Source organism: Loxodonta africana, chromosome 7 (genome assembly GCF_030014295.1).
Source record: "Loxodonta africana isolate mLoxAfr1 chromosome 7, mLoxAfr1.hap2, whole genome shotgun sequence".
NCBI classification, from domain to species: Eukaryota; Metazoa; Chordata; class Mammalia; order Proboscidea; family Elephantidae; genus Loxodonta; species Loxodonta africana.
In genome coordinates, this window is record NC_087348.1 from 32902871 (window position 1) to 32974959 (window position 72089).

The 72089-nt window shown below is 37.0% G+C and overlaps 4 protein-coding genes and 2 pseudogenes across 4 annotated transcripts; 3 read left to right on the forward strand and 3 right to left on the reverse strand.

Moving 5' to 3' along the window:
* Positions 1 to 10228: 10228 nt before the first annotated feature.
* Positions 10229 to 11973, forward strand: LOC135231681 (olfactory receptor 5W2-like; annotated as a pseudogene).
* Positions 11974 to 21506: 9533 nt separating this feature from the next.
* LOC100659510 (olfactory receptor 5W2-like) lies at positions 21507 to 23043 on the forward strand (annotated as a pseudogene).
* Positions 23044 to 35935: 12892 nt separating this feature from the next.
* LOC100676851 (olfactory receptor 5AR1-like) lies at positions 35936 to 37303 on the forward strand. The gene has a single exon (XM_003422646.3). The coding sequence runs from the start codon at positions 36286 to 36288 to the stop codon at positions 37222 to 37224; it is 939 nt and encodes a 312-aa protein (XP_003422694.2). The 5' UTR covers positions 35936 to 36285; the 3' UTR covers positions 37225 to 37303.
* A 5938-nt stretch (positions 37304 to 43241) lies between these two features.
* LOC100659973 (olfactory receptor 5I1-like) lies at positions 43242 to 44734 on the reverse strand. Its single transcript, XM_023542456.2, has one exon. It carries the CDS (start codon positions 44172 to 44174, stop codon positions 43242 to 43244), a length of 933 nt encoding a protein of 310 aa, XP_023398224.2. The 5' UTR covers positions 44175 to 44734.
* Positions 44735 to 50442: 5708 nt separating this feature from the next.
* LOC100659688 (olfactory receptor 5L1-like) lies at positions 50443 to 52072 on the reverse strand. The gene has a single exon (XM_023542457.2). The coding sequence runs from the start codon at positions 52070 to 52072 to the stop codon at positions 51122 to 51124; it is 951 nt and encodes a 316-aa protein (XP_023398225.2). The 3' UTR covers positions 50443 to 51121.
* Positions 52073 to 68664: 16592 nt separating this feature from the next.
* On the reverse strand, positions 68665 to 69918 carry LOC100659117 (olfactory receptor 5L1-like). The gene has a single exon (XM_003422648.3). It carries the CDS (start codon positions 69801 to 69803, stop codon positions 68874 to 68876), a length of 930 nt encoding a protein of 309 aa, XP_003422696.2. The 5' UTR covers positions 69804 to 69918; the 3' UTR covers positions 68665 to 68873.
* Positions 69919 to 72089: the final 2171 nt, after the last annotated feature.

The window sequence follows — 72089 nt, forward strand, 5'->3', positions numbered from 1 at the left end:
CATGTGGTTCTTGTCTTTGGTTTTATTTATATGATGGATTACATTGTTTGTTTTTCTAATGTTGAACCATCCCTGCATCTAACTTTGTTGATATGTTGTTGAATTCTATTAATTAAAATTTTGTTGAGGATTTTTGCATCTAAGTTCATGAGGGATATTTAAAAAAAAAAAAAATGTAATTTTCTTTTTTTGTAGTTTTCTTACCTGGTTTTGATATCAGGGATATTTTGGCTTCATAAAATGAGTTTGGGAGTATTTCGTCCTTTTCTCTGCTCTGAAATACCTTTAGTAGTGGCGGTGTTAACTCTTCACTGAAACTTTGGCAGAACTCTTCAATGAAGCCATCAGGGTCAGGGCTTTGTTGTTGTTGTTGGGAGTTTTTTTAATTTCCTTTTCAATCTCTTGTTATAGGTTTCCTTAGCTGTTCTACCTCTGTTAGTGTTAGTTTAGTTACGTTGTTTCGGTAAGAAATTCATCTATTTCTTCTAGGTTTTCAAATTTATTAAAGTACAGTTTTTCACAGTAATCTGATATGATTCTTTCAGTTTCAGTTGGGTCTGTTGTGATATCCCTCATCTCATTTCTTATTCGGGTTCTTTTCTTCCTCTTCTGTTTTATCAGTTTGGCCAATGGTTTATCAATTTTGTTAACTTTTTCAGAGAACTACCTTTTGGTCTTGTTAACTCTTTCAATTGTTTTCCTGTTTTCTGTTCCATTTAGTTCTGCTCTAATTTTTATTATTTGCTTTCCTCTGGTGCCTAAGGTTTTCTTTTGTTTCTTTCTATTTTTTCAAGTTGTAGGGGATAATTCTCTGATTTTAGCTCTTTCTTCTTTTTGAATGTGTGCATTTATCGCTATAAATTAACTTCTGAGCACTGTTTTAGCTGTGTCCCAAAGGTTCTGATTGGAAGTGTTTTCATTCTCATTGAATTCTACGAATTTCTTTATTCCATCTTTAATTTTTTCTTTAACACAGTCATTGAGCAGGGTGTTGTTCAGTTTCCAAGTGTTTGATTTCTTTTCCCTGCTTTTTCTGTTATTGACTTCTAGCTTTATAGCTTTATGGTCAGAGAAGATGCTTTGTAATATTTTGATGTTTTGGAGTCTGTTAAGGCTTGCTTCATGACCTGATATGTGGTCTATTCCAGAGAATGTTCCATGTGTGTTGGAAAAGAAAGTATACTTGGCTGCTGTTGGGTGGAGTGTTCTGTATACGTTTATGGGGTCAAGTTGGTTAATTGTGGCATTTAAATCTTCCATGTCTTTATTGAACTTCTTGTTCTGTCTTTCAGTGGTGTGTTGAAGTCTTCTATTATAATCATGGATCTGTATCTCACTTTTCAGTGATACTAGAGTTTCTTTTATGTATTTTGGAGCCATGTCTTTGGGGGTATCAATATTTAATATGGTTATATCCTTTTGGTATATTGTCCCTTTAATTATTATGTAGTGTCCTTCCTTATCCTTTGTGGTAGATTTAAATTTAAAGTATTTTGTCAGAAATTAGTGTTGCAACTCCTGCTCTTTTTTGATAGTTGTTTGCTTGTTATATATACATTTTTCCATTCTTTGAATTTTATGCCTTTAAGCCTAAGGTGTGTCTCTTGTAGCAGCATATATAAGGATTGTGTTCTTTTTTTTTTAATCCATTCTGCCACTCTCTGTCTCTTTATTGGTGTGTTTAGTCCATTTACATTTAGTGTAATTATGGAAAGATATGAGTTTAATGCTGTCATTTTGATGTCTTTTTTTGTGTGTTGTTGACAGTTTCTTTTTTCCACTAAATTTTTTGTGCTGAGTAGTTTATATTGTCTTTTCCTCCTTTTTATTGTTGTTGATTTTGTTTTTGCTGAGTCTTTATATATTTTATTTTATTTTGATGTGTAGCATTGTTAGTATCTTTTGTGGTTACCTTAATATTGACTCTATTTTTCTGAGTTTAAACCTAACTTTTATTTCTTTATATTGCCTGGACTTCCTCACCATATGAAAGATCTATGACTACATTTTTTAGTCCCTCTTTATTGTTTTAATGTTGTCATCTTTTACATAATGACATCGCTGTTTCCCCATTTTGAGCACTTTTTTAATCTTGACTTAGTTTTGTGATTTCTCTATCTGGGTTGATATCTGGTTGCTCTTTCCTGTGTTCTAGTCTCGCATTGATAGCTGATATTATTGATTTTCTACCAGAGATTTCCCTTTAGTATTTCTTGTAGTTTTGTTTTGGTTTTCACAAATTCCTTAAACTTCCTTTTATCTGGAAGTGTCTTAATTACATCTTCATATTTCAGAGACAGTTTTGCTGGATGTATGATTCCTGGCTGGTGTTTTTTTCCTTCAATGCTTTATATAAGTCATTCCATTGCCTTCTTGCCTGCATGGTTTCTGCCAAGTAGTCTGAGATTATTTCTATTGACTCACCTTCGTAGGTGCCTTTTTGCTTCTCCGTAGCTGCTCTTAAAATTCTGTCTTTATCTTTGGTTTTGGCAATTTTGATTATAATGTGTCTTGGTGATTTTCCTGTGAGATCTACCTTCTGTGGGGTTCAATGAGCATCTTGGATAGATATCTTCTCATCTTCATGATATCAGGGAAGTTTTCTGCCAACCAATCTCCAACAATTCTCTCTGTATTTTTTGTTATTCTTCCCTGTTCTGGTACTCCAATCACTCGTAGGTTATTTCTCTTGATATAGTCCCACACAATTCTTAGGCTTTCTTCATTTATTTTTAATATCTTTTATCTGATTTTTCTTTGAATATATAGGTGCCAAGTTTTTATCTTCAGTCTCGCTATTGTGTATTCCATTTTCCTCAATCTGCTCCTCTGATTTTTATAATTTTAATTCTAATTCTATAAATTTACTGTTAATTTTCTGAATTTCAGATTGCTGTCTCTCTGTGGATTCTTGCAACCTATTAAATTTTTCATCATGTTCTTGAATAACCTTTTTAATTTCTTCAGCTGGTTTATGTGTGTGTTCCTTGGCTTGTATTGTGTTTTGCCTGATCTCCTTCCTGATCTCTTGAAGAGTTCTATATATTAATCTTTTGTATTCTACACCTGGTATTTCCAGGAAGGTATCTTCATCCAGAAGATTCCTTGATTCTTTGTTTCAAGAGCTTGTTGAAGCAATCATGGTCTGCTTCTTTATGAAATTTGATATTGACTGTTATCGCCTAGCCATCTATAAGTTATTGTATTAATTTATTTTATGTTTGCTTACCGTACCCTAGCTTCTTGCTTTGTTTTGTTTTGATATGCCCAAATAGGCTGCTCGAGTGAACTAGCTTGATTATTTTCCCCCTTTGAAGCTCTAACATCTCATCACCAGATTGCTAGAGCTGTTACCAGGTATATGAGCCTAGAAGTCCATTCACTTTTCTTGTATGGATTCAGCTCAGGTGTTCAGGTAGTTGGTCATCATATGTGTGGTACAGGCTCTGTCCTACAGTATTAGAGGGGCAGGAGTGATTGTTGTAGCTACAAGTATGTGGTTGCAGCAGGGGATCATGCTCTGAACAAGGCAGGAGGATGGCTACTGTGCCCTGAGTGTCCATGAGGAAAGCATGTCCCTTCTCCCTAGAAAGCATATTTGGGAGGGTTCTGCAACTGGACCATGGATATCCAAAGCTTTTGGTAATAAGGCCTGGGAGGCACTACTTATCCTCAGACCCCTGTTGTGGGTGGCGAGGTGAAAAGAGTGGAGCCACCAGTCTTCAGACCCCTGATACAGGTAGGTGAGGACCCTGTTTAAGAGGCAAAGTAATGTCAAACATCAAAAACCCTCCTTTCCACCACACAGATGAAACAATTGAAGTCAGATCTCAAGCACATACACCATTGCAGTCTGCCAACAAGGGCCTAATCTCCTTAAACGGACCCACACAGGGCCATGCAGGGGTGAAAGTTATTCAGTGTCCGTGGACCATTTATGCCTGGGCAGGAGCTGCTTCTGTCCTGAGATCCCCAGCTTAGTGGAGCTGGCAGGTTAACTTTTTGCCCAATTATTAATTTATTCCTTCTCCAAGACTGGGATAACAGCTCAGGGCATACAGCAGGACCTATCCCAGGCCCAGGGAAATTGACAGGCACAGAAGCCAGCTTGGAGGCTGGGGGCACAGTAAAATAAACACAAGCACTCAGCTTTTGCTGAGAGTGCCGCTCTTCACTGGTTCTGGAGGTGTGAGTAGATTGTGCAGCTCACTGTCTCTCTCGAGGAAACGAATTCCCAAATGCTAAAACCTGCCCAGCCACGGTTGCTCCAGGAGATAGTGCCTGAAGGGCTCCAGGAGATAGTGCCTGAAGGGCGCCAGTTCCTGCTGAGTCATGTCTGGCAATTCCTTCCCACTTCTGAATCATCTCTCCTTCCCCCGCCACTCAGTCAGATTTCCTAACTTTTCCTTTGATGTTCAAGGCTCCTGGTTTATTATATATATAATTATTTCACCTGTTTTTTCAGGTCTTTGTTGTAAGAGGTATCACCAGAAGCATCTGACTACTCTGCCATCTTGGCCCCGCATCCAAGAATGTTATTCTTTAAAGAGAAATTTGTTTTATTACACCGTCATTAGTGTACAGTAATGTAATGTGTCATTATTACACATTACATTAGTCAGGTATCAGCTGTGAACAAATGCTTTGGAGTAAAATAAGCCTAACGTACTTGATTCTCCAGACGTCTATTTACTACCTCTGGATCTCACTTTCCACATTTATATAATGAAGTTGTTAGAGGCACTTTAGAAAGCACAAGCTAATGCAAGAAATAAATAATGTATTGTGATAAGTTAATATATGAAGAATACCTATCATTAGTAAGAATGCTACAATGGACTATATTTAAAATCATATATGTGCCACTGAAAGTCCAATGGTGAATGAAAAGGTACTTGAAACAAACATTCATAGAAGGAAGAAAGGATAGATATTTTTATGATTTAGAATAAGATGAAGATATGATTTAGCTCTGTGCTCTGATGAGGAAGTCCTCTCAAGGTGGCAAATGTGACCAAGATGGTAGACTAACATTCAGGGAGTTTGGTGTAGTACATTGATAACCATGGATGTAGGGGGAAGACTGAGAGATAACAAAATCATGTTTTTAGTACCTCCAAATTTTCAATGTGCTATCATGAATAATAATGCACAAAATTATTTTTATGGGTGATTCAAAAAATTTAATTTTGGTATGTATGTATATAATGTATATAAACACATGCCAATGAATCATGTTTTCATGTACAATTCAATGATACCAATTGCACTAAATATGTTATACAACCATCACCACTATGAATTGCCAAAAGGTAATTTTTAAAAATATACAGCACTCCCCTTGCCATGTTCATTACAGCACTTTTTATAATAATCGAAAGGGGGAAACAAATGAAATGTTCATCAACAAATTAATGGGTAAACAAAATGTGGTATATACATCCAATAGAAGACTATTCATCTATAAAGAGAAATGAAATTCTGAATTATGCTATGCATGCCACAACACAAATGAACCTTGAAAGCGTCATGTTGAGCAAAATAAGTCAATCTCAAATGAACAAATATTGTATGATCTCATTTGTATGACAAAACCAAACATACAGAAAAAAGATTATTAGTGGTTATTAGAGGTGAGAGGGAAGGAGGAAGAAGGAATTTTTGCTAAGGAGACATTGAGTTTAATCTTAGTTTTGATGGAATCATTTGAAAAAGGATAGTGAGAATGGTTACAAAACCTGAAGAATGTAATTAATTTCACTGAACTGTACATGTAGAAATTGTTGACTTTGTACATTTTTTCTTATGTATAATTTCATTATTACAAATATATATATATATATACATATGCCTCACATGCAAGTTCAAATGTTCGTATGCATGTCCAAGTTGAAACTGAAGAAAATTAGATCAAGTCCACAAGATCTAAAGAGTGACCTTGAGTATATCCTACCTGAATGTAGAGAGCATCTGAAGAATAGATTTGGTATGTTGAACACTAATGATCAAACCAGACCAGTTGTGGGATGACTTCAAAGACATCGTACATGAAAGAAGCAAGAGGTCATTAAAAAGACAGGAAAGAAAGAAAAGATAAAAATGGAGGCTAAAAAATACTCTGAAACTTGCTCTTGTACATCAAGTAGCTAAAGCAAAAGGAATAAATAAGGAAGTAAGAGAGTGAACAGAAGATTTCCAACGGTGGCTTGAGAAGAAAAAGTAATGTAGTATACTGACGTGCAAAAACCTGGAGATAGAAAACCAAAAGTGAAGAGCATGTTCGGCATTTCTGAAACTGAAAGATCTGAAGAAAAAATTCAAGCCTTAAGTTGCAATATTGAACAGTTCTATGGAGAAAATATTAAGTGACACAGCAAGCAACAAAAGAAGATGGAAGAATACACAGAGTCACTATACCAAAAATAATTGGTCGATGTCAACTATTTCAGGACGCAGCCTACGATCAGGAACTGATGGTACTGAAGGAAGAATTCCAAGCTACACTGAAGACATTGGCGAAAAACAAGGCTCCAGGAATTGACAAAATAACAATTGAGATGTTTCAGCAAATGGATGCTGCACCGGAAGTACTCACTCCTCTAAGCCAAGAAATTTGGAAGACAGCTACCTGGCTAAGCGACAGAAAGAGATTCATATTTATACCTATTCCAAAGAAAGGTGATCCATCCAAATACCAAAAATATCAAACATTATCATTACTATCACAGGCAAGTAAAATTTTGCTGAAGATGATGCAAAAGCAGTTGTAGCAGTACATTGACAGAGAACTGCCAGAAATTAAACGTGGATTCAGAAAAAGACATGGAATGAGGGATATCATAGATGATGCCAGATGTATCCTGGTTGAAAGCAGAGAATACCAGAAAGATGTTTACCTGTGTTTTATTGATTATACAAAGATATTTGACTGTGTGAATCATAACCAATTATGAATAACACTGGAAAGAATGGGAATTCCAGAAATAATTGTGCTTATGAGGAACCTGTACATAGATCAAAAAGCAGTCATTTGAATAAGATTAAAGTCAGGAAAGGTGAACATCAGGTTTGTGTCATTTCACCATGCTTACTCAAGCTTTGGAACCCTGGTGGTGCGTTGGTTAAGCCTTTGGTGCTAACCAAAACCCAGTAGTTTGAATCAACCACCTGCTGTTGGGAAACACTTTGGAGCAGCTGTACTCTGTCCTACAGGGTCTCTAGAAGTCAGAATTGACTTGACAGCAACACTTTTGGTTTTGGTTTATTCAATCCATATGTTGAGAAAACCAAGTGAGAAGATGGAGTATATGAAGAAGAATGGGGCAACAAGATTGGAGAAAGGCTCATTAATAGTCAGCATTATGCAGATGACACAACCTTGCTTGCAGAAGTGAAGAGGACTTGAAGCACTTACTGATGAGGATCAAAGACCACAACCTTCAATATGAATTACACTTCAATATGAAGAAAACAAACATCCTCACAACTGTACCAATAAGCAACATCATGATAAACAAAGAAAAGAATGAAGTTGTCAAGCATTTCCTTTATCTTGTATCCATAATCAGCACCCATGGAAGCAGCAGTCAAGAAATCAAAAGACATGTTACACTGGGCAAATCTGCTGAAAGGCTGTCTTTAAAGTGTTGAAAAAGGTCACCTTGAAGACTAAGCTGGGCCTGACCCAAGCCATGGTGTTTTCAATTGCCTCATATATATGCAAAAGTTGAATGATAAATAAGGAAGAATGAAGAAGAATTGAAGCCTTAGAATAATACCATTTGCAAAAAATGTTGCATATACCATGAACTGCCAAAAGAATGAACAAATGTGTCTTGGAAGAAGTACAACCAGAATGCTCCTTAGCAGCAAAGATGGCGTGACTAAGTCTCACATAATTTGGACATGCTGTCAGGAGTAACCAGTCTCTGGAGAAGGACACCATGCTTGGTAAAATACAGTGTCATCAAAAAAGGAGAAGACTGTCGAGGAGATGGATTGACGCAGTAGTCGCTGCAAGAATGGGCTCAAGCATAACAAGGATTGTGAGAATGGCTCAGGACCGGACAGTGTTTTTTTCTGTTGTACATAGGTTCACTGTGGACTGGAAGCCATTCAAGGGCACCTAACAAGAACAACAAGAACAACAACATAGATAGGTAGTTAGAGGGAGAGAGAGAGAGAGAAAGAACAAAGTTTATATTTTCTTGAAACCACCATCATAACACATATGTTTTCTTAAAAACTTTCATCCTTACACCTATCAACTATATGAGTAGAAAGAACTCTAAAGTCTGTTTATTTCTACTATTTGTTCTTTATCAACCAAACAACCAGAAAATATTTAAGAGCAAACATTTAATGACCCATTACTTTTGGAAATTCTTATTCCAGAGGCTGTGAGAATTTTCGGGGAAACAAACAGAAAAAAAAAAAAAAAAGAATAAATAATTCAAGACAGAGTAGGCTATGTGTAATGAATGTTATACAATCACAAAATTGTTGAATTGGGAGTCTGGTGACATGTGGTTGTGGGGAGGGAATCAGACAGTGATTAATGAAAATAAAGGCTAACCATTATAGGAATGTCATATATCTAAATGGAGCAATCAAGAAGTTTATTTCAGAAATGGAGACAAACAGGATGAACAATGGAAAAGATACGAAAATCATTTAGTAGAGAGAATCTGAGCTTCATTAGATGTGTGATTTGACTGCAGGATGGTGTAGATTCAACGTTGCCATAAAGCATAGCATTAAACTCAATTGTTGTAACTGGACATTGATCACTTTGTATGGAAGCTTTGGTCTTTGCTAAGGTTTTTGTAGAATTCACAGAGGAAAAATACAGAAGAAGATATCTAATTAGTCCCATGTTTAGACAACACAGAAAAATGAGGAGAGAGGCTTTAGAGATTTAAGTCCCAAATGTCACTAAGTAAAAATAAAATGTCACCTCCCTAGTGCTCACCTTCCCAAAATCAGAAAAGAAAGACATGCTCATGTCAGGTAGGATTCTGAATTGACAAATTAAAAGACTGTAGGAAAAAAAAAATGGGGGGGGGAATAAGGAATCAAATATTGAGGAATTTGTAAATGAATCATTTTATACCTGCTTATTCACCTAAATAACTGCAATCTAACAGCCAAACCTTAATATCTTATGGTTGAAGCTGTGTGAATTTGACTGACCTTATTTGTATGAGTAAAGGAGATATTTTATTAATTTATATTGTAACTAAAATTCATAAGTAAAACATTAATTTTAATTACTATTAAATGATATCATTATATATGTGAATTTAAGATTTGTCCTAGTGCTATTCTAACCATAATTGAGGAATCACATTAAAAATACCAATATGTATATATTCTAGTTCATATGGACCACACAATATTATACCTATGTACAGAAAGAAAAATCAGACCACCATTCAATTTTTATATACCAACAGAGAGATTCACACACACACACACACTCACACAAGGAAATGAACTCTTAATATTTCTGGAACATTTATTATTCCTCTTCCTATTTCTATTGAAAATTCAATTTAAAAATCCAAAAAGAAGCAAATGTGTGTGTAAAATTCTGTATTTCCCATTTTTTTTCTCTTCTCTTTAGTTTGTCAATAAACATCCTTTGGGATCTGGTCAGTTGTATAACTGGACTATAAATGGTCGGCACAGAGGAGATGAAATGTAATAGACAAGTCAAATAAACGTGTTGTAGTCATGTTTCACTATTCAGAAAAATGTAAAGAAATCATACACCAAAACAGTAACATTGTAACTTGCCTTTATTAACTTGTATGCAGGACCATTCGCTGTTGCTGAATCTTTAAAATCAATTATGTTTCTAGACGAATACAAAAAAATGTGATCACTTTTTTGGTGCAACCAGGTATTTATTTTTACACGTCCGATGTTCAGGCCTGTATCTTCTGGCCTAGTCTTCGATTGTTTTGCTTTCAAATATCATTTTGAATCTGGAATGAGCTTTAGTTTTATTCAAACCTACTGCCTCAGATAAAATATAATTGTCATATATCAAGAGTGACATATGGATTTGGAATCAAAGTTTCTGAACTTTCTATTCAAGACATTTGGAATTTTTTCAATAACATAAAAATGCCTCTTTTTCAGTGACATTTATCTGAACTAGTTTCCTAGGATAAAGAAGACAATTTACAGAAAGAAAATGTTCTGCCTTACAGAGAATGTTTCGTGGATGTCTACCAGAGTTAAACCCTGATCATTGTCTTGATCGTTTTTATAACCATTTAGAATAAGAACAAAGAAGAATGGATGGAGAAAATTGCTCCTCCTTGACTGAATTCCACCTCGTGGGAATTACTAATAACCCTGAGATCAAAGTGACCATATTCACCTTGTTTCTGGTTGTTTATCTCATTATTCTTGTGGCAAATCTTGGAATGATCATTTTAATTAGAATGGACTCCCAGCTTCAAACACCAATGTACTTTTTCCTCAACCACCTCTCTTTCTGTGACTTCTGTTATTCCACAGCAGTTGGACCCAAGATGCTGGTGGACCTTTTAGCCAAAGACAAATCAATTTCCTTCTATGGCTGTGCTCTGCAGTTCTTCATCCTCTGTATCTTTACAGATTCTGAGTGTCTCCTGCTGGCAGTGATGGCCTTTGATAGGTACAAGGCCATTAGCAACCCCTTGCTCTATACAGTCGACATGTCCAGCAAGGTGTGCTCCGTGCTTGTGGTTGGGATTTACCTGGTGAGCGTGGTGGATGCTTCGATACATACCACATTAACTTTCCACTTATGTTTCTGTGGGTCAAATGAAATTAATCATTTCTTCTGTGACGTTCCTCCACTTCTGTTGCTATCTTGTTCAGATACGCAGGTCAATGAGTTAGTGATATTTTGGCTTCATTGAACTGAGTACCATTTCCTGGGTTCTCGTCTCTTACTGTTACATCATCCTCTCAGTCTTAAAGATCCGCTCTGCTGAGGGAAGGTTCTAAGCTTTCTCCACCTGCACCTCCCACTTTACTGCTGTTGCAATTTTCCAGGGAACTGTGCTCTTTACATATTTCCGACCAAGTTCTGCCTACTCTCTAGATCAAGACAAAATGATCTTGTTGTTTTACAACCTTGTCATCCCCATGTTAAACCTTCTGATTTATAGTCTACGGAACAAGGATGTGAAAGAGGCTCTGGAAAAACTGGAAAATAAAAAACTGTTTTAAATAGTTATACACACACATAAACAGTTTTCTTCAAATCATATGGTACAGGATAATGTGGTCTCAGAGTCTTAATACAGTGAGTATTTATACTAATTCTCTACTATACCAATTATTAGGTACTTTTTCGGAGTGGGTTCCTATATATGCTTTACTTTCTTATGTGTCTTCACTTTAAACACAGTACTAACTTTAGAAAATGTCCCAGTCTCCTTATTAGTGTATACAAATTTTATTTGTTCAATTATTTTTGTTTTTTATGCATTAACTGAATTATTCCAGGAGTATTGATAGCCTATTTAACATCTACTATACTTCTTGACATTTTGTATTTTATGATCAATCCAGTGGTTTCTATAGCAATGGATTCTATAATCCAGTGTAAATGGTGAACTTTAATTAGCTAATAACTCAAATTATTCATGAAAACTATAAAACATCATGAAATGAAAAAGCAAGGTGCTCTTAATCCAGTGTAAAATGTCTCATTCTACTGTGAAAAGAAGAAAAACTTCTTTGAAATGGGCACATGTAGTTTCTGATTTAAATAATGAAAGGAGCTGCAAAGTGGGGGAGAGGAACTTATTCTAGGCAGGAGGGTCAGCAATTAGTGGTCCTGAGGTGGATATGACTGTCTTTTTGGAGGAAATGAAGGCCTAAATTATTAGATATTGAAGATCAAAGAGAAGGACCTTGGTGAAGCCTATCCTGTGCTATATAATTCTTAACTCACCCCTACCTTTCTTTCATTACCCCTCTTCACCCCATCTCAGGCCTGGACAAATTCTCCTAGTCTTGGTTCATAAGCTACCCTCTCCTCAGGGCCTCATTTTATCTGTCACTTGGTTTGTTAAATCATTGCATATAAACTGAGATTAAGAGCATTCTGTGATCAGGACTGTTTCATCCCTGTTATAACAAGCACCTGCATTATGTCCATGACATAGAATGGGGAAACAGATACATGATAAAATCAACATATTCGATAACAGTTTTTGAGTTATGTTTACATGGCTGTCAAAACAAAATTAACTGAGAGAATAGTGTATTCCTTGAATATTCTTTTTACACCTTGTAATAAAGTTCATAATATGGTTGTGGTTATTAGAGGTAATGGATCTACAAAGATATGCATATTAATTACTTGAGAATTAAAGAACATGCATTTGGGTACTTTCTTGATGTGTGCCTACTTCATTGGGCTCTGTTCTAGTTTTTTGATAGCCAAGAACAAGCAAGAGGCTGGTTCAGAAACATGCTGTTTGTCTGATCTCTGGTTCTCGGGACTTGAGCTAGCAGCTTACCTGCGGTCTTGCCTGCCAATGTTGGGATTCATGGATCTTCACAATCTGTGAGCAAAAGCCCACTTCTCTAACCTGTTGATCTTGGGTTCACTAGCCCCTGTGGCTATGTGAACCAGGAGAAATTTCTATCCTGACCCAGGGACTTGGGACCTTCCAGCCTCTACAATCTTGTGAGCCATACCCTTGGTATAAATCTCTATATATACTTATATGTTTTACTAGTTTTGCTTCTCTAGAGAGCACAGCCTAAGACAATGGGTGATGCTTCTTTTGGACCTAAACACTTCTCAATTAATCCTTGCTCTCTTGGAAATGTTACCTATGGACTAGTTGCTGTCTTGAATAGCAGCATGCAGGCGTTCTTTCAAATCATATTAAATTCCAAGCAAAGAAGGGTCTAATGAGTTTCCTCTATATCAGAAGGTACAAAGCTACCATCTAGGTAGCACATAGCTCTTCCATATGATGATTGTAATGTGTTTAAAGTCAAATTTTACCTGCGTATTGACCCCTATAAACTCATAGAATTATGATGATGCATTCTAATTCTAAACAGGATACTTTAATTTCATTCAATAAAGCATTTTAAGCTCAATAAAAGAGTGCCTAAATGGAATAAGCTGATTTGTAAAATTTATAAGATCCCTGTGCCTAAATCTGTACAAGCAGAGGATGAATAATCCCTCATTAGACACATTGTTTGGGGAATTCATGATTCACCTAGGGGTTTGGGCAGATGACTTGTAAGACCTTTCTATCTCGGTCTTCTATAGGGAAAGCTAATATTCAAATATTTTAATCTATCCTACTCTAATTCAAACCTACCCTTTTCCTTCACTCTGTCTTTCCAACTCTTATGCTTCTCATCTTCCCACCATCTAAAATATTGTTATTTAATAATATTTCAGACATTAATAAGAAATAAGACATTAGCCATCCCTGTTTATAATGAATTAATACTTTTGGCTTTTTTTTTTTTTTAAATCTTAGCTGATTCCTTCTACACAGCACCGGTATACCTAAACACGAGCATAACACAGTCATCACAGATTAGAGTACGTTGTTGTTGTTGTTAGGTACCATTAAGTCGGTTCTGACTCATAGTGATATAGGTATGATAATACTAACCATTAGCTACATATTGGTGATAACCTAGCTAGAAAAATTTGATAAACTGAAAAGGTAATAATGTTTAATAATCCAGTGTGTTTTTCACTATTAAGTGCAGTAATTCTAAGGTAGTTTGATATCCACTCTAGAAACATACTATGAACTAGGAAAGTAATAAAGGGAAAAATAGGTCTGAGTCTCTGTCTAAATTTACAGTAAGTGTGACCTTTAACAAATCCTGTTTTCTTTGGACCTTAGTTCCTTCTCTGTGAAAAGAGAGGTGTTAACTAGATAATTTATTGTGCTTTCCAACTGGCATGTTCTGTATCTATATATACATTATGCTATTACTGCTTTAATTTATTTAGGAGAGATTAAATATGTAAATAAAACAGCTGGGTGGTACGATATTTATTCAAAGGACTGTGTTGCATCTCTAGGCCAGTTTTACCTGAAATGACAGTGACAATGATAACAGTAAAATAACATGTGATGCAGGATTCCCAGTACCACTAAGATAGACACATTTAACCTGTCTCTTACTCCACATTCTTATTTTAATGGGCACTTCATAAAAGTGGATCTCCAACCTTCTTAGTCATGAATAAAATAACATGTTCTACCTAATGGCTAAACTTAAAATAACAATCATATTAAGGATTGGTGATTGTGTGGACCAACCAGATATTTCATACATTGGTGAGGCATCTCCTATTTAGGAAAACAGTTTGGCAAAAATCTGAGTGTATGTATCATATTCCAATTCCTAGTTTACCACCAAAGAGAAATGTGTACATCTCCACCGAAAGACATGCATAAGAATGTTCACAGCGGTATTATTGCTAATAGGAAAAAGGAAAACAATTCAACTGCCTATCAACATTAAAAAAATTAGAACAGATAAATAAATGATGATATATTTATACAATGGAATATCCACCATACAAGAGTGAAAATGAATTTCCTACAACTGCATGCAACAACAAGGAAGGCTCTTACAAACACGATGTTGAAAACAGCACATACTCTAAGTATACACTCATGTATGAGTCAGAAAACAATCTATCATAATAAAAGTTAGGAAAGTAGTTAACCCTGCAGATAATGGGCTTATGACTTAAGAAGGAAGATGTAGAAAGACAATATTTTGTTTCTTGGTCTGTATGCAAGTTATGCAAGTTTAAAGGTATTTTTGTTTTGTAAAAATTCCTGTAACTGTGCATCTATTACTTGAGTATTTTTTATGTGTTTCTTACACACCAAAAGACTTTTCTAAACATAGCCTATTCACCATTTGATTGTAAGAAATTTCAAAATCTCTTAAGTATAAATTTTGATTTGTATCAATGCCTTGTGTACAATAAATTTTGACATATTTTTTGGAAAATTAAAGGTGAAATTTTCATCAGATATTTCAGTGAATAATTATTCTTTTTATAATTAAAACTTGTTGTCTTGCAATGAAAGTTAATGTACACTGATATCAGTATACACACTTAATTTATTTCAAAAAGCCCATGCCCTAGGGCAAGACAACTATTTTCTGAAGGAAGTGTGCTTATAAGTAAACGTTTGCATTGTGTTAGTGGCACCAGTGACATTAGGGGATTTGTTTAGGTACCGTTTTTATTTTTTTCCTAACTTGCTTCCTTCTGATGTCTTAAATTCTGCCTTAAATCATTTTTTCCCCATGATATAAGGAATCCATTTTCAATTAAATATAAATACTTTTGGGAGGTTAAATAGCTTATCCAATTTTTAATGAGAATATAGCCACCATGGTTCAGTTTTAATGGGAAGGGTGGAAAGGAAGTTAGACTAGATAGTCTGGAGGGACAGTCATGTTTTGGTAGGAAACGTATGGGTCTTGCCTAATTAGAGTGTAGCTAGAGTGAATTTGGCATCCCAGGAGACAGGAAAATGCTTGAGGGGAAAATTAGATTGGAAAGAAATTAGAAGAATAAGATCAAGAATGACTTCGCCTCTTCCAAATGTGCACCAGAAAAGTAGGTAATTGTAGCAAAGCTCTTGAGTAACATAAAGGCATCAACTTCATGAGATTACTTGGTGGACAATTACTAACAATTAGTGAGGTTGTTGGATCTTTGTCTCAATAATATCTAGTATAGGAGTACATTGGGTATTGTAGTATTGGAATCATAATGTAAAAAATTACAAAGAAATATGAAAAATCATTGAAATGTATCAACTAACAGCATTTTGCTCAATATCAGGAATACTTTATTTTAATGAGTGCAGCTTAAGGCATGATCATGCTTTATAAGAAAAATGAAAAAGGCTGTTTCTGTCTACTCCCAGTGAGGGTTCAAAACAAACAAGAAATTATCTGGAATGTTGAGTAGATTCACTGGCTTATGTCTATCACTTCTTTTTTTTTTTTTTCTGTATATGCAAATTTCACAATTATTTCTTATGTCGTAAAGAAATAAGTGAACTGCATTAAGATACAAGGTACCATGGTTGTATATAATTATTAAGAATTATCTAAGAATATCAATGGACAGTAGATGTTTAATAAACATAGAAATGTGAGCTTGTCAGTGTCCTGAAACAATTCACAATTATCAAATATTACTCAGAATGTGGCCAATACAGTCAACTTTCACAGGACTGCCATCTTGTACAACTTCAGGTGATACCATCTTTCTTATTATTTATGCCCTCCCTGGAATCGTGCAATACAGTACCCCATTTCACACCAGAGTTAATGTTGAAGTGTTCAGCTAAGATAAATAAAATAGATTATGTTTCAAATCTGGTGACACTTTCTATTTGCTATCCTCTAAACTTAATCGTTGTTAGAATCCTGATTTGGTGGGACTTTGGTGACTTTCATGTTCTCTTAGATCTCTGAAAATATTTGGATTGCTATTTTTGTGTATTTGCAACCTTGGTTTTAACATAAAAGCACTATAAAGCCCTAAGAGTGGCAAAGGAAGTTATTTTTAAAGAGCAATCTGTTTTATTACACCATAGTCAGGCATCAGTTGTGAGCAAATGCTTTAGAGTCAGATAAACTTAATGCCAGTGATCCTCCAGATGTTTATTTACTAGCTCTGGTTTCACTTTCCACATTTATATAATGAAATTGTTAGAGAAAACTTAGGATGCATAAGATAATACAAGAAATACATAATATATTGTGAAAAGGTAATATATGAAAACACCTGTCATTAGTAAGAACGCTACAATGGACTATATTTAAAATCATACTTGTGGCCCTGAAAGTTCATTGTTGAATGAAAAGGTACTTAAAGTACACATTTATAGAAGGAAGAGAGGACAGATATTTTTATGATTTAGAACAAAATAAAGACATGATTGAGCTCTGGGCCCTGATGAAGAAGTCCTGTCAAGGCCAAGGCAACCGAAATGGTGGACTAACATTCAGGGAGTGTGGCAAAATACATTGATTACTATGGAGATAGAGGGAAGAGTGAGTGGGTAGAAAATCATGTTTCTAGTACCTCCCAATTGTCCATATGCTTAATGAAGAATAATACCAAAAAGTTTTTTGTGGTTGATTTAAAAAAAAAAATTATTTTGGTATATATATACCTATCTATACACATATAGATATATCTGAAACCCTGGTGGCATAGTGGTTAGGTGCTACAGCTCCTAACAAAAAGGTCAGCAGTTCGAATCTGCCAGGAGCTCATTGCAAACTCTATGGGGCAGTTCTACTCTGTGCTTTATGGTTGCTATGAGTCAGAATGGACACTACACCAATGGATTTTTACATATGAAAACATATATATATATATACATACATACATAGCTCATATATAAGTTCAAATGCTAATATGTAAGCCTAAGTTGAAACTGACAAAAATTGAAACAAGTGCCTGAGAACTAAAGTACGACCTTGAGTATACCCTATCTGAATTTAGAGACCATCTAAAGAATAGATTTGACACATTGAACACAAATGATCGTAGACCAGATGAGTTGTGGGAGGACATCATACATGAAGAAAGCAAGAAATCATTGAAAAGACAGGAAAGAAAGAAAAGACCAGGATGGATGTCAGAAAATACTCTGAAACTTGCTCTTGAACATCAAATAGCTAAAGCAAAAGGAAGAAATGATGAAATAAAAGAACTGAAGAGAAGATTTCAAAGGGTGACTTGAGAAGACAAAGTAAAGTATTACAATGACATGTGCAGACGCCTGTTCTTCTCTGCTGAAAGGGAAGATCACTTTCAGCATTGCTCAAGCTGAAAGAACTGAAGAAAAAATTCAAGTCTTGAGTTGCAATATTGAAGGATTCTACAGAGAAAATATTAAATGACACAGCAAGCATCCAAAGAAGATGGAAGGAATACACAGAGTCATTACACCAATAAGAATTGGTCAGCATTTAACCATTTCAGGAGGTAGCATATGATCAGGAACCGATGATACTAAAGGAAGAAGTCCAAACTACACTGAAGACATTGGCAAAAAACAAGAGTCAGGGAATTGACGGAATACCAACTGAGATGTTTCAACAAAGAGATGCAGCGCTGGAAGTGGTCATTCCTTTAAGCCAAGAAATTTGGAAGACAGCCACCTGGCCAGCTAACTGGAAGAGATCCATATTTATGCCTATTCCAAAGAAAGGTGATCCATCCAACTGTGGAAATTATTGAACAATATCAATAATATCACAGACAAGGAAAGTTTTGCTTAATATCATTTAAAAGCAGTTGCAGCATTACATCAGCAGGGAACTGCCCGAAATTCAAAGTGGATTCAGAAGGGGATATGGAACTTGGGATACACGGGTAATGTCAGATGGATCCTGAATGAAAGCAGAGAATACCAGAAAGATGTTTACCTGTGTTTTATTAACTATGCAAAGGCATTCAACTGTGTGGATCATAACAAATTACGGATAACATAGGGAAGAATGTGAATTCCAGAACGCTTAATTGTGCTCATGAGGAACCTGAACATAGATCAAGAGCCAGTCATTAGAACAAGGGATACTGCATGGTTTAAAATCAGGAAAGCTGGGTGTCAGGGTTGTATCCTCTCAAAATACCTATTTAATCAGTAGAACCCTGTTGGTTCAGTGGTTAAGTATTTGGCTGCTAACCAAAAGGTCAGCAGTTTGAATCCATCCCCACTCCTTGGAAACCCTTTGGGTCAGTTCTACTCTGTCCTATGGGGTTGCTACGAGTCCAAATCAACTGAATGGCAATGGGTTTGAATTTGGTTTGTTCGATCCGTATGCTGTGCAAATAATCCGAGTAGATGGACTACATGAAGAAGAATGAGACAGCAGGATTGGAGAAAGACTCATTAACAACCTGCCTTATGGAAATGACAAAACCTTGATTGCTGAAAGTGAGGAGGACTTGAAACACTTACTTATGAAGATCAAAGGCCACAATATTCAGTATGGATTATACTTTAACATGAAGAAAACAAAATTCTCACAACTGGACCATAAAAAAACATTATGATAAATGGAGAAAACACTGAAGTTGTCAAGGATTTCATTTTTCTTGGATTCACAATCAACACCCACAGAAACAGTAGTCAAGAAGTCAAAAGACACATTTCATTGGGCAAATCTGCTACAAAAGACCTCTGTAAAGTGTTAAAGAGCAAAGATGTCATCTTGAAGACTCAGGTGTGCCTGACCCATGCCATGGTGTTTTCAATCACCTCATATGCATGCAAAAGCTAGACAATGAATAAGGAAGACCAAAGAACTGACACCTTTGAATTATGGTGTTGGTTAAAATATAGAATATTCCATGGACTGCCAGAAGAATGAACAAATCTGTCTTGGAAGAAGCACAAGCAGAATTCAATCCTTAGAAGCAAGGATGGCAGGAACTATGAGTCACATACTTTGGACATGTTATGTGGGAGGATCAGTCCCTGGAGGAAGACCTCAGGCTCAGTGAAGAACAGCATCAGCGAAAAGGAGAAAGACTCTCAACAAGATGTATTGACACAGTGGCTGCAGTAATGAACTCAAGCATAACACAGATTATGAGTATGGCACAGAACAGGGCAGTGTTTCATTCTGTTTTACATAGGGTCGCTATGAGTTGGACCTGACTGGAGGCACCTAACAACAACATAGATAGATAGAGAAAGAAAGAGAGACAAAAGAGAACTAAGTTTATGTTTTCTTGAAAGTATCATACTAACACATATGTTTCTTTAAAAAGATTCATCATTGCACCTATCAACTATAAGAGTAGAAAGAGCCCTTAAAGTCTGTTTATTTCTGCTCTCCGTTCTTTATCCACCAAAGAACCAGAAAATACTTAAGACCAAACATATAATGACCCGTTACTTTTGGAAATTCTTATTCTAGAGACTAAGAATTTTGAGAGAAATAAATATAAACAGAAAAAAAATTCAAGACAGATTGGATTATGTGTAATGGATGTTATACATTCATAAAATCATTGGATTGGGGGTGGGTGACATGTGGGTGGGGGAAGAGAATCAGACAGTGACTAATGAAATAAAAACCATTATAGGATTGTCATATCTAAATAAGGTAGTAAAGAAGTTTCTTCAGAAGTGGGAAAGAAAAAAAAAAAAAAAAGAACACAGGATGGACAATGGAAAAGATATGCAAATCACTTAGTAGAGGGGATTTCAGCTTCATTAGACGTGTGATGTGACTGAAGGATATTGTAGATTCAAGGTGGCCATAAAGCATAGCATTAAACTCAATTGTTACTGGACATTGATGAGTGTGTATAAAAACTTCAGTCTTTGCTAAAGTTGTTGCAACATTCACAGGGGAAAAATACAGAACAAGGAATCTAATTAATCCCATGTTTACACAACACAGAAAAATGAGGGCACAGGCTTTAGAGACCTAAGTCCCAAATGTCACTGAGTAAAAATAAAATGTGACCTGTCTAGTGTTCACCTACCCAAAATCAGAACAGAAGGACATGCTCATCTCAGGTAGGATTCTGAATTGACAAATTAAGAGACCGTAGAGGAAAAAAAAATTTTTTTTTTTGAAAAGCAGGGAGTCAAATATTGAGGACCTTGTAAATTAATCATTTTGTACCTACTTATGCTGGGTATGTGCCTAATTAAACTCTGCAATCTAACAGCCAAACCATATCTTGTTAAAGCTGTGTGAATTTGACTGACCTCATTTGTATGAGTAAATATGTTATTAATTTATATTTTAACTAAAATTCATAAGGAAATCATTACTTTTTATTACTGTTTAAGTGATTTCACTACATATGTGAATTTAAGATTTGTCCTACTGCTATTCCAATCATAGCTGAGGTTAAAAAAAAAACAAAAAACAGTGCCCTTGAGTCAATTCCGACTCATTGCCACCCTATAGGAAGGAGTATAACTGCCCCACAGAGTTTCCAAGGAGCACCTGGTGGATTCGAACTGCCGACCATTTGGTCAGCAGCCATAGCACTTAACCACTACGCCACCAGGGTTTCCATAGTTGAGGTAAACATTAAAAATACCAATATGTATAAATTCTAGTTCATATGGAACACACACTATAATACATAAGTACAGAAAGAAATAAAAATCAGAGCACCATTCCCATTTCAATATTTATGTACTAACAGAGAGATCCACACACACTAACAGACACACACACAGAGTCACACAAGGAAATGAACCCTTAATATTTCTTGAAACACTTATTATTCTTCTTTCTATTTTCAATTTTTATGGAAAATTCAATGTAAAAATCCAAAGACCTACAGAGTGTATGTTAAATCCTGTATTTCCCACTGTGTATGATTTCTCTTCAGTTTGTCAGTGGGCGTATCCCTCGGGATCTGGTCAGTCATGTAACCGGACAACACGTGGTCAGCAAAGAGGAGACGAGGGTGATGGAAAAGTTGGATAAAACAGATTGTATTCATGTTTGGTTATTCAGATAACACTAAAGACATCATACACCAAAGTACCGTAAGAACTTTCATTTATTAACTTATGTGCTGTATCATTTATAGTTTCTGAATAAATCAATTATATTTCTGTATGAATACAAAAACTGTGATCCCTTCTGTGGCGCAGCTAGGTAGTGCTCTCTGCGCGTCCGACCCTGAGGCCCGTGTCTTCCGGCTGCGTCTTCCTGAAAAGCGGGGGGTTTATCGTTTAAAATCGGGAACGAGCCTTGGATTTATTCAGACCTGCTGCCTCAGACAGGACACAAACGTCGGATACCGAGAGGGACGTATCAAAGCTCCTCTCTAGTCAAGACAGTTTGGATTTTGTTAATAACAACAATGCCACTTTGTTAGTGACATTTATCTGGGCTAATTTCCTAGGATAAAGAAGACAATTTAGAGAAAGAAAGTGTTCTGCCTTCTGATAATATTTTGTGGCTGTCCAACAGAGTTAAACCCTGATCTGTCATTGTCTTGATTATTTTTATAACCATTTAGAAAAAGAACAAGGAAGAATGGCTGGAGAGAATTGCTCCTCCTTGACTGGATTCCGCCTCGTGGGAATTACTAATAACCCTGAGATCAAAGTGACCATATTCACCTTGTTTCTGGTTGTTTATCTCATTATTCTTGTGGCAAATCTTGGAATGATCATTTTAATTAGAATGGACTCCCAGCTTCAAACACCAATGTACTTTTTCCTCAGCCACCTCTCCTTCTGTGACCTCTGCTATTCCACAGCAGCTGGGCCCAAGATGCTGGTGGACCTCTTAAGACAAGGACAAATCAATTTCCTTCTACGGCTGTGCTCTGAAATTCTTCATCTTCTGTGTCTTTGCAGATTCTGAGTGTCTCCTGCTGGCAGTGATGGCCTTTGATCAGTACAAGGCCATTAGCAACCCCTTGCTCTATACAGTCAACATGTCCAGCAGGGTGTGCTCCGTGCTCATGGCTGGGGTTTACCTGGTGGGCATGGTGGACACTTTGATACATACGACATTAACTTTCCGTCTATGTTTCTGTGGGTCAAGTGAAATTAATCATTGCTTTTGTGATATTCCTCCGCTTCTGCTGCTATCTTGTTCGGACATGCGGGTCAATGAATTAGTGATATTCACCACTTTTGGCTTCATTGAACTGAGTACCGTTTCACGGGTTCTCGTCTCTTACTGTGACATCATCCTCTCAGTCTTAAAGATCCGCTCTGCTGAGGGAAGGTTCAAAGCTTTCTCCACCTGCACCTCCCACTTTACTGCTGTTGCAATTTTCCAGGGAACTATGCTCTTTACATATTTCCGACCAAGTTCTGCCTACTCCCTAGATCAAGACAAGATGGCCTCATTGTTTTATACCCTTGTTATTCCTGTGTTACACCCGCTGATATACAGCCTAAGAAATAAAGATGTGAAAGAAGCTCTGGAAAAGCTCAAAAATAAAATGTGGTTTTAAATAGTTAAACACACACATACGAAGTTGCAGTTTTCTTCAAATCATATAGTATAGTATAACGTGGTCTCAAATTCTTTAATACAGTATTTATACAAATTACCTACTATACCAATTATTAAGTACTTTCCTCAATATGCTATATTTTCTTATGTGTCTTCAATTTAAATATAGTGCTTTCTAATTTTAGAAAACTTTCTGGTCTCCTTATTAGTGTTTCAAAATTTTATTTGTTCAATGTGTCCTGTATGCATTAACTGAATTATTCCAGGAGTTATTGGTTATTTATTCAACATCTACTATACTTCTAGGGGTTTTGTATTTTATGGCCAATCCAGTGGTTTCTATACTAATGAACTCTATAATTCAGTGTAAATGATAAACTTTAATTAACTAATAATTCAAATAATTCATAATAACATCATGAAATGATAAGGTAAGTTACTCTTAATCCACAGTAAAATGTCTCAATCTACTGGGAAAAGAAGAAAAACTTCTTTGAAGTGGGCTCATATATTTTCTGATCTAAATGATGAATGGATACGCAAAGTGGGGGAGAGGAAAGCATTTGAGGCAGAAGGATTGGCAATTAGTGGTCATGAGGTGGATATTCTTATGACTTTTTAGAGAAAATGAAGCCTCAAATTATTAGCTATAGAAGAACAAAAAGAAGGAAACTTGGTGAAGCCCATCCTTGTGCTGTAATTCTTAACTCTCCCCTCCCTTCCTCTAGGAAAACTTCCTTTCGTTCCCTCTCCCCAGTCTATCTCAGGCCTGGACAAATTCCCCTAGTCTTGGGCATAAACCACCCCCTCCTCAGTGTATCATTTTATCTGTCACTTGGTTTGTTAAATCATTGTGTATAAGCTGAGATTATGAGCGTTCTGTGATGATGAGTGGTCCATCCCTGTTATAGCAAGCACCTGCATTGTGCCCATGACATAGAATGGGAAAACACATACATGATAATATCAACATACTTGATAACATTTTTTGAGTAATGTTTACATGGCAGTCAAAACAATAGTATACGCCTAGAACATACTTGTTTACACCTTGTAAGAATGTTCATAATATGGTTGTGGTTATTAGAGGTAATGCATCTATAAAGATATGCATATTAATTACTTCAGAATTAAAGAATATGCATTTGGGTACTTTCTTGATGTGTGCCTACTTCATTGGGCTCTGGTCTTGTTTTTTGATAGCCAAAAGAAAGCAAGTGACTTTTTCAGAAAACATGAATAGAATCCTATATTCAAAAGACTATACAAATGGTAAGTGCTATGGCTGCTAACCAAAAGGTTGACAGCTCTAACCCACCCACCAGCTGGTCCCTGGAAACCATATAGGGCAGCTCTACTCTGTCCTATAGGGTTGCTATGAGTCCGAATCAACTTGATGGCAAGGTTTTTTTTTGTTTCTTTTGTTTTTTGATGCAACTCTCAAGGACACTGTTAATTATTCCTAACAAGCATAGAAACTAAAAAGCCACTGAATGTCACAGGCAATATACCTGCCACTGCAAAATATCATTTTATGAAAACATTTCAGAATTCTGGTAAATCCCAAGAGCTCCTCTGCTTTTCCAAATGGCATTTATTTTTTTGGACACTGTGAATGTTTGTGAAAGGTAAGATGGTGGGAAAATGCATGGGGAGGGATTGCTTTGAATTCCTCTTCCACAATATTTTCTCGATTAATCCACACTCTTTTGGAATTGGTACTTACGTACAGCAGAACGGCATAAAAGTGTGCTTCACATATATTAATGCCCAAACAACGTTTTGGGGATTACCAGATTCAGTAGATTTTCTCTAATTCAGATTATATATTCATGGACTCTAATTAACCCATCTTCCTTCCATATCACAGTTATATATGACACCATCAAAGAGTGATTTGGTGGCAAAATGGCCTCTTTAATTACATCAAATGGCTTTGAGCTGAAGAAAAGTAAATTTTAAGCCTGATAAATAATTCATTCTAAGCTCAATAAATGGATATCTGGAATGGATTAAACAATTTGATTAATTTCAGGCATCATCTCCCTGAATTTATGCAAAGACAAGTTGAAAAACTCCTTCATGGGAATCTTTTTTAGGGATATTATGTTTCATACAGGAACTTTGTCAGATGGCTTAAACTAATCCTTCTCCATTTCTCCTTGGGATTCAACAGAAATGGAAAAAACATAATATCAAAGGCTTTAATCTATCCTAAGCTATCTACAATCCTCACTGCTATCTTCCATTCTCTTCTCTCTTTACATCACACCCTTCTCATGCATTCACTAATGACTGATGGTAAATATCATTATCCAAATACTATACTACCAATGCCTGATGATAGTGGGTTAATAAAACCAAGCAAAACCTGTTGTAGTTGAGTTGATTCCGACTCATAGCGACCCTATAGGACAGAATAGAACTATCCCATAGGGTTTGTGAAGAGTATCTGGTTGATTTGAACTAACAACCTCTCGGTTAGCAGCTAAGCTCTTAACCACTGCACCACCAGGGCTCCAGTGGGCTAATAAAAAAAACTATATCTTGACTCCTTTCTTCAGGCTTAATGATGAAATCCCTAAACATGAGAGTGGCTAGTGATTTGGTTATATGTAAAACACAGCAAACAGATTATACTGTTGATAGCGGCTGTTTAACCACATTTGTAAGAAAAGAGCAGTAATAATGGTCTAGGACTTAGTAAGGGGGAGTGCTCTTTTAAAGACAGAGGCAGCAAATTTTAACCTTTCCAGTAAATCTTCCCCAGAAACATGCTAGAAGCAAGGCATGCAGTGCCACTCTAAACATTGTACCATTTCATAAGTCGCCCTTCCTCACAAAACCCAGTTTTCCCTGTTTTTTTTTTTTTTAAAACATGAGGTCAGAAAGCTTATCTCTCCAATCAGTTCCAGCTGACAAATTCTGACTCTGTATCTAGGATTCTAAACCAAAACTGAAACAAACAAACAAAAAAATATTGCCAAGTTGATTTTAACTCATGCTGACCCCATGTATTGAGGAGTGGAACTTCTCTACAAGGTTTCCTTGACTGTAATTGTTATAGAAGCACATACACAGGCCTTTCTTCCTTGGTGCTGTGGGGTGGGTTAAAAGCTTCCAGCCTCTAGGCTGGTAGTTGAGCATAATCTGTTAGCACCTCCCAGGGACCAATATAAGATTCTACTGTTGTGTAATCCCATCCCCACTACTGAACACGTTAAAAAAAAAAAAAAAGATTAATGACTTAATCTTCCTACAAAAGGACTACATTGCACCTCTAGTGTGTTTGATCTGAAATGCCTGTGACAATGAAGTCAGCTAATAATGTTAGTTACAGAAAGCCAAATGCCTTTAAAAATTGCTCCTTTGACTGGCCTCCTAGTCTGCATTGACAATTTAATATGCATTTTATATTTTGAAAAAAGGTTATACAACTTTATTTGTGCTCAGATAAATAAAAAGTAAATTTCAATAGAGTACAATACCTCAGCTACAGAATGGCAAAAACGAAAATAATGGACAATATCCAGTATTGGTGAGAATGCAGAAAAATCATAGCTCTCATACATTGATAGTAGAAGTGGGCATTGGCATCCCACATTGGAAGACTGTATGGCAGTACCTACTATAGCTGGGCATACACATGCCCGATGGCTCAAAAATCATATTCCTAGCTTTATACCCAAGAGAAATAAGTGAATATCCACCATTCACAACACGTACAAAAATATTAAAAGTCATATTATTTGCAATAGCATAAAACTAAGAACTCAAATTTCTGTCAAAACATTCAATCAGAAACTGATTTACATTGTGTTCAAGTCAGACGACACAGTGGTTAAAGCACTCCTAACCAATAGGTTGGCAGTTCGAAACCACCAAAGTTCTGCCAGAGAAAGACACGGTAGTTTGCTTCTGTAGTTTTACAGCCTTGGAAACTCTACAGGGTCACTGCGAGTTGAAATTGACAGAGTGGCAGTGGATGCATTAGAATCAGGATATGTTAGGCTTTGTTGTTGTTAGGTGCCATTGAGTTGGTTCTGACTCAGAGCCACTCCATGTACAACCTAACAAAACACTGCCCGGTCCTGCACTATTCTCAAAATCATTGTGCTTACCCTATTGTTGTAACCACTGTGTCAATCTATCTTGTTGAGGGTCTTCCTCTCTTTCACAGACCCTCTGCTTTGCCAAGCATGGTGTCTTTCTTCAGGGACTGATTCCTTCTGACAACATGGCCAAAGTATGTGAGATGTAGCGTCTCCACCCTTCCTTCTAAGAAGCGTTCTGGTAGTACTTCTTCCAAGACAGGTTTATTCTTTCTTTTGGCAGTCCATGCTATATATAATATTTTTTGCCAACTCCGCAATTCAAAGGCGTCAATTCTTCTTTAGTCTTCCTCATTCATTGCTCAGCTTTCACATGCATATGAGGCGATTGAAAACACCATGGCTTGGGTCAGGCACACCTTAGTCTTCCAGGTGACATCTTTGCTCTTCAAAACTTTGAAGAGGTCCTTTGCAGCATATTTGCCCAATGCAAAGCGTCTTTTTTGATTTCTTCACTGTTGTTTCCATGGGTGTTGATTATTGAACCAAGTAAAATGAAATCCTTGACAACTTCTAACTTTTCTCCATTTATCATGATATTGTTTATTGGTCCAGTTGTGAGGATTTTGTTTTCTTTATTTTGAGGTGTAATCCCTACTGAGGGCTGTGATCTTTGATCTTCATCAGTAAGTGCTTCAAGTCCTCTTCACTTTGAGCAAGCAAGATTGTGTCATCCATATCAAAGGTTATTAATGAGTCCTCCAACTCTGATGCCCCGTTCTTCTTCATATAGTCCAGTTTCTCAGATTATTTGCTCAGCATACAGATTTAATAGGTATGGTGAAAGGTTACAACCCTGATGCACACCTTTCCTGACTTCAAACTATGCGGTATCCTTTTGCTCTGTTTGAATGACTGCCTCTTGATCTGTGCACAGGTTCCTCATGAGCACAATTAAGTGTTCTGGAATTCCCATTCTTCACAATGTTATCTATAATTTATTATGATCCACACAGTCGAATGCATTTGCATAGTCAATAAAACACAGGTAAGCATCATTTTGGTATTCTCTGCTTTCAGCTGGGGTCCATCTGACATCAGCAGTGATCTCCCTTATTCCACTTCATCCTCTGAATCTGGATTGAATTCCTGGCAGTTCCTTGTTGGTATACTGCTACAGCCACTTTTGAAAGATCTTCAGCAAAATTTTACTTGTGTGTGATATTAACAATACTGTTCAAAAATTTCTGTATTTGGTGGGATCGCCTTTCTTGGGAATAGGCGTGTTTTGGTCATCTAGTACTGATATAACAGAAATACCACAACTGGGTGACTTTAAGAAAGAGAAATTTATTTTCACAACGTCTGTCGAATCCGCCAGGCGCACCTTGGAAACTCTATGGGGCAGTTCTACTCTGTCCTATAGGGTCTCTATGAGTCGGAATTGTGTCGACAGCACTGGGTAGTAGGCGAGAAGTCCAAATTCAGGGTGTTAGCTCCAGGGGAAGTCTTTCTTTCTCTGCCAGCTCTGGAGGAAGGTCGTTGCACCAACCTTCGCCTGGACTAGGAGCTTCTCTGAACAGGGACCAAAATTCAAAGAGAGTGCTCTGCTCCCGTCACTGCTGACTTGGTAGTATTAGGTCCCCAATTCTCTGCTTGCTTTCCTTTCCTTTTATCTCTTGTAAGATAAAAGGTGTTGCAGGCTACACCCCAGGAAAACTCTCTTTATATTGGATCAGGGATGTGACCTGAGTATGGGTATTACATTCGGCCCTAATCCTCTTTAACCACAGGCAGCGACTATGATTTAAAAAACATGAAAAGGAAGACAACCACACAATACTGGGAATCATGGTCTAACCAAGTTGACACATATTTTTAAGGGGTCACAATACAATCCATGACAGGGCGTAAATATGGTTCTTTTCCAGTCAGTTGGCCAGGTAGTTTTTTTTTTAGGTTTTGGAGACCATAAACTTGGTGTTATAGCCATTCTCATTTGCTGCTGTATTGATAAAATCATCCATAGGCAATGATACATAAATGAATGAGGGGATCAACTAAACCTTATAGGTCATAGGTTGCTTACCTCTGAACTGGATTAGAAAAATAACATATGGTATGTATGTGCATTCCCCTACATGTCTGTCAGTTTGTCGTACTCTGGGGGGCTTGTGTGTTGCTGTGATGCTGGAAGCTATGCCACCGGTATTCAGATACCAGCAGGGTCACCCATGGAAGACAGGTTTCAGCTGAACTTCCAGACTAAGACAGACTAGGAAGAAGGACCCAGCAGTCTACTTCTGAAAAGCATTAGCCAGTGAAAACCTTATGAATAGCAATGGAACATCGTCTGATATAGTGCTGGAAGATGAGCTCCCCAGGTTGGAAGGCACTCAAAAGATGACTGGGGAAGAGCTGCCTCCTCAAAGAAGAGTTGACCTTAATGACGTGGATGGAGTAAAGCTTTTGGGACCTTCATTTGCTGATGTGGGACAACTCAAAATGAGAAGAAATAGCTGCAAACATCGATTAATAATCAGAACTGGGAATGTACAAAGTATGAATCTAGGAAAATTGTAAATCATCAAAAATGAAATGGAATGCATAAACATCAATATCCTAGACATTAGTGAGCTGAAATAGACTGGTATTGGCCATTTTGAATTGGACAATCACATAGTCTACTATGCTGGGAATGACAACTTGAAGAGGAATGGTGTTGCATTCATCATTAAAAAGAACATTTCAAGATCCCTCCTGAAGTACAATGCTGTCAGTGATAGGATAATAACATACGCCTACAAGGAAGACCAGTTAATATGACTATTATTCAAATTTACGCACCTACCACTAGGGCCAAAGATGAAGAAATAGAAGATTTTTATCAGCTGTTGCAGTCTGAAATTGATCAAGCTTGAAATCAAGATGCAATGATAATTACTGGTGATTGGAATGCGAAAGTTGAAAACAAAGAAGGATCAGTTGTTGGAAAATATGGCCTTGGAGATAGAAACAATACCAGAGATCGAATGATAAAATTTTGCAAGACCAACGACTTCTTCGTTGCAAATACCTTCTTTCACCAACATAAACAGCGACTATACACATGGACCTTGTCAGGTGGAACATACAGAAATCAAATTGACTACATCTGTGGAAAGAGACGATAGAAAAGTTTAATATCATCAGTCAGAACAAGGCCAGGGGCTAACTGTGAAACAGACCATCAATTGCTCATATGCAAGTTCAAGCTGAAACTGAAGAAAATCAGAGCAAGTCCACAAGAGCCAAAATATGACCTTGAGTATATCCCACATGAATTTAGAGACCATCTCAAGAATAGATTTCATGCATTGAACACTAGTGACCAAAGACCAAGCGAGTTGTGAAATGACATCAGGGACACCATCCATGAAGAAAGCAAGAGGTTACTGAAAAGACAGGAAAGAAAGAAAAGACCAAGGTGGATGTCAGAGGAGACTCTGAAACTTACTCTTGAGCATCGAGCAGCTAAAGCAAATGGAAGAATTGATGAAGTAAGAGAACCGAATAGAAGATTTCAAAGGAACTCTTGAGAAGACAAAGTAAAGTATTCTAATGACTTGTGCAAAGAGCTGGAGATGGAAAACCAAAAGGGAAAAACACGCTCGGTGTTTCTCAAGCTGAAAGAACTGAAGAAAAAATTCGAGCCTCGAGTTGCAATAGTGAAGGGTTCTATAAGGAAAATATTAAACGATGCAGGAAACATCAAAAGAAGATGGAAGGAATACACAGACTCATTATACCAAAAAGAATTAGTTGATATTCAACCATTTCAAGAGGTGGCGTATGATCAGGAACCGATGGTACTGAAGGAAGAAGTACAAGCTGATCTGAAGGCATTGGCAAAAAACAAGGCTCCAGGAATTGGTGGAATATCAATGGAGGTGTTTCAACAAACAGATGCAGCGCTGGAGGTGCTCACTCGTCCATGCCAAGAAATACGGAAGACAGCTTCCTGGCCAACTGGAAGAGATCCATATTTATGCCTATTCCCAAGAAAGGTGATCCAACCGAATGTGGAAATTATAGAACAAAATCATGAACATCACGCGCAAGCAAAATTTTGCTGAAGATCATTCAAAAACGGCTGCAGCAGTATGTCGACAGGGAACTGCCAGAAATTCAGGCCAGTTTCAGAAGAGGACGTGGAACCAGGGATATCATTGCTGATGTCAGATGGATCCTGGCTGAAAGCAGAGAATACCAGAAGGATGTTTACCTGTGTTTTATTGACTATGCAAAGGCATTCGACTGTGTGGATCATAACAAACTATGGATAACACTGGGAAGAACTGGAATTCCAGAACACTTAATTGTGCTCATGAGGAACCTTTACATAGATCAAGAGGCAGTTGTTCGGACAGAACAAGGGGATACTGATTGGTTTAAATTCAGGAAAGGTGTGCGTCAGGGTTGTACTCTTTCACCATACCTATTTAATCTGTATGCTGAACAAATAATACGAGAAGCTGGTCTGTATGAAGAAGAATGGGGCATCAGGATTGGAGGAAGACTCGCTAACAACCTGTGTTATGCAGGTGACACAATCTTGCTTGCTGAAAGTGAAGAGGACTTGAAGCACTTACTAATGAAGATCAAAGACCACAGCCTTCAGATGGATTACACCTCAACATAAAGAAAACAAAAATCCTCACAACTGGACCAATGAAAAACATCATGATAAATGGAGGAAAGACTGAGGTTGTCAAGGATTTCATTTTACTTGGATCCGCAATCAACAGCCATGGAAGCAGCAATCAAGAAATCAAAAGACACATTGCATTGGGTAAATCTGTTGCAAAGGGCCTCTTCAAAGTGCTGAAGAGCAAAGATGTCACCCTGAAGACTAAGGTGTGCCTGGCCCAAGCCATGGTATTTTCAATCACATCATATGCATGTGAAAGCTGGACAATGAATAAGGAAGACCAAAGAAGAATTGACGCCTTTGAATTGTGGTGACCGGGCAGTGTTTCGTTCTGTTGTGCATAGGGTCGCTATGAGTCGGAACCGACTCGATGGCAGCTAACAACAAGAACAACAACATGTTTGTACATTAAAATATTACTCAGAAGTGAGAATGAATGAACTACTGCCAATCACAACATGGAGAAATCTCAGAATCATATTGATGAACGAAATAAACCAGAAATAAAAGTGCAAACACTGTATGATTTCACTTCTAAATAGTTCAAAAACATACAAAACGAATCTACTATATTGGATATCATTTTTTTATAGGGCCCATGGACAGTCTCCAAAAAGCGGGTAATTTTGTGTTTTGTGATCTGTGTTCTCACTTCAGGGACATTTCTGAACAATTTATTACTTCAGAATTTTTATATGCATATTATACCTTAGTTGGTATTACATAGTATATTCATTATGAGATTGTAAACAACAGAATATCATTATTATCTTTTACATCTCTAGCAATTTCTTGCACACAGTATGTTTTCACATTATGTTTGTAAAATTAGTCAATTGCACAACTTTCATAGACTATATCAGTAAATAATGATCCTTTATGTTCCTAAAAATGTGCTACCTGGATACGAACAGTAACGTTCTTATAAACTGACAAGCTCTGCTAGTCTTATTTCCAGCACCAGGGAGGCTGAATGACTCTGGTTCATTTTGGGTTCAGTATCCTGCACTGAACTTATCTCATTACAGCCGTACGTCACTGCCAGACAACTGTTCTCTGACGTTTATAAGGAGACAGTTACTTACATAGTATGTTAAGGGTACTCGTGACACCAGGGAAGCTGTTTAGTTACAGCTTTAAATCCCGCTCAAATCTTTTTATCTTGTATGTATGTGATGCTTTAATTTGGTGTTTTGAATTCCATTCAAACATTTTTTTTTAATGAAAATTGTTAACACACCAAATGATCATTGCCACAGGATAGATTATATAAATCAATGTATATAAATAAAAAGGAATGCACTATTATTCATAATACTTATTTACACACAAAGTGGGTTCATTCTGAAGTCATTTTTGTTTATTTATTTATTTTTTCAATCTGGTAGATCCTACAACAAAACATGGTTATCCCAGGTAGTGAGATTTTGGTTAGTTTTTTCCATCTTTAAGCAATTATTTTGTGCATTTTATTTTAAAGGGAGAGTGTTGGGGTATGTGTGTGTGCAGTGTTTGGGTATGTGCAAGTTTATAGTGTATATCATGAAATTAAAATATAATGCTTATATAGGGAGTGGTGAGCAAGAAATAATGAATGACGGTTGACTAGAGATCGTTTTAAGTATTATTTTATCAAGTATAATAGTGGATATCAAAGTAGATCGAAAACAAACAATAATGGGGAATAAGTTGGATTTATTTTTAACCACCCAACCTGTGTGAAATAACAGGTGATAAATCATGTAATTATATCAGTCACGTATTCCTGTGAGACAAACTTTTGAACACCCAGGGACCAGGCACAAAGGTAGTTATATAATCTCGGTCATCAAAAGACAACACTGAAGGTCCACACAGAGACAGCTGCATCTAAGAAATAAGTCACTAGCTCTAAATCAGGTACTAGTATTTACTGTTGTTGTTGTTAATTTGTTTTTTAATTAACTTTTTATATTTCTTTTTTCTCTTGCCACTAAAATTATGTTTATAAAATCAGGGGAGGTTATGGCTCTTCGCATATAATTTTATTTTAATTAAATATATTAACATCCTTAGATAACAGAGCATATGACAAAATGCAAGAAGTAATTGGAGTGGTGGTCAGAATTGTTTTTATTATTACTATTATTTTCAATCTCTTAATTAAATTTTCTGCATTTTAAAAATGTTCCTTCCCTGGGAAGGAAAACATTTCTAAAGATGTGTCTACAGGGATAGATATTTAAATGAGTTCATGTCAAGGTTTTGGAGACCTACACTTTGTTTTTGTTTGTTCGTTTTGTTTTTTATTGTGCTTTAAGTGAAAGTTTACAAACCAAGTCAGTCTCTCATACAAAAATTGGTACACACCTTGCTATGTACTTCTAGTTGTTCTTCCCCTAATGAGACAGCAAACTCCTTCTCTCCACCCTGTATTCCCCGTGTCCGTTCAGCCAGCTTCTGTCCCCCTCTGCCTTCTCATTTCCGCTCCAGACAGGAGCTGCCCACATAGTCTCATGTGTCCACTTGAGCGAAGAAGCTCACTCCTCATCAGCATCATTTTCTATCCCATAGTCCAGTCCAGTCCCTGTCTGAAGAGTTGGTTTTGGGGATGGTTCCTGTCTTGGTCCAACAGAAGATCTGGTGACCATGACCTCTGGGGTCCCTCTAGTCTCAGTCAGACTATCAAGTCTGGTTTTTTATGAGAATTTGAGGTCTGCATCCCACTGCTCTCCTGTTCCATCAGGGATTCTCTGTTGTGTTCCCTGTCAGGGCAGTAATCAGTTGTAGCCGGGCTCCATCTAGTACTTCTGGTCTCAGGCTAATGTAATCTCTGATTCATGTGGCCCTTTCTGTCTCTTGTTAGAGCCCTGTACTTTGGTCATTTTTCAGATATCATCCCTTTCACAATCCCCCTTTTTTTAATCTACCTTCATTCCATTTTTTTTAATCCCCACAAAGCAGGAGGTACATGTATGATATGATATATGATAAAATTGATTTCAGTAAAACGTAACAGTAGGACCCAAAATTCAGTTGTCCTCCCAAGTTCCACAACATCTTCTTAACCAAGGGTAAGCGGATTTCAAAGGTATTGAAGAGAAAGAACAACACAATATTATAAGTTCTGGAAATTGAGAAGGAGAACACAAATCACACATGACTTTGAGGTTATGAGAGTTGATCGAACATGTATTACTATCACAGGTCTTACATATATAATCTGTTTGTGAATAGAGACCATTAGTTCTTGTAGGTTACTTTAGAGGGACAACACAGGAAACCACACTCCCTTTCAGGCTTCTCTGCCACTTGTGTTAACAGCACCCTTACGATTAGTTTCAAAATGCTCTTCATGTGTCCCTTGAGCAACAGAAATTTGCTGAAGGGAGCATGGTTAGCCCTGGCATATCTTTGTCTATTCACTTCAGCCTATTGCTCATGGGGACCCCGGTAGTGCAATGGTTAAAACTATGGCTGCTAACCAAAAGGTCGGCAGTTTGAATCCACCAGCCTCTCTTTGGAAACTCTATAGGGCAGTTCTACTCTGTCCTACAGGGTTGCTATGAATTGAAATCAACTTGACAGCAAAGAGTTTTTTTGTTTTTTTCTTATTGCTCATGAAGATCTTTCAACCCCCTTTTCTAGAAACCACTACCTGTTCTACTCTGGCAGGTCCTGATTCACAGACTATGTCTATTGCATGGACAATGGGATGCAGTTTTGTTTGTTGAGTCTGGATAGGACCTGAGGGGTTAATGGGATAAAAAGGGGAATGTTTTATCCAAAACCTACTACAGCTCTATCTGCTCTACAATCAGTGATGATCTGAGTGAAAAAATAAAGGACTATATTAAATACCTGAACTGCTCACTTAAATATGCTTCCCTATTACTGAGTCCAACTACAAAATTGGGGAAAAAAAGAGCTTCTTATCAGATGATGTGGATTAGCTGCACCAATTAATTGTAAGAATCATGACTCTAAATTCTCAAATTATCAATTTCTTAATCCACACAATAAAAATAGTAAGAATATCATGAATACTACATAGGTGTGTGGAAATAACATGATATAATTAGAATGATAGTGTCCTGCAAACTCTGTATAAAACCAAACCAAGCCGTTGCTGTTGAGTCAGTCTGACTCATAGTGACTCCAAGTGTTATAGAGTAGAACTGTGTTCCGTAGGGTTTTCTTGGCTGTAAACTTTATGGAAGCAGATTGCCGGGCCTTTCTCCCAAGGTTCCAACCCTAAGTTAATAGTACAGTACTTAGCCCTTTATGCCACCCAAGGACCTTGCAAATTCTGTACAGAGGTATGAAAATGTAAAAGGCAGTATTGCCATTATTATTTAGTAGATTTGTATATCAATGGGTATATTTCCAGTTGGGTCAATTCACTTCGAGCAATCCTAGTATTCTTTCTTTACTTATTTTTAATTACCAAAACTGAGAAAGGACCCGAGGTTAAACTGTGAAGACAGTAAGATGATGCTAACCTTTCACTTCCATTTCCTTCTTTCAGGGGTTTCATAAATCTAAGTGATGGCTGCTGAGAACCACACTTTCTTTACTGACTTCATATTCTTAGGGTTTTTTGACAGAAAGCGTGTGCAACAGGGGCTCTTTGTGCTCTTTCTCCTGGTTTATGGCATAACCATGATTGCAAATCTAGGGATGATCCTACTGATCAAGATAGACTCCAGACTTCACACACCCACGTATTACTTCCTGAGCAATTTGTCTTTCTGTGATGTCTGCTACTCCTCCACTGTCTCTCCCAAGATGCTGGCTGATTTCTTATCTGAGCAAAAGAGGATTTCATATAACTTATATGCCACTCAGATGTATTTTTGGGGGACCTTTGCTGATGTGGAATGTCTCATTTTGGCTGCCATGGCCTATGACCGTAATGTAGCCATTTGTAATCCACTTCCTTATACAATTGTCACGTCCAAGAGGATCTATACCCAGCTAGTGGCTGGTGTTTACATTGTGGGACTGGTGGATTCAGCAATCCACACTTGCTTCACATTTCGACTGTCCTTCTGCAAGTCCAATGTTATCAATCACTTTTTCTGTGACATCCCACTTTTGCTAGCCCTCTCCTGCTCAGATACATCCATCAATGAGATAGTGATGTTCGCTTTTATTGGTTGTGTTGTGGGGTGCAGCATCGTAACCGTTCTTCTCTCCTATAGCTCTATCATAACTACCATCCTTAGAATGAACTCAACTGAGGGGAGACACAAAGCCTTTTCCACATGTGCCTCCCACTTAACCGCTGTGGCTATATTCCATGGTACACTCCTGTTCATGTATTTCCGACCAAGTTCAAGTTACTCAGTGGACACTGACAAAATAGCCTCTGTCTTCTACACAGTCGTGATCCCTATGTTAAACCCACTGATCTATAGCCTGAGGAATAAGGATGTGAAAGAGGCCCTGCAAAAAACAATGAGCATTAAATTATGTTCTGGGTGAAACTGCATTTTCAAACCAGAAGTATTTATGTAAAGATTCTCAGAGCTAAAGTTGAAGGACTTTGACATAAGGGCCTGCAGTTTCACCAATACACTCTTGTAGGGTTTTTTTTTTTTTTTTATTATTATTAGTGATCTTTGAGCCTAAGCTGAGTATTAAAAAACAAAAAAAAAACCTTGATTAAGTTGATTCTAACTCACAGGTAGCCCACAGGGTTTCCAAGGCTGTAAGTCTCTGCAGAAACTGACTGCTACATTTTTTTCTTGTGGATCAGCTGGTGGTTTTGGACGGCAGACCTTGGGGCTAGCAGTCGATGGCTTTAACCATTGCATCACCAGGGCTCCAACTGTGTGTAGGGAGCTTTTACTATTGGTCTTATTCTTCTCTCCAAAGTAAGAAACAGTAGTAATGGTTTAACTTTGCTATTATGCAGAAGGGGCTCCTCTATTCTGTGCCCATGAGTATGTCTGAGTGAGATATCATGGGTTATAGCAGCATAGCCTCTAACACCAATTCAGCATACCCTCATTAGAAGTCAATTTTTAAAAAATGAGTCTAATAAATATATGGAGCCCTGGTGACACAGTGGTTAAAGCAATCGGCTGATAATTGAAAGGTCAGTTGCTCGAAACCACCAGTGGTTTTGCAGGAGAAAGATGTGGCAGTTGGCTTCCATAGAGATTTATAGGCTTGGAAACTGTACGGAGTTGCCATCAGTCAGAATCAACTTGATGGCAGTGGATTTGGGTTAATAAATACAGTTGCTCAGCCAGAAGGAAGTTTTCATGAATCAAAAGTAGTCTTATTTGTAACCTTCCTATCTATTAGCATGGCCCCTGGAAATGTTGCATCATAACACGTAGATGTAGATAATCCATATGGGTAAATCTGCTGCAATAGATTTAAGGTTTCACAAAGGCAAGATCCTTCTGTCTTGTTCACCATTATTTCTGCATAGCTGTTCTCAATACCAGGCTCCAAAATGTCCATCAAAAATACTTATTGAATAAATACATCAGTGCTTCCCTGGCAAAACTGATACAAATTGTGTCCTTTCATATACAAGTAGAACATCTATCCTTTAATTTTGTTTTAGCACATTCACTTTACATGAAATATGTCTGCACCTCTTATCATTTGGCCTTGTCTACAATAAGAAATCAGGGACAGGGCTCGTTTGACATAAAAACCATCTCAGGCCCTTCATTCCTCATTGCTGTTGCTATTGCTAGTTGTCTTCGAATTGATTCTGACTCATGGTGACCCCATGTATGCAGAGTAGAACCGCTGCATGAATTTTCAAAGCCATGACATTTCAGAAGCCGATGGCCAGGCCTACCTTCCAAGGCACTTCTGGGTTGGTTCAAACTGCCAACCTTTCAGTTAGTAGTTGAGAGCTTCACTGTTTGTGTCCCCAGGGGACCCCTCCATTCTTCCTTAACCTGCAGCAATAGTATCAGCAGATGTCCTCAGGATCCGTGGTTCATGGTTTATATTGCACCTTCCAGCCTGAGAATCAAACTGCAGGTTTTTTCTTGCTCTCACTCTGGGGATTAGATGTGGTGATGTTGTACTATTGACAACTGTATGTGAACTTCAAGAATGGAAGTTAAGTGTGAAGGGCCTGGACCTTCTCTAAAGGCCACTGCAAAAGGTACTCTGTCTCCCCTGATGTGTCCATGGCATTATATATGGCATTAAAATATAAACAGCGGAAATACCCAGTTATACATTTTAAGTTGCAAAGGAAGAGTTATTAATGTGAAAATATGTGCAGTGGGGAAAATACAAATAAATAAATAAAGGTTAAGACTGTATTTATATTAGTATTCCATTTATAATAATTAAATTGTCTTTATGCATATCTGTGAAATAAACTGAAACCCTATTTTGAGCAAAAATTTGATACCCACCCACTGCTGTCGAGATTTTAATAGTAGTTTTAAAAGCAGTGTGGAGACTTAGTCTGACCTCTTCTCACTTCATAAGAGGAAAGGAGAATCAAGATCAACAGCCCAAGGCTGATTCCTATGAGATGGAGGTCTGACATGTCTCTTTTTTTGTCATCTTTACCAAATCTGACACCCACAATCCCTCCCACAGCACTGTCTACTTCTCTGCTGGGTTCAATAATTCACTGCAAGGCCATACAGAACTCATAGACAATACTCACAATTATGGGGTTTATTAGGGGAGTACAGGTTACAATTCAATCTCAGGAACACTCAAGGGTACAGTTCTTCCGTCAGAACAGCCTCTTCCCAGCTGTGCTCACAGGCGTGCCTCTCCCTTGCCCTAGTGCTCTGCACAAAGGCACTGAGCTTTTTCTCTTGGTGGGCCAGGAAGCCCACCTCACCATTTCCAGCCACCAGGTCTCTGCTGGGTCTCACCTGCCACTGCTTCTCAGCACCTTCAGGGCTACAGATCACTGTCTCTCTGAGCCTCCTTCTCCCAAGAGCTTCTCAGCCCAGGGATACTGGGTCCAAACGACATGCTGGCTTCTAGCTGTTCTTCCTTGATGGTGGTGGTATTCGTTCTCTCCGGCATCTGGGGTGGCTTATTTCAAGCAGACCTGGATAACTAAACTGACCGATCCCTTTGGTGGGTCACAATTAGCATATCTGCATAGTCCTTCCCAATCACTTAGGTGAAAGTTACAAGACTATGGCTAGAAAGGCCACACAGAAGTGATCCATCACATTGCAGTGGTCATCTCTAAGGGATTGGAAGATATCGTGTAAAATAATTTTTTTCTTTTATAGATCAGTGTACTTGAAAAAATGCATAATGCATATGTATTGCATTAAGAATGAGAAAAAAAAAAACTTGTTTTATAATAGCAGTTTATGTACGGACATTATTTATGAGTATGCACACGTGTGCGTGTGTGTGTGTATGTAACCATGTGTAGATATGTGAGCCTGTATAATTGATATATTTACATATTCATTAAAACCAATTTATTCCAAATAAAGTATTTCTTGTAATTTGTTAATCATTTACTTCGTAGACAGAATTTCTTAATTATACAATTATGAATTGTTTTGGAATAATCCTGTCATCTTTTCCAGTGACTTAATTGAGTTAATTGCATATGCTGTTCTCATTGTAAGCAATTAACAATTAATCCAGTTATGAAAAACATGACACAATTTTAGGTGCCCAGGTGTACACATTTTATTTTAGGTTGTTGTTAAGAAGGAAACATGAAGGCATTCTCTCCTGGACCTGAGACTACAGAGCAGTAATTTACAAGAGGTCTTTCATTTAGATCTTGCCTAATTTTATACATTCCTTTTTTTTTAGTGTATAAAATGAGCTGAGTGTTTTTTACTTTAAAAATTACAGAGATGAAATAATTCATTGAAAATGATATTCCATGTGTTATTTGTTTCACATTGCTTATTAGACAGGTTTTGAAAACAAATAAAATTATTTGATTATCTCTTAAATATGTGTTTTCCTCTATAATCTCAAATACTTTAATTGGTGCTCATAGAATAATTTATATTATTTATCAGGACATCACAATTACTGTCCAATCCTTTCCAAACTCAATGTTTTCTATTAGAATAATGTATTAGTTAACTATATCCTCATCTATGAAATTAGGCCTACTCATGTTATCAAAAATTGGTTTTCACCACTGCCTTTCAGCAATATGTATAAGGAAAAATATATCCTTTATTATTATTATTATTTATCCTTTTCATTGAAGGCACTGATTTACATATGGGTAGAAAACCAGAATTTTTAAAATTTTGTGTGATTATTTTTGTTTTAAGAAAATTATCAAGATGAGAGTTTAAGATAAGAACTTGAACTTTGAAGTAAGACAGACCTGGCAGTTCATAAACTACCATTTACTTGTTAGCTGTATGACCTTTCTCAGGTTACTTAACCCTGCTAGGCCTCAGTTTCTTCACCTGCTTAGCAGGGATCAAAAACAATATATATCACTGGGTATATCACTGTCATAATTGTGCCTGACATTATTAAAAGATTTGAAAATTCAGAAACAAATATTTATTTTTAAAGAGAGTTCACACAACTACCTGAGTTTGATCAAGAAAATTCCTAAGGTGATAAAAAAAAAAAAAAAAAAAAAGGTGATATAGAGCCCTTAATAACTAGCTCCCTAGCCAGGGGCTGAAACTTGATACGACTGAACACTGGGGGCGGGGGATGCTATTCATTGCATTATCTCAAACAGTGAGTCTCCAAGCCCCATCTTTCTACCCTCTTTAGAACCTGCTCACCCTGTCTGGGAGACCCCAGTTGTAGATCCTAACCTCAAAATTCCCATGTGTGTAGCTTTCTCCCCAGCCACCTTAAGGCATGTTCTTCAAACCTGTCTTTACTCCTTGTTATTGCTTAGTAGAGGTTTCTTCATGGCTACCAATTTTGGTCACAACATTCCCATGTTCCATGGCCAACTACCTGCAACCATACTACTGATCTAAGGCCCACACTTCTTATACCCAAGAAGCGAGTTTGGATAATTAATGTCAGAGTACTTGATTTTACGTTATCCTTTATGACCCTATCTCCAGGGCCACGGCCAAATGGGCACACATAGCAGCAACTGGATCTCTAGCTACTAATTATGATTCTCCCACGCCTTTCAGACAGTATTCCCTGCTCAGTATTTAGAAAGAAGCACTTGATTCTCAACAGCCTTGAACCTCAATGCACAAAACTCTTCACTGCTGAAAGCAGACAGTGTCCAGGGCCCTGTCCCACCAGTAATCTACATGGACAAACCCCTTCTTGTGAAAATAAATCCCACCTCAGTGAATCAAACTGTGATCTAGATTTAGAACCCAACATACATTGCCATTGTCAGAAGGCATTGTTCTCTTGGTCATCCTCTTTCCTATGCCTCAATCTTACCTTTGGCTATAGCACTTTTTTTAGATTTTACAGCCTTCTCCATGGGTCATGCCCCAGTTGCAGACCAGGTTATCGTTCTGCCATTAGTGGGCTCCAAGTCTTACCTCTGTCTGCCAGGGCCCAACTTCTCTCAGATTGTTCAGCTTGGTGCTTACCAATATAGATTCCAGACTGAATATGTTGATGAAATAGTCTATGAATTAGATTTTAATCTAGTTAACTTTGTTTTTTTAAGCCACCATACTGAAAAACATTCTTTAATAGTTATTTGTGTATATACTGCCACTCTAGAGAAAAAAAACAAAAATACTGGAAAGAAAATACGGCACTGGGTTTTTTTTTGGGGGGGGAGGTTAGAGGCATATATTCAATATGAAAAACAATCAACAGTAAAATTAATTAGGGCTTTTTCATAAAAATTCATTCAATAATTACACTGGGGAAGATACCATGGTAGAGGCAAGGGATCAAATAATGAGTAAGGAATTAATGAATAAGTTTAATAGAGTTATAGAACACAGTCACAAGTAGCTTCACGGTAAGATAGGAATTGATGAGAGTGTTAAAAGAAGCACACTCAAGATTTGAGTGGCATTCATATTGTAAGTTATCATCTGTAATTGAAGGGTGAGTCAGAAAAAAATCATGTAAGGTTTAAATTAGAGCAGGACCTTTTTAGAGTGAGTAGGATTTGAACAGCTAAGCTACCATGTTTATTTACATGGGGATAAAAATAAATTGAAAAAGAGTCTCAATGATTTGTATTTACTTATGTTCACAAAAGAGGGAGTTACAGTATGTCATTGGCTTATCCAATATGGGAAATAATCATGGTGTGAGATTAGGATGGAAAGAGAGCTTGGAATATAGGAAATAAAATGAAGGGCAAATCTTATCCAGAAATAAATATTACAAATGTCAACTTTAAAATGGTAGAGATAGACATAATATAAATCATGAGAGAGGGCCAGTTCTGATGTTAAGTCCTGGCCACATTCTATGGCCGAGTATTTATTACCTGCACCTTGGGAGAACATCCATATTAAACTTTCATCTCCAGCATTCCAACCATAGGCCAAGAAACATATATTGCTGAAAGGTTTCAAGTCTTATTTCATCCTTTCTTAAGAAAGCAATTTTGAACTGATAAGTTTTCTAAAGGCATTTTTGACATCTTTGTTCCTTAGACTGTAAATCAGGGGATTCAGCATAGGTATAATCAATGTATAGAACACAGAGGTCACTTTGTCGATATCCAGTGAATGACCTGTACCAGGGCGCAAATAAATGAAAATCAACGTACCATGGTAGATAGTGACAACGATCAGGTGGGAAGCACAAGTGAGGAAACCTTTCTTTCTTCCCTCAGTAGAACTTATCTTGAGGAGAGCTGCTATGATGAAGACATATGAGAGAAGAACTGTTAGAAGACAGGCAGCTTCAAACAAACTAGCAAAGACCACCAGAACTATGTCATGGATGTAGGTGTCTGTGCAGGACAGTGAAAATAGAGGGGAGACATCACAAAAGAAATGGTTAATTTCTTTGGAGCAGAAAGTGAGATGGAAGGTGTTAGTGGTGTGGATAATGGAGCTCACGGTGCCCCCCAAAAATGCTCCCATTGCAAGCTGGCAACAAATTCTCTTGGACATAATAACAGTATAAAGCAGTGGGTTGCAGATTGCTATGTACCGGTCATAAGCCATGGCAGCCAAGAGGAAAGATTCTGTATCAACCAAAGAAATGAAAAAATAGAGCTGTGCAGCACATCCATTGTAAGAAATTGTCTTCTTATCAGAAACCAAGTCCACCAGTAATTTGGGAGCAATGACAGAAGAGTAGCATGCATCTATGAGGGACAATATGCAGAGGAAAAAGTACATAGGTGTGTGCAGGTGGGGACTTCTTGTGATTAAAAAAATCATCCCAAGGTTCCCCATGAGCGTCACTGAGTAGATGGAAAAGAACACAGCAAAAAGAAGCCTCTGAAGTTCTGGGTGGTCACTAAATCCCAGGAGGAAGAACTCAGTCTTCACTGTGCCGTTCACTTTCTCCATCTCTTTGCAGTGCTTTGTGGATTCAGGAGCAGTGACAGATATAATGATGACAATGTTAATAACAACCCAGACATTGACTAAAAAAAAATGAAAGTGCCAGAATAAATAGAACAGCCATTCTAAAATCTACTGGGTCATCCTTATGGCACCTAGTCACGCCTACAGTTAATCCAACAGAATGCATAGGTTTTCAAATATTTTAGCAGCAGAAGCTTATATAAAAAAACCCAGAAGCTTATATATGTATATATATACACACATATTTTAGCTAAACTGCCAAATGATCCACTTCGTATTACTAAAAGCTATTTGTTCCCACATTAAACGGCACTACCCTCAAACTAGTTGCTGACTCTAAACTTGGTATTCAGCCTTAATTTCTCTAACTCTGTCTTCCACCACATTCTGTGCATCTAAAATTTCAAAACTAAACATCTCACCTCTGTCCAGTCCACTCGACCAGGCCTACCATATTAATCACTGCTTCTTTCATCTTTGCCTTTATCTGTTGCACAAGCCAATTCATCAGCTGCTCCACCTCCAATCTTGTCTGATGCAATCTGTTCACCCCTCATTCACTGTCCTCCAGTCATGAAAACTCCCTGTAACACACTATAATCTTACCTTCCTCAGCCGAGCCACTGCTTGTCTCTACAGTGTGTTGGTGGATCTAATAGAAATTTGCCGCCTATGGAATAATGTAGTCTCATATGCCTAGAGCTTGGTTACCAAAAGCGAACCTAAGCCCTTTACTATCAAGCTAATTCTAACTCATTGCAACCAGGCCTATATTTTTGTGCAAAGGAAAAAGTACACTATTATTTAGGTTGTCTCAGCCCTTTGCCAGAGAACAGCTCAGCTAACATAGAACAATAGGATTTGAGTTGACAATCACTCTCCTAGACTGGTGTTTTGGTGAAGTGCTGTATGAGCTCTGTGCTTCAGGGCCTTTGCACATACAATTTCTTCTACTCAGAACATTATTCTTCCAACATCCTTTATTCTCCGAGCTCAGCTTAAATCCTGACTTTCAGCAAGGTCTCTACTGACCAACTCTAAGTAGTTCCTCCATTATTCTCCATCTCTGCATCCTAGTTATTCCCTTCATAGCACTTACCACAATTTGTAATTTTTTTATTATTCATCTATTTATTATACATGTCCCTCCCTAGACTGTATGATTTCTGACAACATGAATGATGCCTTTAATTTTTTTTTTAGTTTCCATCATTGTAGAATCAATGCCTTATATAATCCTGACCCATAGTAGATTCTCGATCAACAAAGATTAATAAATAAAGTTTAATCCTGAATACATAAACAGTGACAGATTGAATATACAAATAGGCAATGTCCAGACCACATATCACAATAGAACTCTGACCCACAACCTCTTCATCAAATAACCCAGGAAGCCAAATCAGAACGTTCTCAGTAGTTGATCTAGAATTATGACCAAATTATGATTTTGTCATTGTCTTGCTTGCTTTCCTCAATTTTGTCTGACTTCTGTTAAAAATCTAAATGTGCAGAGAAACATCAGAAATGTATATAACAGACTATATTTATTGTGAGTAAATACAGTTCTAATTGGGCAGCTTCAACCAGAAAGTATCAGAAAGGTGGTCCGAAGAGGAGACAGTGAAAGGGTTACATAGATCATTGAGTGGCCTTTAGATATAGCACCACAGCATTTGTTCTTCAAGGATCAGGTGCATGAATCCTCAAGGTGGCCAGCTGTCAAGGATCCTAAGTATCTGGGTCTGGCAAGACAGTCCCCTGAAGGTCATTGTCTTGTTAATTTCTCAGGAGATAGCATCAAAGCACTTACAAGGTTTCAGGGTCATTCAGTTGTAGAAACAAAGTCACTAAGGACATGCATACATCTTCCAGTCAGACCATTGAGTTCCTGCTTTTCCAAACTGGGTACACATAGATCATTCTCTAGGGGACCCAATGCCTAAGGCAAAATGATCTCTGCTAATCTGTTTATGAGGCTGTTTGACCTGAAGTTGGCTCCAGGAAAACCAGCTCCTTAAAGCCTTAAGTTTCAAAAGAACAGTTAAGGCTGAATGACATGGGTGGGTCACTGGAACTCCATGAACACAGAAATGTAGATTGCAAGAGAATTAAAACAGTTTCTCACTTCTAATTAATGACAAAAGAGAAAAAGCCAAATAGACTCCTAGACAATTGCGTAAAATGCCCCATTTCTAATAAGTCCAATTTCAGCTTTCCTACTTCAACAAACTCCAATCAGGGCATACTTTAAGCCTTCCCTTTTTCTCATGTAAACTTTCCCACTCCTCTGCCTGCCTTTGAGCTCCTGTCAAATACAAGTGATGGCAATGAACCACCTTGATATAGCAAACTGAATAAACAGGCTTTATTTGTCCCCAGTTGGATTGCTTTCATTTATTTCTACAACAGATAAGAACATTACTGTTCCAGGTGAAGATTTTTGGATAGAAGAGCAGAATTTCTGTATTTCTCACTTTCAGATGTAGTTTGACTCTGAGGAAAAAGGGATCCATTAGAAGAGCTTGAAATCCACTGATAATATAGAAAGACCAAAGACTGAATTAGTAAGGTAAGTGCTGAATTCTTCCCCCGTCACGCAGTAGCTGGGAATACTTGGGCAGTACAATTAATCTCTTAGTTTCAGTTTCTTCATCTATAATATGACAATGAGAGTACCTTTCTCATCAAGTTACAATGGTAAGCGTTAAATAAATTTCCATTAATGATCTCAATATTCTCACCATCTTGTTCCTTTACTGTTCAAAGTGGCAACATAGAAAGAAACTCTGGGTAGATCCAGACATCTCTTTTATTTTATCCAGATCCAATCTATGGAATGCAACTCGAGAAATGTTTATAATAACAAATTTATTATTTTTCAACTCAGGCATCTGCTTTAATTATATGCAAGATGATTTCTATTCTTTCTACAGGGAATAACTGTAATAGATTTTCAAATGGACTCATCTATCCATTCATCTGGGCTATTTCCACTTTTATTGCCCTTGCCTTACTTTACAACTCTGCAACTTGTAGACAGTCACTAGCAATGCAAATGATACTGGTTCATGGAAAAGTATATTTTGTCCAGTGGACAGGGAGTTGATTTCCCTCCCCTCTGTGGAAAAACACAGTTTTATATCTATTTGTAAAAGTACTTGTGTATTCCGATGCATAAAAGTATGCCTCTTTAAATTTCCCTTTGTAGCATTTGTTATACCATGCCATTTCCCCAATTTCTTAAAGGTTTTACTAAAGTTAAATATTTTTACTAAAACCTTGTATACATTTAGGGTAAATAAGCAGAGTGTAGCTATCAGAAGAGTTATTCTTTCACTAGACAGAACAAAGTATACATAAAACAATGATCATGAAATCTGCAATATTGGTCGTTTCTTTTTCTACCTTGGTGCAGTTTCTGACAAGCTAAGGTAGATTAATTCTGAGCAAGTGTCACATACTTTGCCTTAACATATTTTGATCTCATTATTTCCAAAGTAATTTCACATTTAATTCTCATAACTCTTTAAAATATGTTAACAAGTGAATATAAGACATGATCTTGTAGAACCCCATTCAGCCATAAAATTGTTTGATTCTGTTAAGAATACTTACCAGATTAATGACTTTCTATTACCCACCTTCTTACTACACTGTTGTCAATCTCAGTTCATTTTCTAGTGGGAAAATCAAGTATGACACTTAGAGACAAAAACATTCAGTTCGTTGCAACATTTATCTGAACCCATTAGGGGTGTGCCTTCTGTGTTCCTGGAACCAGTTCTTGCCTCCCATAGGAAGGATTTGGTTCCTATGAGAATGCACAGCCTTTTTATGCTTTGCTTTGTGACTTTTGAGGTCATCTTCCTGATCAGACATAAGTTCTCAGGGACTTATACTCTCATATCTAAATCCCAAATGGAAAAGACATATGAGCAATTAAACAGTTCTGATCAAAAGTTTTAATCAAAAGTTGGTTAAACACAAAATAAAATGATGTGATATGTTTTTGTGTATCTGGAAAATGTCCAAAGAAACATGTCTTGGCTTCAGAGTGGTAGATTATTAAAATCAGCCTGAAACCAGAAGAACTAGATGATGCCAGGCTACCACCAATGACCACCCTGACAACAAACACAACAGACAATCCCTGACAGAGCAGGAGAAAAGTGGAGTGCAGAACTTAAATTCTACTAAAAAGACCAGACTTAATTGTCTGACTGAGATTGGAGGAACCCTGGAAGACAGGGTCCCCATGGGCTCTGTTAGGACAAAACTAAAACCATCCCTGAAGCCAGTTTTTCACACAAAGATTAGACTGGACTATAAAACATAAAATGATACTCCAGAAGAGTGTGCTTCTTAGCAAGTACATACATGAGACTAAATAGGCACCTCCTATCTGGAGACGAGATGAGAAAGGGACAGGAGCTGTTTGAACGGACATGGGAAATCCAGGGTGGGATGAGGAGTGTGCTGCCACATTATAGGAAAAGCAACTAGGATCACATAACAATGTATGCATGAATTTTTGTATGAGAAACTGACTTAAACTGTAAACTGTCAATTAAAGCACAAAAAAAATAGTTAAAATGAGGTCTAGAGAGAATGTGTTGTCTAATGAAGAAAAGTATGGCGGGAAAGATATATTTGATTTAGACAAAACAGCCTTGAATTTCACTTCAAGCTTTGTGAACTCAGGGAAGTTCAATGTGGAAGGTTCCTATGAGAAGGCTGGAGCTGAAGTATATTGATCCACTAGTTCAGTGGTCCCAAGAATGGGTGACTTTTCTCCTCATGGAACATTTAACAATGCCTGGAGATAGCTTTGCTTGTCAGAATTCTCAGAGGTGGGTGAGGGAGGAGAGGAAGGGTGCTGCTTTCATCTAATAAGTAGAGGCCAGAGAGGCTGTCACATCCTACAGTTCCCAGGGCTGAACTCCATGGCAAAGAATTATCTGACCCAAAATGGCAAGATCACCAAGGTTGATAAACTGCTCCAGTTGGAGGTTCAAGGTGAACAATTTCCCTTACCTTTATCTTAAAATGCAAAATTGCTCAGGTAATATGAGAAATCTCACCTCATTTAAAACATTTGAATTTCAAGGCAGTGCCATATTTTCATTTTAAATACAACATAACTCCATATTTTTCACCTAGCATGTGTTCATTTATTTAATTGAAATAATAAGTAACTGTGACAGGGATACTGGAATATTTTCTAAATAGTTAACACATGATCTTTGCTCCAAATATAACTTTTTAGGATATGTTAGTAAGAGTGCTTTCTGTGTGTGCCATGTCCTTGCAGTTTTATGATTTAGCACGTAAATAAACACACATAGAGGAAGATGCTGTGAAGACAGGAGAGAGGTTTGAAGATGATGGCATTGGAGGTTGGAGTGATAGGGCCACAAGCGAAGCAAAACTGGAAGTCACCAAAAGCTATGAGACAAGGAATAAATTCTTCCCATGAGCCCCTAAAGAGAGTCTGGCCCTGACAAAACCCTGATTTCAGCCCAATGATACTGATTTCAGATTTTCGATCTCCAGAACTAATACGAGAATAAATTTCTGTTCTTTCAAGTCATCGACATTGTGATAATCTGTTCAGGAGCCTCAGGAAATTAATACTATAGGTAAGATTTACAAATGTAAAAATGGTTAAAATAATTTCAAAAACAACATTAACAAAGACACAGAAACTTGAAAAAGATAAGGGATCAAATACATGATCTACTTGTTTAATCAAGAATTAAAGTGAAATACAGAGCATAAAGTATGGTGAAACAGAGCAAACAATAATAACAATGAGTGCAACTAATTTACTAATCAAATATATTTATTATACCATATATAACACTAAGAATTTGAGATTCATTGTTTATTTAATTTCCATGATAAAATTATGAGAAGTACCAACCATTGTCCTCAACTTGACTCCGAATCTCAGTGACCCCATATATGTCAGAGTAGAACTCTGTTTCATAAGGTTTTTGAGAGCTGACTTTTTCAGAAGCACACCATTGGGCCTTTCTTCTGAGGCACACCTGGGTGGACTTGAACTTCCAAACCATTGGTATATAGCCAAGTTCCTTAACTATTTGTACCACCCAGGGGCTCATGAGACAGGTAGAATAATATTACATTCATTTTACAGGTAAGAATTTTTTTTTAAGGTGCAAAACTACCAAAATTGCGATAGAAAAAAGTAGTAAAAGAGATAATAACCAAAAAATGACTAAAAATTAATTCCTACAAATATCCAAAAACACATGGGAAGCTCAGTCCAAATTAAAAAATATATATATGTATATTTAATTATCTATGTATTATATGCTCAGAGCCGTGGTGCCACAGTGGCTAAGAGCGCAGCTGCTAACCAAAAGGTTAGCAGTTGGAATCCACCAGCCTCCCCTTGGGAACCCTATGGGGCAGTTGTACTCTGTCCTATAGGGTCGCTATGAGTCAGAATTGACTTGATGGCATCAGGTTTATATATAATACGTATTTACATATATATAAATATGAAACAAATGTATAGTTATTCCTCTGAAGAAAAGGAATTATTTAACTCAATAAGAATGGTTATATGCATTAAGGGCGTTGTAAAGACATGTCTCATTATATGCACTTTGTTGGAAACATATATGTGTAACCACAAATCAAAAAAATGAGGCTTAACAGTACCATCCCACAAACCCGATCAAAACACTCAGAGGCTGGAGGATAGCAGCAAAGATGGTAGATATATTTGAACAATGTTCTTCTCTGGGAAATTTAAGAGAAGTCTAAAAGGTGAGTAGACAGCAAAGAATCATGCATAGTACCCTAGTTCACTAATGTCCTTCCCCGGTTTCCATTCATCCATTTCTACCAAAACTTAAATCCATCCTTAAAGGTTCCTTTTGAAACTTTAAGTCCAGCTAAGAAAATGGCCCCTTGGAAAGTAGGTTAAATCCCATCACTTTCCTGAAAGCTTCTTTCACATCCTTGTTCCTCAGGCTGTAGATCAGGGGGTTCAGCATGGGAATCACTGCAGTGTAGAACACCGCGGCTATCTTGTCTGTATCCAGAATGTTGCCTGAGCTGGGACGGCAATAAATGAAAAGAACTGTTACGTGAAAGACAATGATGGCTGTGAAGTGGGAAGCACAGGTGGAAAACGCTCTGCGCCTTCCCTCTGCAGAGCGCATCCTCAGGATGGTGATGAGAATAAGCAAGTAGGAGGTGAGGATGACCACAATGGCGATGATCTCATTGGCAGTGGCCACAATGTACAAAAGCAATTCATTCATGGAGACATCAGAACAGGCAAGAGATAAGAGAGGGGGTAGATCACAGAAGTAGTGATTAATCATATTCGATCGATAGGATGGGATCTCAAGAACTAAACACAAGTGCATCAGAGAACACACTGTTCCACACAGGTAGCAGCCAGACATCAGCTCCACACAGAGCTTCCGGGACATGATGACCATGTACTGCAGTGGGCTGCAGATGGCCACAAAGCGGTCGTAGGCCATCACAGCCAGCAAGTTAACCTCAGTGAGTCCATAAGCACAAAACAAATAGAATTGCACCATGCATTCCAGGAAGGAAATGGATTTGTCCTTGTTTATGATATTGGCCAGTGTCTTAGGCACAATGATGGTGGAGTAACAGAAATCCACAAAGGATAAGTGGCTGAGGAAAAAGTACATGGGGGTGTGAAGCTGACTGCTGACCTGAATCAGTGCAATCATGCCCAAGTTGCTCATAACTGTGATCCCATAGACTAGAAGGAAAAACAGGAAGAGGAAGACTCTCAGCTCCGGGACGTCTGATAGTCCCTGGAGAATGAACTCTGTCACCACGGTGCAGTTTTCCTCCACCATTTTCTGCTATGTTTCAGGTTTGGAAAAACAAATTAAATCTTTTGTCTTTCTCCTAGAAGAGAATAAGAGTTTCATATCAGCTTCACAGAAATAGAATATTGATATGAAAAATAGTTTTTATGAGAAAACTATATATAAGAAAAATGCAATTGTCAAACCATTCAAAATGTGAATAACTTCTGTCAATCCCACCGATTAAAAGTAGTCATCAACTGAAGCCTTGAATGTTTCTCAGAATTTATCTGTGTACAGATTGAGGTGTCTGATGGAATTTTGAAATAGATTCAATGTTATGTTTTACAGCTGCATAGAAATTAGCTCCTGTTCCCTGAAAACCTTAACGAGCTATATCCAGTTAGGACAACAGCTGTTGTGATCCTGTATAACACACAATTTTTTTTTTCTTTCAGTTTATCGGTAACATATATTTGCAGTACACGAGCTACATACTGTGTATATCCAATGCTATGGAATGTGACAAACTTCCTTGAGATCAGTGGCTTATAAAGACCTTTTTACATATGATATTATGCAGAATAAAAGAAGATAATTAGACTGTGGAATTCATAATCTTTTTACTTTATCTAATTAACCAAGTGATTTTGTTAATTAGAAGGGTAGTAGTCAATGCTAGCAATACTAACTGTCGTATAAACTTTTCCAGGAAGCATTTAAAGAGCAAATATCCAAAACATTAACATTAATCCAGAACAACAATAAAAAATTAAATGATCTTTCTTGTGGAAGAGAGATTTTATTCTCAGCCATGTATTGTAAGAAATGTTTAATTTTACTCTCAGCCCTCCCTCCTAGAGTCAGACAGGTGTGCTATGACAATTCAGTGAGGAAAGACAGGATTATCAACAAAATTTTGAAAAATCATGTTCAAAGCTACATTTCAGTGATGTTTATATTAAAAATAAGAAAATATTATGTATAAAAAATAGATAAATTGTTAAAAGTGCTATACAGCATGACTATAATGGAAAATCACGATGGTGTTTGAAATTAAGTTTCAGACATGGTTAATTAAAGACAGCATAGTAAATAGTATACCTGGGAACAGATGTAGCTGTTGATGTAGGTGTAGAGGTATGAATGGAGAAAGATGTTACATGTAATCAATTTAGTGTCAGCCTACAATCCTGAAAACCACGTATTTTATCCACGTTAAAAAAGAGGCAAATAAAAATTTTCCAAAGTCCTCACAGAGTAGATTAGGGGGAGTGGTTATGTTATCTAGTCTATGCAAGTGGGAGCTGCAATCCAGACATTTTGCACGGAGCAAAAACATACAGAAGTTGAGGAATTTTACTCTCTGCTCTCCCTCCTAGATTCATAGATACATGTGCTATCACGATTGTGCGAGAAAAGACAGGATTAGGAACATACACAGCTTGGTATTTGGACTAATTTTAAAGAAATGGGGACAAATAGTTGTCCTGAAGTCATGGTTTGATCATCTACCTGATCATAACTACATACATACATACATACTTTCATACAACTCTTTGCCAACCCCTAAATTAAAGAGAAAAATAAACTTGGAAATGTTTCTTTCCAATCTAGGCTAATAGTATAAACTAGGTCATGGTAAAGTCAATCATTATTTGAAAAGAATTAAATCCTTTCCTGAGTAAAGATAACCGACAAGTCCATGTGTCCTCATACTAGCTGTGTGGGCACATTAATGTAACCCTCAGAATTAGGGTGACATTAAGGAACATCTCAGTGGTTATCTTTACTAGATTTAATGAAGGAAATTTGTGCGAAAGAAGAAGGAAAGAGAAAGAAAACGGGGAAAAAAGATTTACCATTTTGTTTTACTGTGTATTCTAACACACATTATTGGATGTCACCCAGTGTTTGGTGTTACAGAGGAATTGTTCTAATTTCCCATCAAGTATCTCTTACTACTAAAGATGAAAGTATTTTAATTAATAAGTACCCAGGAAAAGGGTTTCTGTGTAAACATACTGTAATTAGAAGAGCAGAAGAGTGCTTATATCTATTATAGAAACTTACTACAGAGCTTATATTATTATTGAAGCTTGTAAGTCTTCTACATAATGAAAATAATTAGATATATTTTTAGAATATTTTCCAGTTCATAAAATGTATTCATTTCAATATTCAGGTAACTAGAGTCTAGTTCTAGCTAACAAACCTGACTGGCAGACATTTCTTCCCTGGCCCCGAAGATGTCCTGCTAGCTATTATATAGAGTTAGAGACTTTATACTATAACTTAAGCTGCTGGGGACTGGGTCCCTTAAATTCCCCAAACAATTATTAGTCTTTATGGAATACCAAAAATAAATAATTAAAAACAAAACTTTCTTTACATATAAGACACAAATGATTGTTAATCTCTGCAGCATATCAATTGAAAATTAATAAAACATGTTGCATATCCTAACTTGGGAACCAATTCTGGAAAACCAAACAAACCTCCTCCAAAATTTCATGGTGTGTTTTGGGAAACTAAAATCCCGGTATTGTATATGTGAGCTGCAGCAAGTATTGATATTCTGAAATAACATAAATGTTCTTTCTGAATTTTCCTTTTTCCATGCGTTTTGTTATTGGGTATAGGCCAGTTGATTCCAACTCATCGTGACTCCATGTTAAACAGAATGAAACACTGCCTGGTACTGTACCATCCTCAAAATCACTGCTGTGTTTGAGCTCATTGTTTCAGCCACTATATCAATCCACCTCGTTGAGGGTCTTCCTCTTTTTCACTGACCCTCATTATACCATAGTATTCCATTCGCTAACCCATACTTTACATAGTATTCCTTTGTCGCAGTAATACAAAATATGCTAACGTTCTGCAGGGCGTAGTGTCTACCAAAAAAAAAAAAAAAACCTGTTGCCCTTGAGTTGATTCCAACTCATAGAAACCCTATAGGACAGAGTAAAACTTCCCCATAGAGTTTTCAAGGAGCACCTGGTGGATTTGAACTGCTGACCTGTTGGTTAGCAGCCATAGCACTTAACCAGTACTCCTCCAGGGTTTCCACAGCCACACTAAAACCAATCTAGTCAGTAGTAGAGCTGGGCTTCAATTTTGCTGATTCTATGTTTTTTTTTTTTTTTTTATGGTTACCTCTTTATGGTTACCTCAGTGCAACACAAGCTTCAAATTTCTATAGTATTAGCTCACACTTAGTGTGAGGGCTGCTGGTTTGTCATTGATATGACGTTTAATACAACCTAAGTGTTAGGTCTTCCCTTTCACCTCCACATCAGAGAGGATCTCTTTCCAGATCACTCTCCCTCCCCTGGCAGTGAAATGCTGGTACAGGTTATTCAATGGTTGCGTTAGCTGATCTTCCAGTGACCTCAGTTATCTAATGTGTTCCAGAAAGGCTGTGATTTTGCAGACTATGTTTGTCCTTTAATAATGGAAACAAATCAGTTTTCAGTTTTCTACCTCCTGAACTGAATCCAGAGTCTGATTATACTGTTTTAAAGAATATTTGACTAAGTTAAATTGCAACAAGCTTTTTAAATTGTTATTTAGTATATAACATACTGAAGGCTTTTTCAAATAATTTTCTCAGATAATGAAATGGAGAATGCCTCTAATGACTAGATGACAATTCCATTTGAAGATAAGGAGATTAACAGATTTTCCTTTGACAAAAATGAAAACAAAAATCTGATAATATTTAATAAATTATTAAAGTAATCATTGATAATAAGTGACTATGAAAGCTTTCATATATGAGGTCGATGATGTTAGAAAATTCAGTGCCACTGCTGTTTTAATAAAACAATTCTTTTCTATCTTTGTTTTACTATCAGATTTAGAGATGCTGAATCTGTATTATTTTAACGATGATAAATATTCATCCATGGATAGTTTTACTAATTGAAGTAAAGAAAAATAAAAGCAACCTTATTAATATCGTTGGGATGTGTTTCCAATGACATTATATAGTTTCTCCTTGAAAATTTTATCAAATTTATAAATACACTTAAGTTTTCAAATAAAAATGTATCTTTCCCAATAATTCATTGAACCAATATAAAAATTTCACACTCATGAAAACAGTATTTTTCTCTATTATGTTTCTGACTGAATTTGGAACTCCATCCAGACACTAAGGGGGAGAGAAAAGATTGCTAAGAAAAAATAAATCTGATGTTATAAAATTTTCCAGTTAGATACCAATGTCTATGAAAGTTATTTTTTGTAGTAACTATTATATTTTTTAAAGGAAAACCAGTTCTTCCTAATAAACACAATAATTTTGGTGTTTGATTATTTCTTAATTTAGAGTATAATTAGAAATGACAATTAATTTAAAACCATAGTAAAGCCCAAGGAAGGCATTTAGCTCTCAGTAGTTATCACAACCCGACTCTTTTATTGTATGAATATTGACTGGAGTGTTCTGATGATGAATGTTGAGATTATGTCCTTGATCAAACTGCCATATTGGATTAACAATATATTTACACTTATTAATAGATAAGTGTAAATATATTTGGAATCAAAAAACACAGCACATGAACATATCATCTCTGTGTTTGTTCTCAACATTCTAATCTTCCAGATACAGGGAAAGAAAGGATGAGAGAATAAGCATTCATTTCACATATACAATACGGCAGATGGGGTATTTCCATTTTATTTTGCTCCATACAGAGAGCCAATCTATCTAAACCTCGTTTTTATATCCTGTCATCCTCCACAGTGAAACACTTTCCTGAAATAATTTAGAATAGTAATTACATTTCATTCTAATTTGCATTCCTTCCAGCAACTAACAAGATACCTTTTACATATGTGGTATAAAACAGAAGCTCAAAACACTTTGTTCAATCATTGACTTAATTGGACATTCTTGCTTTCTGAACATTGCTCATACTGTTTAATCTTGTATAAAACTTCTTTCTTTTTAAAAATTTTAATATATTTTTATTTATTATGTTGTTGAGAATATACACAGTAAAAACAAACCAGTGTTGTCAATTCGATTCCGACTCATAGGGAACATACACCAATTCAGCAGTTCATACCTGTATTGTTTAGTGACATTGATTACATTCTTCAAGTTGTATAAGCATTCTCACCCTCCTTTTGTGAGTTGTTCCTTCCTCATTAACAAAACTTCTCTGTCCCCTAAGGTTTCTATTCAATCTTTCAAGTTGCTGCTATCAATTTGATTCCATATAGATAATTCTTACCCTTTCATTATTAATTTTTCTTTTTAATTTGATGCTATGTGTTTTCACTAATTGTGGCATGCTGATTCAAAGACCTATTTGGAATTTTTGATATGAGTTATGTGTTTTGAGATATATGATCTGGTAATACAATCCACCAATAAGACAGGTGGCACTGTAGTGCCGCAGATCAGTGACATAACAATATAACAGTAAGAATTAGTTTATTGTGAGTGCCTTTCCATTAGGTTACATGGGGAATCTCTGGTTTTCTAAATATGACACAGAATAAAAAACAAAACAAACCCATCAGGTATCCCTAACTATCACATAGGAAAGCCATAATTATGCCTGTGATCCTTATCTCACAGAAATAAAAGAAAAAAAAGGGGTAAAAGTTTACAAAACTAAAACATCCAGGAAGCATCACCTAATAGAATGCTCAACATACACAACAATGAGGCTCCAACTCTGGTCTACTGAGCTTCACACGTTTCAAAAGGGACCCACCTTGACACTAAACGCATTTGAACTAAAATAATGCATTGTCTTGATAATGAAGGTTTACAGCAGTTTCTTCTCAGTTTGAGTCATGGCACAGCAGCAAATGAAGGTCCTGAAAGGTTGACTCCATCCACCTCATTAAGGTCAACTCTACTTTGAGGAGACAGCTCTTCACAAGTCATATTTTGAGTGTCTTCCAATCTGAGAGGCTCTTCTTCTGGCACTGTGTCAGACAATGTTCTGCTGCTATTCATAAGCTTTTCACTGGCTAATTCCTTTCAGAAATAGACTGCCAGGTGCTTCTTCCTAGTCTGTTTTAGCCTGGAATCTTGACTGAAACCTGTCCACCATGGATGATGCTGCTGGTGTTTGAATAGTGGTGGCATAAGTTCCAGCATCACAGCAACACACAAGCCCCCACAGTATGACAGACTGACAGACACATGGAGGATAACATAGGAATTAGCCTTTTAACTATCAACATGAAACACCTAATGATCATCTCATAATTAGTGGTTGTTCTAGATGCATATGCCTTTCTCAACCACACCCACGGCTGTCCACTCAATTCTGATTCACAGCAAAAATATAGGGTTTACAAGTGTATAAATTTCTTTGGAAACAGACTGCCACATCTTTCTCCTGCAGAGCTACTGGTGGTTTTGAACTGCTGAACTTTCGACTACCAGCAAATTGCTTTAAACACTGTGCAAACAGGGAATGCATAGATAATGATATCCTAGGCATTAGTGAACTGAAATGGGCTGTTATTGGCCATTTTGAATCAGACAATCATATGGTCTACTATGCCAGGAATGACAACTTGAAGAGGAATGCCTTGCATTTATCTTCAAAAAGAACATTTCAAGATCTATCCTGAAGTGCAACTCTGTCAGTGACAGGATAATATCCATATGTGTACAAGGAAGAGCAGTTAATACAACTATTATTCAAATTTATGCACCAACCACCAAGGCCAAAGATAAAGAAACTGAAGATTTTTACCAACTTCTGCTGTCAGAAATTGATCAAATATGCAATCAGAATGCATTGATAATTACTGTCGATTGGAATGAAAATTTGGAAACAAAGAGGAAGGATCAGTAATCAAAAAACATGGCGTTGGTGATAGAAATGATGCCAGAGATCACATGATAGAATTTTGCGAGACCAATGACTTCTTCATTGCAAATACAATTTTTCACCCATGTAAATAGAAACTATACACATGGACCTCTCCAGATGGAATACACAGGAATCAAATTGACTATATCTGTGGAGAGAGATGATGGAAAAGCTCAAAATCATCAGTCAGGAAAAGGCCAGGGGCAGACTGTGGAACAGACCATCCATTGCTCACATGCAAGTTCAAGTTGAAACTGAAGAAAATTAGAACAAATCCACAAGAGACAAAGTATGGCCTTGAGCATATACCACCTGGATTTAAAGACCATCTCAAGAATAGATTTGATGCATTGAAAACTAATGACCGAAGACCAGACAACTTGTGAAAATGACATCAAGGGCATCATACATGAAGAAAGCAAGATGTCATTAAAAAGAAAACAAAGAAAGAAAAAAACAAAATGGATGTCAGAAGAGATACTGAAACTTGCCCTTGAAATTCGAGTAGCTAAAGCAAAAGGAAGAAATGCTGAAGTAAAAGAATTGAACAGAAGATTTCAAAGGGCAGCTCAAGAGGACAAAGTAAAGTATTATAATGACATGTGCTAAGAGATAGAAAACCAAAAGCGAAGAACACACTCGGTATTTCTCAAGCTGAAAGAACTGCAAAAAAGTTCAGACCTCAAGTTGTAATACTGAAGTATTCTGTGGAGAAAATATTAAACTACGCAGGAAGCATCAAAAGAAGATGGAAGGAATGCACAAAGTCACTATACCAAAAATGATTGGTCAATGTTTAACCATTTCAGGACATAGCGTGTGATCAGGAATGGATGGTACTGAAGGAAGAAGTCCAAGCTGCACTGAAGGCATTGGTGAAAAACAAGGCTGCAGGAATTGACCAAGTAATAATTGAGATGTTTCAACAAACAGATACAGCCCTGGAAGTGCTCACATGTCTATGCCAAGAAATTTGGAAGACAGCTCTCTGGCCAACTGACAGGAAGAGATCTGTATTTATACCTATTTCCAAGAAAGGTGATCTTACCAAATGTGGAAATTATTGAACAATATCATTAATATCACACGCAAGTAAAAATTTTGCTGAAGATCATTCAAAAGCAGCCATATTAATATATCGACAGGGAACTGCCAGAAATTCAAGCCAGATTCAGAAGAAGACATGGAACCAAGGATATCATTGCTGATGACAAACGGATCCTGGCTCAAAGCAGAGAATACGAGAAAGATGTTTATCTGTGTTTTATTGACTATGCAAAACCATTTGACTGTGTGAATCATAACAAATTATGAATAACATTGTGAAGAATGGGAATTCCAGAACACTTAATTGTGTTCATGAGGAAACTGTACATAGTTCAAGAGACAGACTTTTGAACAGAACAAGGGGATACTGCATAATTTAAAATCAGAAAATATGTGCATCAGGGTTGTATCCTTTCACCATACCTATTCAATCTGTATGCTAAGCAAATAATCTGAGACACTGGACTATATGAAGAAGTATGGGGTATCAGAATTGGAAACAAACCCATTAACAACCTGTGTTACGCAGATGACACAACATTGCTTGCTGAAAGTGAAGAGGACTTGAAGCACTTACTGATGAAGATAAAAAACCACAGCCTTCAGTATGGATTGTACCTCAATATATAGAAAACAAAAATCCTCACAACTGGACCAATAAGCAACATCATGATAAATGGAGAAAAGACTGAAGTTGTCAAGGATTTCATTTTACTTGGATCCACAGTCAAGATCCATGGAAGCAGCAGTCAAGAAATGAAAACATGCATTTCATTGGGCAAATCTGCTGCAAAAGACCTCTTTAAGGTGTTGAAAAACAAAGATGTCACCTTGAAGATTAAGGTGTGCCTGACCCAAGCCATGGAGTTTGCGATCACCTCATATGCATGCGAAAGTGGGATGATGAAGAAGGAAGAAAGGAAGGAGAACAGATGCCTTTGAATTGTGGTGTTTTTGAAGAATATTGGCTACACACTGGACTGCCAAAAGAAGGAACAAATCTGTCTTGGAAGAAGTACCATCAAAATTCTCCTTAGAAGCAAGGATGGCAAGACTATATCTCACATACTTTGGGCATGTAATCAGGAGGGATGATGTCCCTGGAGAAGGACATCGTGCTTGGTAAATTAGAGGATCATCGAAAAAGATGAAGACCCTCCACGAGACGGATTGATACTGAGGCTGCAACAATGGGCTCAAGCATAACAATGATCGTGAGGATGGCATAGGACGGGCTATGTTTTGTTTTGTGATACACAGGGTCACTATGAGTCCGAACCAACTCGAGGGCACCTAACGACAACAATAACAATGTCCTATCTATGAGATGCAGTGGTGTAAAAAGTGGCCAGAATACAGTTACACCAATAGTAAGGAAAAAGTTAAAGGAACATAATGCTCTAGGCAGATATTTTTTACTACGCAAGCTAAACTGCTCTTTGGTTTTAAGAAGACTTCACGGAATGTTTTTGGTTTAAGATGTAAAGATTATCTCAGGGCAAGAGTTTCAGGGCCTCATTCCACATTCATTGCTCCAGGAAGTCTGGTGTCCATGAGAATTTGGAATTTGTTCTGCATTTTTCCCTTTTGATCAGAAATCGTCTATGGAGTTTTTGGTCAAAATGTTCAGTAATGGTAGCAAGACACTGTCCAGTTGTTCTTGTCTCAGGGCAAAGGAGGCAGTTGTTCATGGAGGCAATTAGTCACACATTCCACATTCTCCTCCTAGTCATGACTCTCCTTTTTTCTCTGTTGCTCCAGGAAAATAAAGACCAGTTGTTATGCTTTGGATGACCAGCTTCAAGCTTTTAAAACCCCAGGCACTATGCACCAAAGAAGGAGGTAGAACAGAAGCACTAAATCCATTATTAGGCTAATTAACTGGAATACATCATGAAACCATAATCCTAAACCTCCAAACCAAGAAGCAAATTCCATGAGCTTTTTAGTTGTACATAACCAAGCTTAGCAGCTAGTCTTTTTTTTTTTTTTTTGCCATTGTTGTAAATATATCCATCACACTTTTGACAACTCAACTTTTTACAGGTGTACAACTTAATCTTGCTCTTGTGCTTGTCTTAAAATCTCATCTATTCTTAAAGACCAAGTTAAAAGAGCATGTCAATTATGAAGCAATTCCTTTATTATCCTCAAATGAATTTGAACTCTCGTGTCACTCACTCAGTTATGAAGTTTGTTATACTGAACATTGTAAAGTGGCTACTTTTTTGCTTGCCACACTACCGCCACTGGATTTTAAGGTCCCTGAGGATGAGGAGGATACTTTTTTTTTTTTTAACTGTGATTTATTTGACTAATTTTACAATAGTAATTTGTTTGTTAATTTAATAGCTATAATCTTTCCTCTGTCCTACAGGGTTGCTATGAGTTGGAATCAACTCAATGGCAACTTTTTTTTGTTTTTTTTTTTTAAATAATCTTCTAGATACCAGAAAAGAAAGGATGAAAGAACAAACACTTACTCATTTCAAATATACAATGTGGCAGATGTGGTGTTTCCAATTTCTTTTGCTTGACCCAGCATCTGGCTTATAAAAGCAGATCCAGGTACAGTCTCTCCAACCAAAAACTCGTAGTATTTCTATTGTAAAATGTTCTCTATTTTTGAAGATCTAAAATGATACTTAATAATGAAACTTTGACCCATGATTCTTTTGCAAATCAGAGAAATGTATTCTGTAATAACTCAGCTACATGTTTAGCAATGGATGGATTCAATACGAAAAAACAAAAATTGTGTTCATGATTTTCCTGACTGTATCTTTGACATCTTTATTCCTCAGACTGTAAATCAGAGGATGCAACATGGGGACCTCCACTGTGGAAAGCACAAAGGACCTTTTGACTCTGTGACCTGAGTTTTTGGAGTTGGGCACACACTAGAGGAAGGACATGATGCCATGGAAGATAGTAGTGGAGATCAGGTGTGAAGCACGTTACCCATTAGCTGAACACATCCTCAGGATGGTGATGAAGATGAACACATAAGAGATGAGAATGATGAGTTGTGTGCTCACCTCATTAAAGGTGACAAAGAAGAAAAGAAGCAACTGGTGGAGATGAATATCAAAGCAAAAAAAGAGAAATCAGGGAGAATAGCTCACAGAAGAAATGTCTGATTGTGTTGAAACCACCAAAAAAAAAATTGAAAACAGGGCATTTGAATCTCAAAAAACTCTCTAGTGTGCATGCATATGATTTGGCCACCAACATGGCACAGAATCTCTGGGATGTGGCAACTGTGTACAGCAGAGTGTTATAAAAGGCCACAAAATAGTAATAGGTCATCACAGTGAATAAAATTTATTCGGTTACTGCGAAGTTATTTTAAAAAAAAAATTGCACCATATACCCTGAAAATAAAGTGATTCTGTCCTCTAATATTAGATTCACCCATATCTTAGGAGCAATGATGGAGGAATAGCAACCACTAAAGAAAGGCAACTGAGGAAAAAGTACATGCGAGTGTGCAGTTTGGGGTTAATTTTGATGATTTCAATCATACCAAGATTCCCAACATCACTGAAGCTCTAGATGAACAGAAATATCAAGAAAATGTTGATCTGAAGTTCTGGGTAATCTGAGAAGCCCAAGAGAGTAAACGTGGCCCAAGCATTTATATTTCTCTCTGCCAGGAACATGTTTCCTGTTGGTGGAATCTGAAAATCAATCTTGTAAATAAGTGATTAAGAAGAGTGATGGATACATGAAACATGGTTAACTATCACCCAGGTAGAGCGTTTAGGTGAGACTAAATAGATCTCTGTCATAATTCTGATGGGTGTTAACTATCTAAAACATACAAGAATATCTAAAGTTTCAAAAACAGAATTACTAATTAATTTTCCTTTCTCAAAAACTGTAAAATTAATTCTGTTCATGTTCTGAAATGTAATTTTAAAGACTGCAAGTGTCATTATTATTTACTCAAGCAATTTGGATGGCACCGTGTATCCCAATCTTCATTTAAGACATTCCAATCTCACTGAATCTATGAATTCTGGGAAGAAAAGTCTAAGAAAATGAGAAAAAGTATTCATATCTGACCTACTGAAACTAATGAAAAGTGAAAGCATCTGAAAGAACTTCTGTAATTAAAATCAATTTTTATGTAATATTGACATGTGCATACATTGCAATATAAAGAAAGAATAGTCATTATGCTCATCTTCTATATCTATATTTTAAATGGAAGTTTAGCAGTTTCATCATCACTCTTTTTAAGGAAGTCAGACATCAAAGTCAATTCTGATTTATCATTTTCTGTAAAGCCTACCTATCAACCTGCCTTGCTCTACAGTTGAGAAAATAGAAGCCTAAGGAAGCCATGACTTGCCCAGTGACATATGGATTTTACTAGAACCCACCTCCTCTGACTCCGTGGCATGTACGCATCCCTGTATACCAGGCTCTGACTCACACTACAGATTTTTCCCTTCTAAGGACCACAACCCTGGTGGCATAGTAGTTAAGTGCTATGGCTCACAATTTCAAACACTTCATTCTACTAACTTTTTGAGTGCTTATAAGACAAATTTTAGATTGTAAAACTATGGAAACTACTTTAGTAAAAGTATTGAGGACCACAGAGATGTTCTGAAGATGTGTGTCAAGATGAAGCATATAGAAATGGAATTTAGGGACATGTCCCCATTCAAAAATAACTTTTGGAAAAACTCTTTAACTTTGATGATATTGCTTCACTTTCTAAGCCCTTGTCTCTTCTTTCCCTTCAAGGCACCTAGAATACTGATTCTATCCCTGTATTTCCTGTTGAGAAGATGGGTGAGAATCTTAAAGTGAAGATATTTTTGAGGAAGAAGTTCTTAATATAAAGAGAATGGTGGGATTTCACAAATTGGTGTCAGGTGTATTTCCCAGATAAACTAAAGGATACCCAGTTAAATCTGAATCTTAGATTTTTTTTTTTTTTTTAAGCATGTATCACGTATTGGCTGGGAAATTCCTACTTAAAAAAAAAGATATTTATGTATCTGAAGTTCAAATTTAATGGGGTGTCCTGTATTTTTATTTTCTAAACTTGGCAACCCTATGACCAGAAAAGCTCAGAATTTTAGGATTACAAACTCATCACAGTTCCCAGGGACCCTTCCTTGTTTTAGTACTATTTTAAATCCCACGTGTTATGAATGCCTTCAGTGAGTCTCTTATAAAGAGGATCTCTTACTCAGACTATGAATTCTGGTAAACTCATCTCTGGTTCTACCACCCAAGACACAGGTTCCAGATGTTCGAACACTAAAAGCCTCAGGTCCCATGTAACACTTAGAACTCTCAATAGCCCTATCTATTCAGATATTCAAGGATTTAAGAACAAACTGAAAGTCAATCTTTCTCAGACAATTCTCACTACTATAAATGTTTCCTTAACATACTATTTCAGAGTTTCTCAACCTTGACACTATTAATATTTTGTGCTAGATAATTTCTATGCAGAGCTGCCTTGTGCATTGCATAATGTTTAGCAGCATCCCTGGCCTCTTTCCCCTAGATTACAGTAGAACCTTCCCCTCTCAGTCTTTACAATCAAAAATGTCTCCAGACGTTGTCAGATGTTCACCGTGGGTGTGGAGGAGAGGTTCAGGGATAGCGAAACTGCACTTAGTACTTAATTAAATAAATTACACCTATTTCCTTGATGGTGGTAGATTTTAATGTTTCTGCTGCCTGAACTCGACTTGCAACTAATGTGCATATTTAATATCATGATTCCTTTTCTCTCAAATGTTGTTGTTATATGGATTAAATAATGCATATTATCTTTGAATCCAGGAAATGCGGTATTGAAAACCTTCTTCCTTTTAATTTCTTCTTTTGTTTATTTTCTCTTTGCCCTCATTAGCACATGAGCCAGTATTTTTTCCATGCTCTTAAATCTTATTTAGACTTGTTTCTGTGTATGAACTGTATGAAGAAAGATGGGGCATCAGGATTGGAGGAAGACTTATTAACAACCTGCGTTACACAAATGACACATCTTGGTTGATGGAAGTGAGGAGGATTTGAAGCACTCACTGATGAAGATCAAAGACAACAGCCTTCAGTATGGATTACACCCCAACATAAATAAAACAAAAATCCTCACGACTGGACTAATTAGCAACATCATGATAAATGGAGAAAAGATTGAAGTTGTCAAAGATTTCATTTTGCTTGGATCCACAGTCAACACCCATAAAAGCAGCAGTCGAGAATTCAAAAGATGTATTGCATTGGGCAAATCTGCTGTGAAATATCTCTTTAAAGTGTTGAAAATCAAAGATGTCACCTTGAAGACTAAGGCGCACCTGACTCAAGCTGTAGTATTTTCAATCACATCTTATGCATGGGAAAGCTGGACAATGAATAAGGAAGACCAAAGAAAAATTGATCCCTCTGAATTGTGGTATTGGCTACTAATATTAAATATACCATGGACTTCAAAAGAACGAACAAATCTGTCTTGGAAGAAGTACAACCAGAATGCTCCTTAGAAGCAAGGATGGCGAGACTGCATCTTACATACTTTGGACATGTTATCAGGAAGGATCAGTCCCTGGAGAAGGACATCATGCTTGGTAGAATACAGGGTCAGGGAAAAAAAGGAAGTCAACCAGATGGATTAGCACAGTGGCTATAACAACGGGCTTAAGCATAACAACAACTGTGAGCAGGGTGAAGGAAGGAGCAGTGTTTCATTCTGTGTACATAGGGTCACGATGAGTTGGAACTGACTCGATGGCACCTAACAACAACAACTATGTATTTTTTTTTCCAGAAGGTTCATTTTATTCCTTTCAATTCAATTTTATGTAAATAAATGCTTATTCCCCCCTTTACAACTCTTCCAAAAATTCACAGAAGCAGGTAGACAGACATTCCTGAAAACTCTCAAGACCGTCTGTTCTCTGACTCCCTGGAAATTGTTATTCAGGAAACTGCTACTGAGGTACTCATCTAAGCCAGGCTGTCTGTACAAACTTTTGTAGGAAAAATGAACATCCTGTTCCCTGAAAATCCAGATACGAAACGTCTGCAGTGACCAGAAATTTCCACAAATAATTTTTGCCTTTAAAAACTGCCTGAAACTAAGACATTTTCTAGACTCCTTGCATGAAAAAGAATATCCTTGTTTTCTGAGAATCTGAAAACAACTCTGCTGTTAGAAAAGACAGCTCCCCTTCTGTCTCTGGAGAGCTTGTGTAGGGGAGATACTAAGATTCTTCCATCTACTTCCATTCCCTTTGACACCAGGACCCTAGAGAAGATCTGTTGCCTTATTCTCCAGGGGCCTCAAAATAAGCAATTAAAACCAGCTACTATTTTCTGATGTAATTTTGGCTTCTTAGAAAACTTTTTTTTTTTTTTTACTGTTTTCTGATGTAATTTTGGCTTCTTAGAAAACCTGAAGGTAAACAGCAGCAGCTTTAGAAACATTTTACATTGAACTTAACTAGAAATTTAGAAGTCACCTCCTTGTACTCTGTGATCGTTCCCATACTTTTTGAAAATTGTTGTATGCTATGAAATCATATTAGCAGTTATCTTTATATTTACTCAACAGAAATTTTTTAAGGGTCAACCATCTCCTTAGTCTCTGTAAGGAACAACATCCCACCTGTAACACTAACCACACTTGGGAAGTAGAGAAATGCTGTCTTCAGGTCCCTCACTACTTAGTTACATTCCTGCCAGGGGCGTTAGGTGCAGAGCATCTCTTCGTATATGTTGACAATAGGACAATAATGTCAGACATTTACTTTCTCAGTGTCTCCAGAAGTAGCTACATCTGGCTAGAAACAGAATTTTTAGGATTTCTAAAGTTATTGCCAACCTCTCAGAGCACTGATATACAGAGAAATTGTCTACTGTTCACAGCAGGCTCTCATTTTCACTTGTGATTTATCATATAGTTTTCACCAAGTCATCCAGATTTTACATCCCCTTAACATCACACATTGACACCACATTCTTGATTACATTCTCTTTTACAACTAACAATTCCTTATATCGTATTTTTGTTATTTCACACCTACACTGTTCAGTAGTCTATATAGCATTTGACCCTACCTGATGATGTGCCCAAAACAAATGAGTCAGACAGTGTTCTGTTATCATCCATAAGGCTATTACTGGCTAATTTTTTTTTTTTTTTTTTTTGATTGCCAGGACCTTCTAGCTTGCCTTAGTCTGGAAACTCCATTAAAACCTGTCTACCATGGCTGACCCTGCTGGTATTTTAAATACTGGTAGCATAGCTTCCAATATCACAGCAACATGCAAGTCACCATAGTACGACAAACTCTTTACTTATTGTATGTAGTTTAATTTTCCTTAGAACCCTGTGAAATAATTATTAATATTGTCTCAATTTTTCAAATGAGAAAGTATTTGGAGTTTCAACACACCAGGCACTGCAATGACAACAACAGCAGCAAAATGAATAAAGGAAACAAGAAATAAACAAATATATGACAACAATTTTAAAATGAGATTTAAAAATGTATTCACATATGGAATTCTCATTTTATGCATAAACTGACAAAGGTGTGTCTTTCATTGTAAAAAAAAAAAAAAAGGAATTCAGTTTTGAAAAGGATCGTATTTTCCATTACAGGTACTGAAAAATGTCATGAATTCTCCATTAGATTTTTGAAGTTTTACAGTAAATTAAATGTCTGTGCCTTAACAGTGCCATTGTCATATCTACTTAAAACAATTACAGATTGGAGAAAAGTAAATAAATGTATTAAAAATATTTAAATATACTCAATTCTTCTCTTGTTAATTAGAAAGGCACAGAGATAAGTGAATGAAAAGTTATCATTCCTAACTATCTAGTTCCTTACTGTTTTCTCCAGTCCAACACCGTAGCCCACCTAATCACCCCTCCACCACCTTCCGCTTTGAAACTCGCAGTCCTGTTAAGAAAGTGTTCTCCAGAAAAATATTTTGGGGCCCGCCATTTTCCTGATAGCTTCTTTCACATCTTTGTTCCTCAGGCTATAGATCAGGGGGTTCAGCATGGGAATCACTACAGTGTAGAACACTGTGGCTACCTTTTCTTTGTCCAAACTCTTGCCTGAACTAAGCCAGCAATAAATGAAAAGGATTGTTCCATGGAAGACAACGATGGCTGTGAGGTGGGAGGCACAGGTAGAAAAGGCTTTGTGCCGTCTCTCTGCAGAGTGCATCCTCAGAATGGTGATGAAAATAAACAAGTAGGAGGTGAGGGTTATCACAATGGTGCCGATCTCATTGACAGTGGCTACAATAAACAGCAGCAGTTCATTCATAGAGACATCAGAGCAGGCAAGAAATAAGAGAAGGGGTAGATCACAGAAGTAGTGGTTAATCGCATTTGATCGATAGGATGGAATTTCAAGAGCTAAACACAAGTGCATCAGAGAACACGCTGTTCCACACAGGTAGCAGCCAGACACCAGCTCTACACGGAGCTTCTGGGACATGATGACCATGTACAGCAGTGGGCTGCAGATGGCCAAAAACCAGTCATAGGCCATTACGGCCAACAGTGTGACCTCCGTGACCACACATGTGCAAAACAAGTAGAACTGTACAGTACACCCCATAAAAGAAATGGCTTTGTCCTTGTTTAAGATATTGTCCAGCATCTTAGGCACAACAGCGGTGGAGTAGCAGAAATCCACAAAGGACAAGTGGCTGAGGAAAAAGTGCATGGGGGTGTGAAGCTGAGAGCTGACCTGAATCACTGCTATCATGCCCAGGTTACCCAATACCGTGACTCCATAAATTAGAAGGAACAGTAGAAAGATGAAGACTCTCAGCTCCGGGATGTCTGATAATCCAAGGAGAATGAACTCTGTCACCATGGTGCAGTTTTTCTGGTTCTTGTTCCAACTTTATTTAGGGTTGGAGAAAATACATAAATAAACTAAAAGTTACTCTCCATTATGCGATCCAAATTTTAGATCTGGCTCTCTGCTAAGAGGAGGCACGAGAAAAAGTAAGAGAGTAATTTTAGCAGGAAAGGAATGGGACATTACTTTTGTGAAGTTTAAGAAGAGTTCAGACATACTAAAAAAATAGCTGCATAAGGCTCACAGTTAGGTTCACAGATCACACGGAAACATTAATATCTACTAAAACCTATATGACTCTTTAAACACGCATTCTACAATTCAGAGATTATAACTTAATCATTGGAAGGAGGTTAAAGTATTACTTAATTACCCTTATTGTTCCATGAAATTCAAATCTCTTTTTCCTGACAAACTTTACAATCAATATTCCAAATATTGGGCTCCTGGAAAATACCCTTTAAAATGTATAGCACCCTTCTCTGGGTTTTCCATTGAAGTGATGGATCACTAACTCAGAAGTGTTCATTTTTTATAGATATTGTTTAGATGGAGTATATAGCTTTTCTATAAAATTTTTGTAATTATTTTGGTAATTACACTATTTAATCTTGGTCATGGTTTATGGAATTGGATATTCTTAAATACTACCTTCCTAAAAAAAAAAAAAACTTTTTGACAAGGCCTATTTAACAGTGAAATTCCCTGCTTTGAATCAACTGGAAGAATTGATCAAAGATATGGATTGGAAATTGTGAACAAAAGTGCCTACTTGCTCCATTGAAGCATTATTTATGATATTAAAACTTGGAATTCACTTAAGTGTTAAGAAGGAAATGGTGAAATTATGGCACATATATATGTATGTGATGCAGCTAACAATTTTTTTTTAACAAAAGAGTAAGTTTGAAGAATTTTTAATGATGTGAAAAATGACTGACAAAATATCAACTTGAAAAATAGAATGCAGTTAGAATATTATGTATGTATCCACAAGTTGAATTACACTTTTAATCCTCACCACATCCTTGAAGCATAATTTTTATCCCCATTTTTTTTAAAGTGAAATGTATAAACTTAACTGAATTAATGCAAAGCATAAATATTATGGTGTGAGGGGGGAAAAAGGGTGACTTTTTTATGTATGGTAGCTGGCTTCAAGGTGTAGGACACAAAGCAAAGGCAGAGGACAATAACTATTTCATTTCTTCTCTCCCTTCCTGGCTCTTAGTAGATGCATACACTATAGTGAATTACCTCTATGAGAAAAATAAAAATAATCTTCCAGATCCCCAAAAATATCACTCATGTACATATTCAAACAAACAGACTGTAGCCTAACCAACCAACCTGTGGGACAGACATAGTTTCCCTTTTTCTGAAGATGCTATGATAGAAAATGTTATCGCCTTTATGTTTTTTCTTTGGGCTCTCATGGGGCCCATCTTTCTTAAGCTTATTGAACCAAACATTGATCTCTGTGGGATATCAACAAGGAAAATACCGTATCTTGGGGTTCAAGCAATTATTGACCTCTATGGGATATACCTTGGACATGTCAGGAGGGATCAGTCCCTGGAGAAGGACATCATGCTTGGCAAAGTACAGGGTCAGAGGAAAAGAGGAAGACCCTCAATGAGGTGGATTGACACAGTGGCCGCAACACTGAGCTCAAGCATAACAATGATTGTAAGGATGGTGCAGGACCGGGCAGTGTTTCGTTCTGTTGTGCATAGGGTCGCTATGAGTTGGAACCGACTTGACGGCACCTAACAACAACAACATGGGATATAAGTCCCTGGGTAGTGGTGCAGATGGTTAAATGTTTGGCTGCTGACTGAATAGCTGGAAGTTTAAATCCATCCAGAGGTACCTCTAAAGAAAGTTTTGGCAAAATCTGCTCAATAGCAACTGGTGTTTGGTTTTGATGAAATATAAATCCCAGTTTGGAATTAATAAGATTATAATCCATCCAGGTTTCCTCCAGAGTGCATTGTGAATTACAGAGAATGTATGCTGTGTCCAGGCATCGCCTCTGTGAGCCTGTAGTGAAATATACGACCAGGTTTTGTAAATGGTTCCTATCTTACACTCAAAAGCTCTTTCCTGGAGGGGATAGGGTCTAAACTCATATTAGAGTTCCATCAAATGCCAGAAATGGGTGGGGATAATAACTATCTTTTACTTAGAATAACAATAATTGTTCAGACTTATTGAGCCCTTCCTACATACCAGGTAGTGTTCTAAATACAAGTGTTAACTCACTTCAGCTTTATAAAGCTAAATGATAAGGACACA

Excerpts from the sequence above, each read along its gene's own strand:
- LOC100676851 (XM_003422646.3), top strand. The coding sequence starts at position 36,286 with ATGGCTGCTGAGAACCACACTTTCTTTACTGACTTCATATTCTTAGGG.
- LOC100659973 (XM_023542456.2), bottom strand. The coding sequence starts at position 44,174 with ATGGAGAAAGTGAACGGCACAGTGAAGACTGAGTTCTTCCTCCTGGGA.
- LOC100659688 (XM_023542457.2), bottom strand. The coding sequence starts at position 52,072 with ATGGTGGAGGAAAACTGCACCGTGGTGACAGAGTTCATTCTCCAGGGA.
- LOC100659117 (XM_003422648.3), bottom strand. The coding sequence starts at position 69,803 with ATGGTGACAGAGTTCATTCTCCTTGGATTATCAGACATCCCGGAGCTG.